Below are 60,948 nucleotides of genomic sequence, written 5' to 3'. Positions count from 1 at the left end.
TGCAGACATGATCACCCATCAACGGTGGTCCACACAAGGTCAGAATAAAACAAAACTACAAACCCAGCGACACAACTTCAGGAAATCCAACCAGAGACGTAAAATTCACAAACTTCCTACCGACACACAGGAAAAAGGGTGAATAAAGATGAAAAAAAATGGGAGCTCCAGAAAAGCTGTTGATCCTAACACATAGGCATATCTTGACCATATTTTAAGTGGCACCCTGAATAAAATATACGGTTTCGTCGTCGATTTGCGCTATTTGCATGAGTAATGTTTTGTGTCAGGTCCTGAAATATTAAAACCCTGCAACAATTTCTATTTTCTTTATTTATTGCTCTAGGCTCAGAGTATCCGTAAATTTTTCTCACATCAAACAATAACAAGACAATGAATTACAAAGATTACAAATATAAAGTTATAAACAGAGTAAATAGAACGCATCAAATGAAAGTATCGCTTGTTTCAATAAAAATACCAAATTTCTTTCTCTCATAACTCGTTAAATTTGGTCAGTATCGGATCATCAGTCACTTTATTAGCATTTATCTTCAGGAACAATATCTTTAAAGTCACACCAAAGACAGTAGACATAAACTTCAGGTTTGAATCCGTGTAATCGTGCTTCAACCTACATGACGGTTTGTCCTAATCTTGTAACATTTTCACAACAAGTGGCATACTACACTTAATTTCTTTATCAAGTTCACCTATTCAATTGTTTAAGAGTGATACACCGGGCACCGTTAGAAGCAAAAAAGCCAACAGAAATATGTAGTCATACAAAGAATCAAAATTAACAGGCCCGTGGACGAAATGTTGTTCGCAAATTCATTTCACTTGATAAAAAAAGAGCGATATTGAACTATTACATGGTCAACAGTATTTTAGTCAGCAATATTCTAAAGAAAAATGGTGACTGAAAACATGATTAAAACTTTCAAATAAATTGACAAATTAACGACTGTGAATTATTGTTTGAAAATTGCAGTAAGTACTTTTCTGATGATGAAAATATGGGTAGTTCCTGAGGAAATAGCTCTCATTCTCGATATGAATCCACTGAAGTGCTTTAGAAATGAAAACTTCATAAGTTCCTGTGTAAATAGCGGTTCGGGGTCTTGACTTACTACTCCTGTATATTTATAAATATGATGCTTAATGTTTACAATCAAGTAAAGTGTCCGTGGAACCTGACTCAGAACAAGTGTGTGTGTGTGTGTCTGTGTCTGTGTGATTGTCTCTGTGTGTGGTTGTCTCTGTGAGTGAGTCAGTTTGTGTGGCGTGAACACACAAAAAATCCTATAGCGTGATATAATTCTCTATCCCTGCCGTCAATCAATCCCTCCTTTGATGTAAATGATACCAGCCACAGTCACGAGACACGGAGAAGGTTCCTGTAAACATTGGGGCCTTCGCCGTGTATCAATCTATGAGCGATACCTGTGGATTAAATAGCGATGACTCGAGTTGTATGAAATTACAGCTTATTGGTATCACAATGTCAGGTAAAAACCAAATTTGCAGTTCATTCTAAACCCTTCACAATAGAATTCCATATCATATAATTGCAAGCGGACTCTTCGTATGCCTCTCTGTAGGTTCTTTCTAGATATTTATTTTCATGTCCCTGAGCTTTTCAACCTGTGTTTCGAACTTTCCAGTCTGAAAGACTGCCTCCCAAATAAGTATCTTAGTTCTCAACAATCGCTCTTTCAAGTCTTCCTGTTGACGGCAGTATCCTTCACGATCTGTTTTCAACTGATGCAGGATATCTTTAAAAGTACTCATGATTTCTCGCCAATGTAAGAAGTGCGATTTTAGAGTCTCTTGCCAATCTGAAACGATGTCATAAGAGCTTTGCAGACTTTTCACCTCCTTTGATTCTATAAAAGAAAAGCAGAATATTTTCATGAGGACAATTTCATGATGGCACTGGGAACCTTGAGAAAGCTTGATGCTGTTAGACAAATATTTGTTAAAATTTACATGCATTGGCATTGTGATACATGTCTTTATATGATATTTATAATATTACCATAATTTCAATTGTTACCCGTGTTGTATGACAGCATGATTCACCTATTCGATTTTCTCGATTATTTTATATGTAAGCTTACGTACAAAGAAAATAACATGAAGTCTCACCCTTAATGGCTTTGTACATGCTGTATCCACCAATAGCACCTGCAGTCAAACTACCTGCCACCGAAGTGGCAATTGCCGCCGATTTTGCGATGATTGTACCTCCGGATATTAAAGTCACTAAACCTGGTATTCCTCCAGCTAAAAGACCCAGGCCAATGCCTCCTAGAGCCAGAATTCCCACTGCGGCTGCCAAAGCTACGCCCCCTACGACCAAGGCGGTTTTCTTCTCGGTGTTGTGGGCCTCGATTTCCTCAGCGAGTTTTGTTAAAATTGGATTCAAGTCATTGATGAAATTGATCAGTTTAGTCTTGATCTTTGTCGATGATTTCGAAAAGAGCGCTTCCATGTTTTCCAGCTCATATTCCATGTTATTTTCGATGTAATCCATAAGTTGCTCTATCAAAAAAGGTAAAAACAACATGTCAGTATTAAAAGATAAGTTTCATACATACTGAACTCGAGCGAAACTATCATATGTAATGCCGGAGACTGTAAGGATCACGTTAAAGATAAAATATCTCTGTTAAAGATAAAAACTACTAATGCTACATAAGGTTGTTGATTTACTCTTCTTTGAAAATCTGCAGTACCCTTGCTTTAGGTCAAATGTTATTGCTAATGAGAAAATTAAATGTGTGACAATCAAAACAAATGTTGGCAATCACATTCGGGTAACAGCTTACGTTTGTTAGTCCGAGGGCCTTGGGTTCGCCTCTAATGGTCTGTTTCTCATGGCCTTCGGTCTCATGGGCATGGAATAGACAAATGTAAGATTTTCACCCGACGGTCGGACAGCATGTGTCTGATCGTTCCAGATGGATAACATTGTGCTGTGACATACTACCTGAACGAGACACTTGCTTATGTGAGAATATGAAAGTACTACAGATTTTCATCGAAACGGAAATGCCTGGCTGTTAATACTTCCTAGTCCTAACCGTCACAGCAGTACACTTCTCTAAAGCATGTGTGTTGCATGTTCATTACAAATAGTTTATACTCATGTAAAATATAGGCATGCATGTATAATGAGGCCCTTCAACCGTATTTGGAGTTCGCTGTTTATTCCTGCGATGTTTTTACAATATATGGGTCATGCATCCTTCCGTCCCCCTCCCTGATTCCCAATGTGTATACAAATATATAGTACTGACTGTTTTCTAAAATATCCCTCCGCAACTTTGAAAATGCGAAGTGTTCCATGTATGGTTCAAAAGCTCTTCTGACGTCATGCATAGGGTTTTGAAGAAGTTCTCCGGCATAGCATACTTCTTCGATGGTCTTGAACAAGGGACCATAACTTTCCAAACGCATTTTTTTTAAATATTGATCGATGTTCATCTGCTGGAATTCAAATGTTTTCTCCATTGTTTCAAATATCTCCAAACATCGCTGACGACAAAATCTGAAAAAAGCAAAAGAATTGAATATGATCAATAGGTTGCAAATGATGAAAGTTTCTTTTCTTGGCTCAATTTGTACACCACGTGGAACATTTGCAAGAATTAGCTTCTGTCTGGCGAAACGTCTATCTGCGACCCTAATATTGTTGAAAGATCTCATTTAATCTTTCTTCATAATAATTAGGTAATTCATTTATACATAATGCTCTGAATTACAATTGGGTTGGCGTCAAACATCTGATCAGAACATCCAGATAACTGGATTATGGAAAGCAATAATGTAATCATTTCATCATCATAGATGCAAACTTAACTTCTCATTGAAAACGTTCCAACATTACAAGTAGAAATAAGACTTTCATGCCGGAAAATGCCGAGAGAGTTTGACCGGTTAAGAAGGGCTTGACTACGCAGTTTCTGCGTAGTGAAGCTTCATTACGTATTCATGGTGACCCCTGGCCAGCTGTCAATAACTTTGGGGGCTTTTGTCTTTTGGCCTGCTTTGCATATGCGTCGTTGGACACGACCTGCCAATCACCCAGGTAGTCAATTAAACTATTAGTTGACTGTTTACCGACCCAATTAACACTATCCAGCAGTATCAGTCATATTTTAATCGCGTGGCCCGGGTGGGCACAACGTAGGAACGCGTGTATTTCTATGTGTACGTTTCACTTGTGGTGTTGTTTGTACCATGGAGGTAGGAATGTTTGTACCATCGTGCGTTTGAAGTAAGCTTACTTGTTTCACCTACAGCATTACCTTCAAGGTGACAGGCTAACTATTAATGTTCAGTATCATTGCACCGAGTTCTGCCCACGGTGAAAACCACCTGTTTTGCCACGGTCCCTCTGTGGAGGGACCGTGGTTTTGCCTACTAATTACTGCCCGTCGCTGCCCGTCCTGAATGTAGCCTATCTATAGCTACAGTAATCAGTCAATATATAATACCCCGCGCCTTATAATTTTTATATAAACCACAGTCTCTCTATCCACGAGGGACTGTGTATAAACTTATAAAATCATAGTCCGTGCCGTAAAATTGTTGACTTTCGATGCGATATAGAGGTTGATCGTTGAATCGCACCGGCGCATCCATATTTACTTGCCCCATAAGCTTACTACTCTGTAAAGGGTGGGTAGATGGAATTCCTGGGCCAAAAATGAACACCGGGGCGAAACTTTTTGTGAACCCATGTGAAAACATAAATCATTTATCAGTTTTGATATATACTCCTAAATTGTAAGTTTGATCATGGAGGTACCTCCATGGTTTGATCAAAATCGAGACCACATTCAAGGGCTATGCAGACTGTCCATGTACGCACACACAGTGACAAGAAGGCGGCAAACACCTACTTACCAAGCACATCGAATCGGCGAAAAGAAGCATAAAAAAGCTATAGGCTCATCGCCAAAACAAACGCGCCAAGCGCTAACAAAAACCCATACCAAGCGGCCCTTTTCAGGGCCACCAACACTCCAAAAGAGAACTACCCAAAAAAACCCATAAAATGACATAGAACACACAAACACTTAAAAGAAATAACAAAAATCGTACACATAAAAATAACGTGACAGAAAAAATGGCCGTGGAAATAAATCAGCTATTTCCAAAGAAAACCGACAACAACATGAAATTCAACAACAACCTATCATCGCTCAAACTATGAAACTCCGAAAAATAGTACTAGGCAAAGGCCTTAAAATTAATTCGGACGCCAACAAAACCAAACAGAATAAAACCACCTCAGGATTTCAACAAATAAAGTCGTAAAATGTGACTACGCTACATCGTGAGACACAAACAATCGCAACAACACAAATTCAAAGAAAGTCAAATTGGGCTCCACAAACAACAAACACCAAAACTTGAAAGCTATCTGAAGCTGCTAAACTCGCACTTCTAGAGATACCCTTTCAAACAAGGAAAACAAAACATGTCGCGTGCTAAAAGAATCGCGATAAACCAGCTTGCAAACAATAGACAAATTTAGGGGAAAAAAACCCTCGACAAGGGTCGGGTTTTCGTCATTGTCAACACAAACGATTACGTACTCGAATGCGAAAGGCAATTACGCAACACTCAGTATTAACACAACAAGCCAGAACAAACAGTAAACAAAGTAAACGAACTATGAATCAAAATGTACGAGAACAAGCACATCAACCAGGATACTTGTGAGTATCTTGATCCAATAAACATAAAATCCGTACCCCCAGTGGTACTTATTGCCTAAAAATTCACAAACCTCCGCAAAAATCTAAAAGACACACCAGTCAAAACAAAATTTACCGAAGTAAAGAAACATAGAACAAACAAACCGAACCACCAAACGGACTCACAACGTGACCAAAAATTATATACTTGCCTCGCTAATCGAAAAGCAAGACCACTAAAATGCATTAAAATAAATTTTCACAAACACAAACTAAGGAAAGAATCTACACCGCGACTGATGAGAAACCACAACCGGGTTTCGAAACGCAAGCGTCAAAGGGCGACTCTATCAACTTTTGTAACAACATAGGTCCGGCTGCGTCTCGCCATAAGCTTTCCCCACACAAACAAAACATTACCGTACACACTAATCCAAACTTCTCTACAAATATCCAAAGCGAAACAAACATTTTTATTAACACACACAATCGGATAAGAATGTAGGAACACATTTTCGAAACGAATCAAACACAAACTCGACACAAAAACATTTAGGATAGTTAGATGGGGAGCCTCTTTCACATTTTTACATCTCGCTATACTGTCTATGATTCTAAAAATAAAGTCATCTGCCACTTTTTCTGTATACGCGGTTTGGCAAAACTCATCTCTTCAATCGAAAGTCGGGCGATTTCATGGTTCTTTGGGGTACGTCGAGCTTAAGGAATGTGGTTATATTCGCGATGTTTTATTCGAAATTATTTATTTCTTCTAGGGCAAATGCACGTAATTCATGCTGTTGGAAATACTGGCCGCTCATAAACAAGACAATAAACTCGATATCTGTGCATCTTTACTTTTATTGTCAAAGTACCATCGACACCCAAAAAAAACCAAATGGTTCAGTCCACGCGTGGGTTCAGTCCAGGTATTTGCAACGCAGTCACCTAGGCGACGGTAATCCGCACCACTTATCACCATCGGAAGGTACTCCTCCCCCTATACCACTGGCGATCCCACCCTCAAGGCACTGCGTCATTCGACCAAGCATTGTTATTGTAATTTCCTGCATAAAATTAACAGCGAGGTCAACCGGTCAAACTCTCTCGGCATTTTCTCTCATGTTTAGCCACATCCCATCCGCTAGGTTCTCTCAACAAAAATTCAAAATCACCTCTCCCATCACTGTTAGGATAATCAAAAGTTGTGCAAAGCCGAGAGACCATATAAAAAACTTTTCCTTGAATCCTTGAATATCTTCGTCGATATAAGACATCGAATACGAATAAAAAAGGAGAAAAATCTCAATGAAATGTCCTTGAACTACCATGACATATGAACTGTACACAACCTGTCTTTCCAAATTTCCTTATGAAATGATAATACTGCAAGATGCTGCGATCATGTGCCATTGTACTCCTATATTTCCAGACGTTTACAAAGACTGTGGTAAACGGGAGGAGTATATTTTATTGGACAAAAGATGATATTTATCTCTTTTTTCAAAAAACAATTCTTCGATTTTTCAATTTCCTTTTTGCACGTATTTATCTTTAAAAACGTCCGGAACATCGTAACGAGCGAGTTTATTTGTGGCACATGGTTGGCTGTAGATTTCTCGAAAAGGAAAGATCTGAAGTTATGTGTAAAATAACAGCTTGATCAAAGTACAAGATCTATGTAGAAGTCCCTGGTTTATTGATTTGTGCATAAATGTTCATTTTCCACTTTGCCCTATACAAGGCCTGTACTATCTGTCGACGTACATGCGCCCACTCATAAACATAAAGTTATAGCTAAATTGACTTCTTTCATCCCAGTCTATCTACCTTACTAAGTTCGCAATCGGGCAAGCTTGCAAAAACTGAAATGTTTTACCAATGTATATGGCCCTGCCCCAGTATATTACAGAAAAAAGCATTGACAAGGAGTGAGGGTGTGTTCTTATTATCGTGAAAGAGTCTATACTTGCAAAAAATTCCTTCATTTTACTTGATGAAGTAAATCCCTATTTTTCTCTCAAAGAAAATAAATAAATAACGGTTAAACTTAGAGATATTTGTTTGAACTTGACCACCTATTTTTATTTTCCCTCTCCGATAATATTTTTCACGCACGCATGCAGATGCCAATATTTCCTCGTCTTTTTATTATGATGTTTTCTTACGTGGCATAACAACATGACATAAGCGAATTTGGAAAGAATTGTACAGCTGCACAAAGTTGACATCTAACTGTAGGCATACAGCATCTGCTTCAAGAAGCTGGAGAGTTAGAAGTAATAGGAGCAACCTGAACTGTAGCAAGATTACTGATGGAGAACAAATTGATGGCAAAATAAATTATTTGAAGACTTAGTCGTTAAAACACTCCCACTGTTTTGTGATTAAGTTTTTCTAAGTTCAACGGTTAGGCTAAAACATTCTGAACAAAGTAAACCCACTTATCTAACGTTTGAAAGACTGCATAACGCACAGAAGAATTATATGCCTGAAATAACATAATCAAGCTAGTTATCTGGGAGAGGTTAGGAGAGGTTGTCCCTCCTCGTGGTAAGGGAAATTTGATATTACAAATTTAAAATGCAGTCATCCAGTGACCATTTTGGGGTACTTTAAACATACAGTTTTCAAGAAGACTTATAATTACATTAGACACAAAATGATTTCCCATTATTACGTTGTTAAAGGAGACATGTGAATATCCCAATCTGTAACATTGTGTTGGAAGCGGCAGCTAAAATTAGGAAACTTTTTAAACCCCCTTTGTTTAATAGCAAGAAATCCAAACGCAGCTTCTGTATATGTATATGCCAAAGAAGTGCTGGAATTTCTAACGTTTAGATACACGGGCTCAAATTCAGGGTATGGCTATTCATTGAAAATGCAGCTTCTATTGAACAGGTGTATCGTGTATCATTGAATCCTAATCCGAACAAGACTACATTTTCCAACCATAACAATTGTCATTTCACGTGTATTGGCTTCGTTACGAGCGGAATACTGAAGTAAGTTAATGCAGGATGTTTGTACCCATCAAGCCAAAAGGAAGAAAATGATCAATTCTCTTTAAAATCCACCAGATTTGATTGATATTTGGCATAATTATTGAAATTATTAAATTCTTTAAAAAATGTCTGGCCAAATTTTGACGAATTGAGTCACGTGACCAAATCTGATATTTTGCCGCCAAAATTTACGTCTTTATTAATTTTAATATTCCAACCGTAACCCGTAAAATTTTCTTGATTTTTTCTGCACTTTTGGAAACAACATCTATCATGTTCTTTCAAAAAATACATGGCACTCATGAAACTCTATCTATACTTTTTCTAACATTCAAAACATACATGTAAAAAACGTCAAAAATATTGTATTTGTTGGGGTTTTTTTTAAGAAATGTTATTCAAATTCAATAATTTTGCATCTGCCAGTAGTTTTAATTCAATAATTTTGCATCTGCCAGTACTTTTAACACAAGTTTCTATCCCATTTTACATTAATTGGTAATAATATTTTAAATACTTTGATGTTTAGCGGTTGGAATGTTCAGTTATTTGCAAGATACAATTTGGCGGGAAAATAACAGATTTTGGTCACGTGACCTGACTTAGGTAATATATTATGATAAATTTCAACTTAATCAAATGCGAAAGATATTTTGGCAATTTTCACAATTTTCTGACCAGGTCTGATTAAAAATTATGTTCAAATTGATTTTACATGTAAGTAAGCCTATGCCCATGCATTAACATACCTGAGTACTGGCATACCAATATGCTATGGGGAGTTCCACACGAAACAACTTTTGATACACAGAACAAGAAAACTAGAAGTGTGACAAAAAGTTACAGCAACCCTTTAATATCTTCGCTTGTAATATAACTAAGTCAGCAGTTCTATCAACGCTACCCATTTCAACCTTTTGAATTTGGAGGGGCAGGGAGGGGGTCACACTTTAGAAGGAGGCATTAGGGAAAGGGTCACATTTTCATGATGGACCACCTTCACTTTCCTCCAGTCCACCCCTCATAATTACTGAAGGCTCCCAAGTTTACAAGCCCAAACGACCAATTTTACTATAGATATTAGCCCCCTCTGCCGTCTATGGTTAGACGAACTTTCTAAAGGTCTTAAACACTTGTCGCCATCGTCATATCCACTTTATCAAGCCTCTTTGCTTTATCGTCCACATTTTCATTTGACCGATTAATTACAGTTACGTTCATTTACACTTTTTTTGACCAATTTCGAGTAAAACTATGGACTTTTATCTTCTAGATTCCGTCTATTTCGTAACGCATGGGCCCAAACACTTGTCACATTTTACCGATGTTGGGTATATTGTTACCTGAAATCGTGGTTATTTTGTGTCATTCCGTCACATCCGTAATTTTCATGATTTGATTTTGAGAACACATAATTTTGTCGGGAGCATGAGCTCCAAGTATGTATACACGATTAGTGAAGAATCAATCACTATTGAACGATTACACAATGTTGCTTTCAGATATTATGTCAACATGTTGTGTGACCTCTGAAGTAGCTCATTATATGAAAGAATACGAAACATTATTGTTTAATTCCTATTGCAGTTAGGGTCAAGAGGTCAATGGCGCACTGTGACGATGGTCACGTTCTTTTGTTTAATCGGCATAAAAAATGCGCTGACACACTGTGCTGATTTCAGACCGCTTCCATGATTCATATTTTGGATTAAATGCATATAAGTTTGTATTGAAAGAGTTTTCTCATAGACTACCGTGTATAGTGAATCAACATTGTCAATAGCTGATTATCAATTAAATCCAAATATCAAAATTTTGTACACACATGCTTGCACAAAAATATTGCAATCCACCTGTAATTTCTGTCCAATCCCTTTAGAGGTAATTTCAAAATTATTGCAAGTCAGAAGGGGATATTTGAACACTAACACCTTGTGAGTTGTAAGGAGGGTCAATTTTTTGGTGCAATGGGTAGGGGGTTCACTTATTTTGACCGATGCGCAGGAAGAATTTTGCCGGCCCTCCCCCGGCCATACTAAGTGAACGCTCCCTTATTGCAGATGATATCCCCATAGAGTTAACACAGGGACGGCGGCCATTTTGAATTTCAATATCGGGAAATTTTTGGTAAGTTGTCTCGCTAATACCAAATTTTGCACGGTGACGCCTGATTTTAATTCTTGATTTAGTAAGATAATGGTCAAAAGTTTCATTAAACGTTTAAGCAAAATTAAGTCTTTCACTTACGAGGCACACACTACCTTAAATAAACATTGCAGGTCGTGTAGACAGCGAAGAATACAAACATTTGTTGTCCCTTGAACAGTGACCTACAAACCTGCTATACATACCTGATCATCACGGTTTCGTTGAGGATATCTCGTAGGGAATTCTTGATTTTACGCAGTGCTTTCCTTGCTGCTTGTCTGACGTCATCGCTTTTCGTCGATGCGCTCTCCAGAGATTCTACCACATGTCCAAAATCTTTCAAGGCTTCACGTACACTATCGCATTCATCAGCGTTCTGTTCGTTTCCTAGTTGTGATAATTGTTTGTCCAGCGACTGCAAGAATCCTACCCAAGACTGATCCGCCATACTCATTTCACGACAAACGTCCATTTTAATGACAGATTACAACTTCCGCAATTGATATTTAAGGTAGGACCCATACAAACTGCATCGGGGAGGGCGCGGTTCATGGGAATTTGAGAGGATTTGCAAATGACTTCTGTTTGTACGTATTTCCATATCATGAAAATTCACGAATTTGAAAAGCTCAAAACATAAAACCAAGCACATAAACATATGCTGACGGACGAAAGAATAAATGTATCGATTGCCGGAAAAAGTCGTGTAATTGTGGCTAACGTGAGAATTGGACACGTCATCGCTCCCCTTCTTGTGCCCCTTGCATTTGCAAAGAGGAGATTTGTCAGCTACTTTTGTATGGGGTGACCGTGGATTAAGCTTTTGCGGACATCAAAAAGTGGCAGAACCCTATTAGGAAAGACAAAAATAGGTTGACAACCCCATTCCCGTTCCAACTTTCGAAAACAGGATTACCCCCCCCCCCCCACATACACATTGGACAAAAGGTACCAAAAAAGGAAGGTGAATATAGTATATATATATATATATATATATATATATATATATATATATATATATATATATATATATATATATATATATATATATATATATATATATATATATATATATATATATATATATATATATATATATATGTATAATAACACAAAATTACTTCAAGTACAAGTAATGATATTATTCTGTTACTTAAGTTTCATGCATCCTGCAATCATCAGACAGAAGAAGTAAATATATATATATATATAATATATATATATATATATATATATATATTATATATGTGTGTGTGTGTGTGTGTGTGTGTGTGTGTGTTGTGTGTATGTGTGTGTGTGTGTGTGTGTGTGTATCAATAAAATATGTAATATTGTATACAATATATATAATCAATACGATACATGCTAATACATACGCAATCAATGTCATATATAATGTCATACAAAGATACACATACACATATATTCACGTATGTTGTAAAAGTTATGATTTCAACGTTCTACTTTGGTAAAATTGTTGACATAGCAGTTGAGGTTCAGGAATTCAACACGGATTAAATTGTGAAAATAGTATTTTGAATGAGTTGTGAATGTATTTCAACTTGCCGTGCATGACCACATGTCCATAACTGCTTTCCATAAATTTATGTCGATCACTAATGTCAAAGAGAGAACTGCAGTAAATCAAACACTTCAGTTTGTAATTAGACTGTTGCCAGCCATGATGATAAGTGTTAATGAACCCAATCTTTGCTCACTGAAAGTCTGTTTTTCTCATTCACGGTTCAAATTTAATATTCAAGAGACAGTAGCTGTATCCTTTAACGATTTTTCATGATTAATTTTATTCCATGTAAGAACGACAGAAATTCCCAGACTTAAAGGTATGGAAATCGATCCCAGGGCCTAGGAGTGGCACATGTAAAACAGTGTATATCTTTGCGTCAGAGGCGGAATAAACTATGAGTGTATCTATTTATCCAGGAAATCTTAATCCCGACTGCTATGTTTGTACGCACATAGAGCCAGTCAACGTTAGGGACACAAAAAACAACACGAGGAACAAACAGACAGGGGTTTTGAACAAAATGTAGCCGGTACTTCACCGATGTCTGTAACTCCATACATGAAAATATTCGTAGCTTGACGCACTTTGAACATAGCTCGTAACAAGGAACAGTGGAAAGCCCATGGAACTACGTGTACAACTATAACAGCCACTCATGTAGTTTGTGAACAGTGAAGATTTTTCGGATCACAATTTGACGGATGGTGGACTGACCTTTCCTACCGCAATTGTTACAGCAAAAAACAGGATGGTTGGACAGTCTCATAAACATTACGTTTGCTTTTTGTATGTCCACACAAGTTCTATAGATAAATTGTAGATAAAAAGAACCGACTCATTTGAGTGAAAGACTATCATGTAACACTCCACTCCACTGTTTATCCTTGAGTGTCTATAAAAAAGATTGGCATCAGTACGTTTACATTGCATTATGGTTTGTTTAGCCAGGGTGCTGTCCTAATTAACATCGGTCTCTACTATCAACTCAACAAGTAATTTACCAATTCCCTTGTGTGTTCTGTCCAGACATTCAAATGAGTTGGTTCTTTTTATCTACAATGTTATCTACAAAACTTGTGTGCCACGTACAAAAAAGTAAACGTAATGTATATGAGACTGTCCAACCATCCTGTTTTTTGCTGTATCTACCTCGATTCAGCACAAAATTTTCGTATGAACTGTTGATGCGGTGTTTACAGTTGTTACGTGGTGGTAAATCCTAGTCGTATTTACGACTGCTGCGTAAACAGTCACTAAATAAACTTTGCACGCATTTACGAGGACTGGATATTTTTACAGTTTTTAATCTAAAGCCGTCCGTATACGCGTATGACAGTGACAAAAACAACACAAGGAATCTGGCGTATATTGTTACTGAATTACTTTGACCAAAAAAAATTCACCCAAATGCCGAACGGTGATCATACAGAACTCTGCAGGTTTCTGGACTAAACAACCCCAAACTGACCGGATCTCAGTCAACTGTGCCGGGCTCGACGTCGACTCTATCAGCGTCAACTCAAACTTTCACTCCAGACAACTTTACCCCACAAACTGGGAATATACTAAATTTACCTTGAAAAAAATTCAAACTGTGTATCGTATTGAAAAAATCTTACCGGGGCCACCGAACAAATTAAAAAACCAACAAATCCCAACAGAAACAGTGGAATGATCACTGTGCAAGGTCGCTGTATTATATGTCAGGGTAAAAAAAATCTAGTTTTGAAATTTCTGGACGGTACAAAAGGCGGGGTAGAATTAGACAAGATTACGACCAATGTGTTACCGCCGATGGTACATAACGTACTGTTGATAGCAGGTAGTTCGGTGTCCAGTGAGAACACTTCCCAATATAGCACGGCTGTTGATTTGAGCTGTCTCCGATCGAAAATTTCAATACAAAGACATGATATCAATAATTTTGCGTGATTATAAATACCCGCTGTCTTCTCGCCAAATAGCTGCGATCAAGGTCATTATGATAGAAGCAATTGACCGCCGATCACCTGCTTGCTGTTCTTATACAAAACGTGTAAAATATGATTATTCCTGTTGAGAAATACAACAGCAAATATTGCAATGTGAATTTTTTACTATTTTCATCGCAAGGTTTTACATCTGTGTCTATTTTAACACGGTCACTGGACCATTTCTGACGATTTTTACAAGCAAAGAATCCGTTGACACCTATCGTGGGAACACGTTGCAAAGAAGTTCAAAAAATTTTCATCACATGAAAGATTACCGTAATCCCCGTTTCAAAGATGTAGGAAAGTATAATGTGTTGTTCATCTTGAAAAATCCCGAACTGCAGCCTCTAAATACAACTTCCCGACAACTTCCCGACAACTTTACAAGCACACTTCGGTCATCACATGACGGTTGTGACCGTACATGTGCTGCCGCCAATGGAGAATCAAAAGACTTCAAATCAAAAGTAAAAAAGTATAGAAAAATATCAATATCCAAGCATTGTAAAACCACGTGGATAGAGGGACTGTGGTAAAAACAGAGTAATTTTGATACGGTCTATTTATTGTATATTATAAAAAATCTCCAGGCCACTCGGAACAGCGTAAGATTATGATCTCACTCGTTCGAATACTACACTCGCACGGTAGGGTAAAAATGGGAACTCAGAACGTTATATACTGCTTCCGCCAAGCGAGTCCGCTTAGCTAAAGACGGTAAAATGACCATAATTATTATTGCTAATCTCTGTAAATTTTGCCGAACATTAGTTATCGAATTTCTTGATTTTGTCCGAAAACTATTTCAATGAATGACGTAAGTTTCAAGACACCTGAGTGCAAACGCAATATCGGTATCGGGATAGCAAAATCAGTCACAGACAATCGAGGAAGAACATAGGAGTCTATTAATCTGCGAATTAAATGAATCCTAAGTTACTATGAAAGTAAAAAGGTAATGTTGTGTCCTGGTTGGGAAAGAAAAGTTGATTAAGATTTCAAAAAAACGTCAGATAATATTAGAGCAATTTAGTAAAAAACAAGCTCAGAAAAACGTATAGAGAAGAAAGGCATCACGGCGATCTTCAAACCTTTGATCATGTTTCAGTCTGAACGGTCAACATTTGATGCTATAATCTATGCAAGTGTCTCTTTTCGGTTAAATCTGACAGAGATGAATCAATCGCGATTTAGTTTCATCGCCCCGACCCGACAGAAAATAATGCAGCTCATTGGCACCTGTATAATCGTCGTATGAACGTATCCAATGGCCGGCGTGCATCGCCAGCAAACAACGGTTTTGGACGTCACGAGAGCATTTTTTCGCAGTCTGTGAGCGGTGGAGTGATTTGGATAGGCTGCATAGATCGGAATCGAGTTGATTTCGGCCGAAAACAGTTAGAAAAGTAGTTTTTCGTGCTCCGTCCAAATTGGATCCGCATGTTGCCGGTTTTGTTGCCGGTTTTGTCCATGGCAATTAATTACGGAGGCCGTATAACGCCGGGAACACACGGCATTGTACGCAGGGCTAGGCGACAACAAACTTCCAAAAGAGATCTATCGTAAAATATCGCACTGCAGGTCAACATACACATCACCCATTCATAGGCCTAGAGGTACACAGACCGACAAACAAACAGGGAGAGGCAATCTCCTTGAAACCATGAAATAGTCCGTTTGTGTCTGAACTCATCTGAGGCCCGTGTTCAGTAACCGTTGGTCAAGTATTTTGCTCAGTTGTAAGAATCGTTTATTCATTGTTGACATCGTAATCGATCCGATGTACACAACAAATGTTTGATCGTTTTGCACCTTTGCGCGTCCCCTCGTGATTGGCAGCTGTTTGAATGCTTTCAACTATTGTTTGTTGGACGCTTCGAACACAGCATCGAAGCAGTTTTGGCATCAAAAATCAACTTAAAATGGAAAAAATGAGAGAATTTCGCCAACAAGGTGATGCCACAAGTATTCACAAAACGTAATTTGTTGGAACAATTCTTTAATTTACTCCATGGTTGTTGAAAGGTCCAGATTTTCGGGAGCATTCGTTGACGTTGTTACCATGTGCCACTCATGTTGGATTATGAATGCCCAGGGAGATAGGGGGTATTTATAGGCTCCCCCTGCCTTTAAGTTTATCAACATAGCATACAGATGTATACAGTTTTGTGTTAATTATTTTAAATTACTTGAATTTTTGTCTGGGCTGAAAATTCACTTTTTGCCAAATACATGTGCATCGCGCATGCTGTTTCAACAAGCTTAGCGCTTGGCATTGCAACATACCTTTGCCCATTCACCATCATGGTGGACGTCGGACCTCTACAAAGGATATTGGGATGAAAAGGTTCAGAGAGTACAAGACACTGAGGTTGATATTACAGAACAAAAACCAAAGAAGTTGTATTGTCATAAAGTACAGTAACGCTCCATTAATGAAGAACTATGACAAGACCAGTTTAGTTTTTTCATGATAATTTGGGTATAAAAATTTGTTTTCAGTGACAATGCATTATTTCAGATCTCTGAAACCGTACTTTAAAAGTTAACATTGCGGCTGACTCGCAGCGTGTTTGCAAGGTTATATCTGATTGGTCGATTGTCACTATTCACAGCCACTTAGGGAGTCTATTTGTATTGTTTTCATTATATTAGTAAGATTCAGCCACCCAATTGGATAACAGCTTCGAAATCGCTGCGAGTCGGCCCTACATTGTACTAGCTTCCAAGGTATCGAATATGAACTTTTAGATTTTGGTTTTCCTGTTAACTTTTAAATGACATATGTAGGAACTTCATGAAACTATCACTCCCGGTAGTATTAACAAAGTAAAACCACGCCCTCAACAAAAGCATTGACAAGAGCAAAGAAAAAATGTGTTTTGCTTGGTTCCGATTACATCTGATCCTGAGAAGCCGTGGAGAACTAGTTTTATAAGTTGTTGTCAAATCTGATGCGAACAGTGTCTTACTAGGACTTTTTTTTTCGTTGAAACAAGAGAAACGCTATGACAAAGAGCGCCTTTGGTTGACTGCCATTTTACTCATGAAAAACATACTTTTTTTTTAAACCTTGCACAGACAGGGAGAAAAAACAGTGTCCCTGTCAGTTGCATCGATGAGAACAAATATATCTTGCCATTCCCTTGGTAAGGTATGTCAGTGTATCAATGTACAATGAAACTTTAGTGCATGATGCTTTCTTGTACTGATTTATCGTGGAAAAAAGTCAAAATCGGGATTTTGTCATTGCAGATTAAATTGATGAGTACGCTTTGTAAACCTGTCTTTCAATTTGCAAACGTCCAGATATCTTTGTGAATATCTCTTGTATATTAAAGTTGCTCCATGAGCGCGTCGAAAACTGCAACTGAATGATGCAATTCGTGGCTATTAGTATTACGGTAAATTCATACAATGTGAACTCTCTGACTTTAATTTATACAGGGTGTTGTTTGTCTCATAGATGTCTGATATGCAAACAAATATTTCGCATTTGGTTTTCAAAGTACAAGATTTGCCCGCTTATCGTATCGCAGTATTCTATTTTATCGATGGCAACCATGGTGAATATTTCAAATGGACATCCTCCCAGCTAGAACACTGTCAAGATATTCCTAAACAGCAACTTTATTTCTGAACCAACCACAGGCAGAGACCTCAAGGACCTATTTCACGCGTATGTGGTCATCGTCATTAGCAAGGATGGAGAATGTCAACATTGTGAGTTAACTCGGGACTTTACTAATATCTCTCATTGAATTACATTAGGAAAAATCGACTTGAAGTTCATAATGTTAGCTTTTTGCATGCCCGCGCTTTTGTCATTTTTTTTGGTCGTTTTTCCATGCCGGGAATTGTGATGATTTCAAAGTTTTATTTGTTGTTGATGTTATCCTATTCCAGAGTTTTCAAACAAACAAACTTCATGAAAAGTAATTCGTAGCTCAAAAATGTGGATCATTTACTTCTACATAACCACTTTCCCTCACATGAACACACATGAATACTATACAAGAAATATATTCCTTTAGGAAATGGATATATTTCTTAAAATGAATACCAACATTGTATTAAAGAATAATGGGGGAAACATTTAATGTTGGTCCGTTCTTGCATAAATTTTGAATAATAAATGAACAGCAATAAAGGTTCGTGGATTGTATACTGGTTGACATACAGATCGAGTAATGTTATTGCAAGGGATCATTCAATACACAGTAGCATAGTCCGACAGGGCTTTAAATCAACCCTCTTGACCATTCTATCAACGATAACACAGCAACTGTATGTCATCAAGGTCGATTAATCCAAATTCTTGGTGGTATCACATGTCTCAGCCACTGCCTTGATGGGCGTCTTCACCACGCATATTGATCCGTTCTGCAGCAGTTTGGAATACAGAGCAATCACAACCCTCTGTCCGTCAGGTGTTACACAATAGTTTGAGCACTCATTTTCTTTCTTCGATATGTAGCCGTGTGTTTTTACCTCTCCCCCTCAACTGTCCATGAGTTTACATCGCTCCCAGTGATCATCTGATTCACTTTTTGTCACGTAGATGTGGCAAAAATATACCTTACTAGCTCGAAAAGCATCTCCCTATTCAAGTCACTACAAACAGGGCTGGATTATACTCTTGAATCATACACTCTCCGGATTATAAATTTCGATCAACTGCACTTATATCCTATCAAGCTTATGCGCTTCTTTGTTCGTATTAGCTTTCCAGTGGTTTGACACTCACAAGCCTGGAATATGTTTCCTATTTCAACAGTGGAAATATTAATTCTAAAGGGATATTCAGGATTTATCTATAACAAGTCAGGGGTCCATACATAAGAATACATTTTCAAGTTACATGTTCTTAAAGAAGAGAGCTAAATTAGAGTTAGCGCACAGGTTCCTGGATTTGATGAAAATCCATAAATAGATTCACATGTCTCATTCCATCACATTTCATATATTTTTGGTGGGATAGGGAGCATCATGCCGTATTCTATGACTTCTGTCGGATAAACAGGGATCCTTGGCCATGCTTATTAACTTTTTAGGGTGAGTTGGGGGAATCTACGTCCCATATAACACAAGTAAGTCACAGATTGAAATCAGAAAAACGACTGCACGTACGCAACATTGCATCAAAAATATACCTCTTTTTGTTTGCTAGGGGGCCTTCAGCCACATTCCGTAACATTTTTAGTGAGGTTAGGGGTAATAGCAGTACTGGGCCACACCAGCGCATGTTACTTGCGCAAAATGTGAGTGATGTGGTGCCTCTCTGTGTTACTTGTAGTACTTAACAACTTGCACGCAATCATATCACGCTTCAACAAACTATACATATGCCAAAATACGATGCTGTATACGAAGAACAAAAATCCGCGTACTATAACCAGTGATAGATTTAGTGTTTACTGATGCCATTTGTGACCTTGATCTAGGCCCTATATGAGAAAGAGTAGTGACTTCATTCAAAAGGTGATATTGGTTACTTTCTTGTCTCGCAGAGCTTTCACCATTCTCTCAAATTCATTCGTTTGATGCAACGCGTCATTAAGGACGTCATTGGTACGCTCAAACTTTTCATCTATCTCTCTCTGCTGATCTTTGTATCGCTCCTGGTGTTTCTTGAGATCGAGGAAGAGTTCCTTGAAGGCAGTCACCAGTGATCTCCATTGCAAGAACTGTCCTCTCAGGGCCTCTTGCCATTCTCTTACCATTGCTTCTGTGCCTTTTAGTTGGTCCAGACCGTCCTTCATATCTGGAGAACACGATATAAAAGAATATTTAATGACGGATGACTATCTAAAATTAAATAATCTGTCTGTAAAATTTCATGAGTTGTCACAAAAGATCGATAGAACAGACAGACCAAATAAAAATAATGTCACAAAACGTTAATGTCACATCGCAGAGCAACCTGTATCATTAGGTTTCGCGAAGGTTGTATAATTTTCTGGGATGAAATGTCAACGTATTATGATCTCTCTCAGTGTAGATGTCAATTATGTAGTCAGCGACTTTATAGGGAAACTAAAATGACATGTAGAAATTAAAAGCTGCGGAGTCAGCGACTACTTTGAGATTTTCAACTCCTAGCCTATTTTCAATCTCGGAAGTGAATGCCACGATCATGTCTCTCCGTCTATATGTATACGTGTGTATGTGTGTCATTTGGTTAGACATTCAAGTTTATACAATTGATTTGATAGAAATGGCATCTGATTATGTTTTAGTGTATGTTGCTACGTGGATGGTACCATTCACCTCCTCTACATAGAAATAATCAAGACCAGTGGAAATTTTAGAGCAACAAGATGTTTGATACATTGTCAAAATTATATAAGCAACAGGTTTACTTACATCCTTACAGAATGTATTGATTGAATGATAATATACCACTAGATTGATGAACGGATTATCATACTGTACTAATTCTGCCACAATGAAAAAATATTATTGTTAACATGATTTGCCCTCACCCTTTCTCACTTTGTGGATACCGTAACCGCCAACACCGATGACTGCACCAAAACCAGCAATCGCAGTAGCTCCAATAAGAGTAGCGGCTATAGGTTTACAGACCAAGGCACCACCGGAGAAAATGGTAATCAATCCTGGAATTCCATAACATAGACAACCTGCTCCAGTTCCAACCAATGCTATACCAACCACTGCGACAGCGGCAATAGCTACACCAGTTATGATAGCCATTCGTGTTTCTTCATCTTCGATGACTTGTACCAATTCATCGATGACAGGGGATAGGTCGTCTATGAAAGTTGTAAGTTTCCCTCCAATTTTGCTCGATGCTTCTGTAAACGCCTTCTCTAAGCTCTCTAGATCTGTCTCCAGTTTATTGTCGATGTAGTCTCGGGATACTTCTAAAAGAAATAACGTTACATTAAAGGTAAACAGATATGATCAAGAAGCTTTCCGCATTTTGTGGTAAGTGACAGGAAAACATCTACGAAGACAGTAGGCCTTTTATATTATTCCATTTGCCAATTACAACTATATACATACAATCGATAGAATATAACACAAAGTCATTGTCGGATGACACAGACCCCACCGGATCAACTATTTGCGGAAACTGTTAATCGCTGTTTGCGTCATAACAGTTCTTGTCCATGATTGGTGAGTGACAGCATGAAATTGATTACAATTTAGGGAGTAGGGTCATTTAAATTGGTCATTGGTCAATTTCGGCATGTTGATGTGTGCTGGAAATGATACCCAATAACCTGTTTATGTTTAGATTGCAAATTCTACCGGAATTAGATCGGCGACATTCGTACCTGTGACAAAAAACCCCAAAGATTTTCACATTTTTGATGAAGTGCCAAATAATAAAAAACTGAACACGTTGACCCACCCAGAGAATTCCTTTCTTAAAGAACATGACCTAGGGGTACTCATAAAAGATTTTTAAAAAATTGACAATACGTAAAGCTGAAATATTCCATCAAATAAAACTCAATCTCTGAAATTTAGGGTGTAATAACGGCAAATTTTATAAAATGATTCCATTTATTCACACATTTTTTCATTTAGATTAAGAATCTTGTATTAATTATAGTTTTAATTTTGTTTTAATTGTCCTAATTTTGTGAACACTTCATTCATTGCATGAACTTGAAGTGAATGGTTTTACAAATAGCAGTGCGTGCGTGGATATTTACCGCTAACTCCCCGATTGCCTATTCAAATCAATGCACCGAATTGCACTCACACAGAGGCACGTAATAAATAATATAGCAGTGAAATGTAACAACGTACAAGAAGGTGCACTTTTTGTGAAAAATAGACAACGGACCTTTTCAAGTGTCTTTCCATGCTGCTACCCCATTATTAATATTGTACCATTGTTTTGATGGGAAAGCCAAGGGTGTGAGGTACTTGTGCATGTCTACGCGACACTTATGCTAAGAAAAAATGAGAAGAGTGTATGATTCACTTGATTTTTGAACGGCATATCTCTTTTTGGAGGATGCAAAATGTCTCCGATATAAAATTGTCCCTTGATGCGAACGGATGATGGATCCTTGTACAACCATAGTGCCCAGACCGCCCAGATGAAGGTCTTCACTTAACGCTTGTGGTCCTCTTAAACATGAAGAAAAACTTTCAAGTCCACTCTCCACTCCCCCTAAAATTTTGAAATCCCCCGAATTCCTCCAGCCCCCCCCCAAGTATTTATGAATACAGCCTTGAACCGAGATTGACGTGAATCGATCTGCTCAGCTATGAAACATTCATAACAGAATGACTGCTTAGCGACCACATTTGATCTTATTGCGACACAAGTTGATGTGAAACATTACATACTCGCTTTTTTGATGGATTTCTGAAATCTTGAAAAGGATCCAATTTTCATACGTGACTTGGCACTCTTCAATATCTCATCGTAGCCCTCTAGGAGTTCCCCGGCATATTGAATTTCCTCTTCTTTGAATAAGTTTCCATATGATGAGAGCATATTTTTCTCAAGAAACTCACCAATCTCCATTTGTTCAAACTTTATCGATTCTTTTAAACGATTAAGAATGTCTTTGCACCCATCATGAGAATGCCTACACAAGGAAAACAAAACCGAAAGAACTCAGTGAAACCGAAAGAGCCCTTACAAGCGGCCATTTTGTGTACACAAACATGTTTGCGAGGCATGGTAATTCTCAGGATCATAAAGTACTATCTATGTTAATGATGTGTTGAGTAATGGTCCTTGAGTAACCGACACTGTATCACTCATCTGCTATTCTGAATGTTAAGACTCAATATCCAGTTTAACAATTTCTGTTGATGAAACGCTTTAGTCCAAACCGTATGAAGATTTCTTAGTCTTCTTGACAAAAATACCGAAACTAAACCCTTATGTATAATCATAGATTCATTGTGTGTTTGTAGGTATTAAAAACGCATCAATTTGAATATTTTTTGCGCATATGAAATTGGTCATCTTGAAACATCCTATCATGTGTCATTGCTTAGTTCTAAACTTTTCCTTACTTCGGAGAAGAATCCTATACCTACAATATCATTTATACATACTTTTAGGCGAAAAGAGGTAAACATGGAAGTTTTCCGATACATTCCTATTATATGAACTAAAATTTCCAGATACTTGTCTATAAATTCAGTGAGTGATTAGATATAATTCCCTAATATTTTTCTTCGTTCAGCGAAGGAAAATACGAGTGACGTAATGACCGTGTCATCACGAGTCGAAGACGAGTGGTGACACGGTCATTACGTCACTTATCACTTATCACATGCACAAGCCAAGAATTCGTTATTTTTTGCAAAATAAATGAAGTTTTCCATGACGATTCCAAGTTTAAACTTTTGAACTACTTTAGGAATAATATCAGTACGCCGTGCGCAAGTTGTCAATCATTTCCAGTCGTCTGTCGCGTGCGTGAGCGTTCACGTTCGTTCGTGTATGGAGCAAATGCCAGAGGACCTCTCGGTCTACACGTACCTTCCGCAAAGTTATACTCTATTTAAAGATAGCATAGGCCTAGAAATTTATCACAGACGAAGATACGCTATTTTTCGGGAACAAATATCGACTGAATCTCGACGGCGCGAACACTGTAAACGTCGCGCCTGACCGTGTTTGCAATGCTTACGGAACCCACGGTAACGCGACCAGCTTCAAGTTCGTTGTTTCCGCAAATTATTCACGTAATTCCTTCGGAATATACAGGCGGTAGGCCTACACTCTTGTGTTTACATTGTTCGGATTATTAATGTCGTGGTCTGTGAAAATATCGATTTCATTACATGACTATTGGAGGCATGGACACCGCACTTGACTCCCTTGTTGCAGTGGAAACCGTATGTCTACCGTAGTCTATCGCATGAAAGTACACAGGTCCATACGAATACGAACCCCCGTGCATATCGGCGACAAAACTAACACGCGAGGTCTCAAGGATTTGCCTAGTTGATGTATCGTCAGACTCTAATAATCATGACTAATGTTTGCGATATTTTCACGTCAGACACATTTTGATCGTGGGAGAAACATCGGCCGTCATGCTGTTTGTTTACATTTACGAGCACACCGAATCGAAGATTGACCCAAAAAAAGGTCCGACGCACCAAAATTGATGACATAGACGCGGGTGGTTGTGACGTAGAACGACAAGAGAATAAATCCCGTATTTTTGTTCGGAAACGACAAACCTGGCTTGTGCATGTGATAAAACTAAAGTTATCTGTAACGTAAAGTCATTATTACATTATTTAGGTAAAGCCTTAACAAATGCCATTTTTGGACAAACTTTATTCGATTTACTCATGATTTGAAAGTTCTCTATTAAAAGTGTATATTCATATATAATTTTGTGTGGTTTACTGGAAACAGAATTCCGTCATTCAATTTTATACTGCTTCTGTAAATTGGGGGGGGGGGGGGGAAACAATGAAACTTTTCGTAAATGATCATGCCCTATATTTGAAAACCAAATATCGATCTTCTCAAATTGTGTCTAGACACCTCAAAACGTGTCATTTTCGCTTTTAATCAGGTTAAGTAGAAGACCCATTACAACTGACAGCCTTTTTACAGGATCTGGCCCCACATGATGATATGTGACCTACACTTCTGACCCTGTGGTTGACATGGTTAATGTATAATCGATGAACAAATATTTCCCTTTTCTGTCGATTTCAATTTAATACTTGGCAAACAGACAGAATTTTATCCCGCAGTGCCATTTCAGATGAACCATTTGGACTATGTAGTTGATCATTCTGAAACTTAAGGAGATGTTTTAATGTCAGAAAAGGTAGATATGCAACTTGTAGGCCTAACACGGGTCATTTAGGCATAGCAGGTGAACGTGGTCGGAAGATCGCCTGCTTACATTCTCTTTGCCGTTGTCGTTGCCCATATCATGCAATCAAATGTTAAGAATAACATGAAGATAGACTTTTAGGGTCATGTACTGAACGCGTTGGAAAAATATTCTTGTAAGTTTTGGAATAACCTTTTGGATAACCTCCGATTTTTGAAGTTTAAATCTCCAAAGTTTTAACAAACTTGTCTACGAGACAAAATCTGTTGAACACACTGGATGAGCGGCAATAGTCATTCTGCACCTTTGTCAGGCTTTGAATAGGGCTCCATTAAGTTTTATTTTCGTTTTTTATAGTTATGTTGTTTGGTTTGATGTGGAATGTACCAGCTTTTGAACTCAAAGATGATATAATATGTGGTTTGAAAACTGTGATTAATAGGAGATGTATACAATAAGGAAAACAAGATAGTTTGACGATTGCCGAACGACTGAACGTTTCCAAATGCCACGCAAAGGTTAACTGGGCTACTTTTGTGGTTACAGAGCCATCGGGTTTGATTACTTTTCTAAAAAACTAATTAATTTTCACCTGAGATGACTCGGCTCTTCGATGACGATGAGCCTGGCACCTAGTCGAAACTCACCCGTGCGTTCCCTTCTTGAAGACAAATATCTATAGTAGAAACTAGACTATTGTCTATACATATGATCTTACCTGTGAATCATGGATTCATCGAGAATATCCTGAAGTGAATTTTTCACTTTGAATACCGCATCGTAAGCCTTTGTGCGAACCACTCTACTTTGCTCAGAAGCGGCTACAAGTTCGTGCATCAAATCGCCGAATCGACTCAGAGATTTGCACATGCTCTTCCATTCTTCAGTTTGAAGCCCTTTGGAAAGCGTTGACAAAACGCCGTCAATTGTCGTCAGAACTAAAGGCAAAGACGCCGAAGCCATGTTGAGCGGGGCTCTTCCCTTCTAAAGCTCCTAAAGTAAAGCGTCTAACGACCTGAGTTGGTTTGTTGTATTCTTTGTAATGTTTACAGAGAAGAATGACCCGGAAACTGACCTATGGTAATCTATAGACTTAGGCGCTATACAATTTATACTGCCAGGGGAGGGGATGCTGAGAAATCGGTCAGGACTATTGAAAACTTATGGGGTGGACAAGGGTTATTTAATCTATTGACCATTAGAAAGTGATTTCCAAATATTATTCAAAAGAAACTGCTAATCTACTAATCTAAGCCTAGAAAAGCAATAAACCATAATACTGTAATTTCGACTATAATCTATGATTAACACGATTGGAACTAATTTGGGATAATTGGATTTGATACCTTGCAAATTTCTCAAAATTGTTAGATGCCATATAGCTGAATATTGCAATATCACAAATTACTCATAAAGACAAGTGTGTATGCAAAAGGGAAAGCAGATGAGATGACATTTGTAGATAAATGACATTACTTCACCATCCAAATATCCCCAATTAGTTCCAATCGTGTTGATTGAAAAAATGATCATGACTTCTAGTCTTAGATTTATACCAAAGCTTCTGTCTTTAGACCTCAAAGTGAACAGTTTTTCAACCAGATACAGATCAATCAACTTTATTTCATTCGTCGATCATATACACGATCTAGGTAATACGAAGTAACCGGGGTAAAATTTCTGATGGGCGCTTGATGCAGCAGATGGCAAACTAAAACATCGTCGTTACAACACACAAATCGGGATCTAGTATTACCAATTCCATTCATCACTCACACCTGTAATGACATGTTTAGTCAGACTCTCATTCGCAACTGACAGTTAAAGTATCTGCAAATTCCTTCAAAGTAAAGCTATGCGTTTATCTATACGCATTATATTATAAATAAGTGACGTACGATTACACTCAACCCTAGGCAAGATACGTACGACAGGCAAACAATTACTGAACAGGCTAATCATGCAAGTCAACATTGATTTTAACATATACTATATATATTTACTCGAACGACGTTGTCAGAAGAAGCGAACCTTAACAGTTCACGGTAGCTGTATTTAAAGTTGCCTCGTGCCATATAGTCCTTCGGTCATGATGAAGGGTCCCTAACCTGGGACAGGTAAGGTACCATGACGCCTCTAGGGCAAATGACACACACGTTACATGTCACTCTATTTAGGACATCGAAAATGAAAGCTAGCATAGATTTTATATGTAGAGAATTAACTAAAGACTAGCGTAGCGTAGCGGGACAATTTTGTATATAGACTCAGGTTAATTAAATGTGGCTTAAATGGTCATGTAATACCATTCTTCACCGAAAATGATGATATGCCCATCGTACACATACATGAAGTATTGTAGCCATACATGAAATTTGAAAGTTCGGAGGGAATTGTCAACAAGCTGCATAAATACCGATGAAAATATTTCAGAGAAATTGTATGATGAGCCTGCTCAGGCTAATCATACAATTTACCAACGGTTGAAGCTGTATTTACAATTTCCATCAAAATAAAGCCGTACGTGTTCTAAATGCATGAGTTGAATTATAAATAAGTGGGCGGACGATAACATTCCACCCATGGCAGGATATGTACGAAAGATAAACACTCACTGAACAGGCTAATCATATAGCCTTTCCGTCATGATGAAAGGTCGCTAACTTTGAACACTAAACAGATTAAAATAGTTTCGTAGGTAAGGTACCACGACGCTTCTAGGGCAAATGACAGATACATTACATATCACGTTATTTAGGCTGCATTCACAAACACCTCTCGTGGGGGGGGGGGAGAATTGACCGGAGGGGCTTGAAAATATCAAGGGTATGTTAGGGTACTTGAAAGGATTTGGGGTCTTAGAGGGGGAACGGAAACAAAATTGTCTCTGATTGATATGAAATATGTACTGTGGTTGTCAATTTAAGCTATAACGTTTGGCCAATTTTTAGGTGATTTTGTCTTGTGTATCCATTGCCCTTTCTTATTCTACTCCCTGAAGCGTGACGAAAAGTCCAGAACAGCCATATGTGTACATTCATCATTGTTATTGTTTAAAATGGAATTCAAGTCCGGACTAGAATTCACTTGTCATCAATAATTATGGTCTTTTCAACTGCATATACAGAGTATTTACCAAACAGAATTTGTTGTTCTAGCATGCCGTAGCAGTAGAACAAGAAACTGCAGTCGACACACAGAACAAAACATACTTGATTGACCAGAAGGTACGCATAATGTCCCTTTTAAAAAATGCACATCAGTTGTGTTAATGTTGGTTTTCAGAGGAAACAATACAACACTTTCCACAACGTCTTCATGAGGATAAAGATGATTTTCTGAAATGTCAGGTTTCTCAACAATGACGCTTAAGGTACTTTCATTAGCTTTTCTCTAGAAATTTTCTGGCAATTTATTTGTTCGGTAATCAATTGCAGTTTCCTGATACGATCAACTTCAAACGCCATGATGAATAGAGTCTAGTATAACATCTCTCTTTCATGTAAAGATTATGTACGCAAGCCAACTGGGAGTGGGCATTTCGAAACTTCACATGCGTTAGGAAGTAGAACAGATCATATATATATATAATATATATATATATATATATATATATATATATATATATATATATATATATATATATATATATATATATATATGTATGTATGTAGTATGTATGTGTTGTGTGTGTGTGTGTGTGTGTGTGTGTGTTAAAGTTAGTCATATATAACTTTGAGTTTCACGAATGTAGCGATCTTCAGATGATTCAAGGTCAAGCGTTCTCAGTGTGTGTTCGGAGCTACAAGTAATCTCTAAATGCAGACATGAACATAATTTAATATGCTTGTCAAATTCCCGTACCACCAGCTCATACCGGGTCCACCTACCGAAACAAAGGACTGGAAGTTTGAATATGAAAAGACAGTCAGAAAGTCAGTTGAATCAGGTCATCTGAAGATCGCTGAAATGCGTGAAGTGACTTATGACCACGTTTTCATCTGTACTTGATTTATTACATGTTAGATTGCTCTGATTGAGCTCTGTTTTACATTGAGTACTGTTTCACTCTGTTTCTTCCCGATGAAGGCATTTCTCACGCTCAGTTTGTTTTGTTACTGGTAGCAAATCGGAAATGATCCTGGTCAAGAGGTTTCGCCCAGTTTTAGCTGGACTGCTTAGAAGGCCTGCAGGATTCCTATCATGTGATCCAAGCGGTATCGTTTCTATAGTTTTAGGTTGATACCATTGTTCTCCGGATCGGTTGTCGAGTTTTTGTCTTAAGTGTTTAACCTACAGACTAATAACGTGTGCCCGAGGGTAAGCAATACATCTTGAACTTGCCCATTGCTATCTTTATTCGTTTTCCGATCGCTATATTAAACAATTTCTATGGACGGACAAATCATTTCTGAAGCAATACATGTACTTACTAAAGTGGCGGGGGGGGGGGGGGGGATCGTGAGAGTGCTTTCTACGCAACCAGTTCACGATATGAGGCACACCAAACTGACTATGTGAAAACTTTCATGACGAGAATGACATCTTGATGTACGCCCCCATGCGAGAACTTTTTGATAACAAATTCAGGCACTTGTATTATTACACGTCTACATGATATCTTGAGTGATGAGGTGAGAAAATGACTACTTGCAATGTGACCATGCAAACATTAATATTAAGTAACCTTAGAAGTACAGACTACCCACGAAGCATTCCTAATGTTTTTGTTTTGAACGATTGGGGACAGCAATGAGAACCCTATGACGCAAAAAATATCTGTTACAAAAGCAACGAATAATCACATATAAAAGAAACAGAAGTATAGTGATACACATATAAATGCCAAACTTCAGAAAAGCAACAATAGCTCGAATCACATGAGCATACACATAAAATCAGACCGAACTGTAAAAATTCTAGCTCCCCAACTTTGAAGAACAGACTTCAGTGGAACAACATTATAAGGGAGCCGTCATTATTTACTACCTGGGGTGGGAAGAAGGGGGTTACTCAATTTAATTCGATAAATTGAAACACCTCTCATATCGCACCGTGCACACATCAATTTCTCGCAAAATTTTTCGATGCAAGAGGGGGTACACCCCCTCTCGTGCTCTCTCCCACTTGGGGTGTTCTAACAGTTTTCTATTTAAAAAAACAAATTGAAAACGCCTCTTAGATTGCACCAAACTGCACCATTGCACACATCAATTTCTCAAAATTGTCCACGCAAGATAGGAGACACCCCCTCTGACACTTCTCCCCTCAGCCTCTCACGTGTTCTCGGCCATGTATTTCAAATTCTGCCAAGTAAGATATCCTAATTGGAAACCCTGTCATGATACCCATCAAAATTAAACAATACTGTGTGGTTGGATACTGGTTAAAGCGTGAGATTTTATATCTGTATTTTGTTGTCACTTTGAAATCCATTCCGCTGGTTTCACCCTTTCAAATTGTCATGAGATAGCCGATGATAATCTAGCAGTGCACATCAGCATTTGAAAGGTCTTTACTATTGCTGTAATCTTGTAAATTTTACAATTACATATATTGGTATTTAACTTTTATAAGTGGGGAGTCAGTCAAAATTTCTGAGTCAGAGAGGGGGTACCAGGGGGGGGGGGGCACTCAAAATTTCGGAGTTTTCCGATGAAATTCCTCCAACCCCCAACCCCCGTAAATAATGACGACTTCCTAATGCATACAATCAATCAATCATTCATCAACCAAAAATGAATTTAAGTGACTGTTGAAGAAAACTCTGTTTTCGAAACGTGGCGTCAAAGGATCGCAGTGTCATATAGTCTGTCCATTCTAGTGCGGGGTCTGTGCCAGACACATAGATCAAGGGTACGTCTCGCCGTGGCTAATCTACTCCTTACTTATTAAAAAAGTCAAACATAATATACCCTTACAGTATACACATTATCATACACAAAACGCAAACTTTCCCTTTATTACGATTTATGTCCTGAAAATGAGTTTGAGGAGACTGATCGAAAGTATTTCAAACTTTCGAAAACAATTAAGCGTTACAGGGTCGCTGTGTTAATGTTATACAATCTCTGTATTGCAGAGTTAAGGTTGTATAAACATACAGATTACAGCTCTCGTCGTGGCTAATTAGTTCTATATACAAATCGGCGAAACATGAAATAGACTGAACGCAAACAACTTAAATGTGAACGATGCTTTCCCGTCATTGTACATATTTTGTGACTGATGCAATGTGGTTAATTTGTACTCCCTAGGTTGTTTAATATTCTTGGTCGCATTGTCACTTTGCATGGTTGCCTTCAAGCAGCCATGTATCCACTTCATCACTCATTATATCATGTACTCATTTGATAATGATAATACGAGATCCTGAATTTATCATTACAAAGTTCTCGCATAGGCGCGTATATCAGGTTTGAATGTTTGTACCGAAAGTTTTCATATAATGTGTAATCATCTAATTATTGATGTGCTGCATGTTGTAATTGGATCATTTTATTTCATAATTGAAATATATTATCATATCAGTATGTCATAATAACATTGAAGTAAACAGTATTTCATTTTGTAATTGAATCATATCATTTCCGTACTGCAGTATTGAATAAGTGAATTTTGGCAGGCATTCTACGCCCTAATCCAAGAGTGATATGTATGTACCAAGAGCCTTTCCCCGTCAGCAGCGTGGTGAGTTTGAGTGTGTCAGATGATAAAATCTACAGTAACTGTATCGAAAGCTATCTTCATTGGGAACGCTAATGAAAATCTGCGGCGACTTCTATACAGTCAATGTGATCACTTTTGTATTAAGTTGCTGAGTGTTTTTGTTTGTGATTAGGGACAAATCAAAGTTTGATAATCGAACATGTCACAAAACGTTGTCGGCGTCTTGCAGCATTTGACATCAGAATAATGCATGAATGGGCAGCACGTGTCATCCTGATGTGTCCTTCATTTCTGACTCGTCATGTAATGTGGTAATTCCCATTGTCTGACATTTGCATATATGACATACGATGCAAAATCACCAATTATTAATAAGAAAACGGTCACTTTTTCATTCGATTAAGCACCTGGCGAACACAATAGTTATTGGTACAAAATTAGATGATGGTTTCTCAACTGCGATATATTACAGCGGACGCGTGTACGGAGATCAGCATTGCCAGACAGAACTGCTGACAAGTCACTTTGCGCCCCTCAGTGGAAGTGAGCAAGCTTTTATCCTAAGGTATCCATTCTGAATAAAGTCTCTGACGCACATGTGGGATACAGTGGCATGGTACAAACATTATGATGATGTATCGTGTACATTTTACGTACGCATGTATGTAGATACCTATTCACATACATCAATTGGCTAATACGAAAGCTAGTATACATCGACACAACACTCACAGATAATTGTAAAATTAAACAAGAGAAAATTTCACTTTATATAAACAAGGGACATGAATTTATCTCGACCAGCTGCCAACTTTGCACAAATATCTAATATTCCAGATAAAATGAAACGCGGGAAATTTCCCACATTTCGTCATATCGGGTTGGAGAAAATCTTGCTGTGGGATGACTAGTCATTGACCATACAAACATCTGAACAGCTATCATCCTACATCTAATTATACCCTCTAATTTTTCCCCTTGGCATTTTACATGAATGTGGATTTTGCAACTCGACCACGGCGTTGTTGTTCAGCGCGTTCAATGTTAATAATTGACTGTACCGTAATACCAGGTAACTTTTCTTTCCACATTTACCCTGTATTCCAACATGAAAGTTGACGTCTCGGCGTTCCCTTAAAACAACATCGACAAATTAAAACCGTGAATGGCTAATTACAAAGTAGTTCACGCAAAGCTACAAGCAGAGTATGTCAGATGATAGTTAAATAAACATTTCAATTTATAATAAATAGTGTAAAATATCACCGTATGAAATGCAAACAGTTCTCAGGTGCGTAACAAATATGATAATGATCATAATTATGATGATGACGAGGATCGTATATGAAAAAATTATCGTGCGTAAGGATCAAAATGTATTGGTGAAATCATGCTAGTCGATACTAGTCTCTTTGCTTCTGTCTCCAGCTTTGTCTCGTAAGCGTTCTTCTGTATCTTCCTCGGAGGTACGGGGTTATTGAACTGGTTCGCCAACTTGGGTTTCTCGATAAAGCCGCCACCCGTGCGACAGACTATGCTGATGTTTTCCTACTATTGACGCTGATAGGATATCAATAAGCTGACAGAATTTGGTCAAGTGTATCCTCAAATTACATTTGAGAACAACAACTGCATGGTGATAGTGCAATGTAACATCATAACCGTTTATGAATCTCGCTGCACTCTAAATTACACATAAAACAAATCAGACAGTCAAAATTAAATGAACCTTCTAGGGTTTTTAATTTGTCGATATTATGGAAGGATCACCAAAGCGTCATCACTCATACTGGAATGTAAAGAGAAGGGTCGCCTTTGTAGCAGCGGCCACCATACGTTTACGAGTTGAAGATTTTCAACGATCGGTATTTTGAATTTTCGCTCTCCGTTTTCCTTATCATGTTCATGGCCAATTTTTCGTCGTTTTAAAAAGATTTAACACTGGCTGATGACGTTTTTCGTGTCACAAACTTTTCTCTTTAAGTTTCGCCCACTGAGTACAAATTATTGTCCAATATGAAGTCGATTAGCATACGGAAGAATGACACTGCATTTAGCTTGTCTTCACGGTCATTCATGATCATATCAATTATAATCCTGCTTGTTGACCAAAGTGCACCAGACAGAGAAATAAAGCCACAAAGGGTGACTGATTGTTAGTTGATATGATATCCATTGAATGATAGACCTAGGGTGGGTTCAATTCGTTCCGTTGGATAATACGTAATGCCAAACCGTACTTTTATTGGTAGCCGTCGAAGTACGAAACGGCGAGTGGCGTATTCTTTTCCTGTGTAATTTCATAAACAAGAGTGGAAGTACTTTTGATGATTACTTGAGATGGGGAATTTTACTCGGATTAATTAAAAGATACTTACAATGGAGACATTAGTACAATGGACTTTCTATCAATTTTGTACAAATACACATGTTTAAATAAAAGGGCGGTCTTTCTTCCATTTTCAGAATGCAATTAATTATTCAAAAATAACTCTAATCGTGTTAAAACTTAAAAAGAAGACTAAATCGAACAATCAAGGCATCTAGGTTGTTCTTGTTGAAAAGTGTAGTGAGTTTTGCGAGTAATGTATCGTCCGATTTGATTCAATCTCTCGATAAAGTACGTAGAAGTTTTCTCTGCCTATCAACGCTGTTAACGTTCTGATAAAATTAAAGGGAACAAAAAGGACATAAACATACTCACGAAAACCTCAAAAACTGGACATACTTTCACACAGAACACGAATAACAAAGAAGTCTAAAACAGTCTGAAAAAAGAATTTGTGCCAAAAGTTGCTGTGTCGAATTACTTCAAAGGATAAAGCTGCTTCCATCAGGATATATTACTTTCCATCGAAAGAAAGTAGCAAATAGAAAGGGGCCATCTGTTGTTACTTTGAATGTCATGATGCAGTAACTGACAAATGTTTCTGATATAGTCAATCGGTGTCTAATACCTAACAATATTCTGAAGCGTTATTGTATGACATTCTTATATCAATGAGTGTGTCTCTCAGTATATTTACTCCAAAGATGATATCAGTGTAGAAAACAATAAAATATTAACTGAACAAGAAAATTTATAAAGAGTTGAATCAAAGAATCGGCACTTGCGTAGAAACTTCTTATTGCCGCTTAATATCATCCACATCATTTCCTAAATAATTCAACTTACATAAGCCCAAGATACGAATGTTTCTTTCCGTATGTCAGTATCGAGCAATTAAATAGACATGGGGTATGCGAGTGATTCTACATTGCTTTGGTAGTACAAAGATACGCTTCGACTTACTTGAGATGACGCAGAATTACTACAAGTTCCTAAAGGTCTATTCAGACCTTTACGGAAGGACAAATCAAAGACTTTGATCAAATATGGGAAAATTTCCCGCCAGAATACTGACAAACTGTTCTAGTTTTATATAGCAAGTAAAAAAACCGAGGGAATAATACACCTCCTTGTTCAACACCACTGTAAACGTGGAAGCTTTCGGAGGTGACAGAGTCCCATCTGACATGAAATTGTTTGTTCGGTACTAACGTACTAATAAAACTCTAAACAGTATACAGAGGAACACTCCTTTAACGAAACAAAGTCCAATGATTTACTCTGTAGAACGCTGTTGTGGCATCTTAGAAGCACTAGAAAACTGGACTATAGCGTTTGTAACAATTAATAGTCTCTTTCAAAAGAAAAACACACATATCTGTAGAATCAAAGGTGTTAAACCAAAGTGAAGGGCACTAGTAACAAGATATCCGTCACGTCTTGGAGCAACGAATATCATAGAGCTTAGACATTGCAGTAGCAATAGCAATCGGGCGATAATTCCAAGTAAGTGTGACATCACCTGTCTCATTCTTCACTATGGCAATTAAGTTTGTGTCTAACATGCGTGATTGCGAATAGCCATACCTGTAAATAAAATTGACAACAACAAATGAAGACGTATGTGAGTATTTTTCAAATGCTCAGCAGAAATACCATCGGGCCCTAAAGCTTTCCCAATAGCTAGACTACCCACACACGTAACAATCTCGTTCGCCTGGACAATTATGTCGTTGTTTCGTATAACATTTTACATAATACCGCTGCATTCCAGTTTTGTTGTATGTCAGAGATAATAAGAGACCAGATACGTCACTATGACACACGTAGATGCAGCTTGCCTTCTTTTGATGAGTACTTATGATAATGCCTTGGTTGGCAGTTACACTAGATGTATTCCATCTTTCTCAGAGGATTCACTACTTCAACAAATCATATTAAAATACCCAAAACTAATCTGTAGGTGTGTCTACAAATATAAATTTGACCAACCCCTTGTTCTCACGCTCTCGTTGTCCTGAAGGATACCGTATTTGGGTTTGAATACAATGGAATGGTATAAATATGTAAAAGGTCATTTTCCATTCAAGAAGGAATCTGATGATTTCGAGACCAAAGGTTAACAAAGACAATCAGCCGTACAATATGGATGCATGGAAACCTTAGGGGTGACCCAAGTCAGAGTTGTTCAAATTGTGGCAGAATTATATCTTTGTAGTTTACTGGGAATTTTTCTCATATTGGCTTTAAAAAAACGTTTTTCGAACCACTTATCAGATTGCTTTGAAATTAAAAACACTGTTTAATTGTCAGAAAATCAACAGTATGATAATAGAAGGCAGGTCAAAAACGCTAGTAATGGATGTTGCCATCATGAATCGAGATTGAATGAGGATGCAATTGGTTCTTTGTGTACTCGCACGTTGTCTTGCGTTTACCCCCCAGCATTTTGTGATAAAAATTCATGCAGAGGTAGATACACTATTGTCCTAGATGCTCTGAAATTTTAGGTGTAATAGTATTTCGATGATAATTTCCTTGTTGATTTTTATTTTTTATGAATAAGCAACAAAGCTTCTGGGTAACGAGCACAAGTACGTGCGTTTTTAACCGTTGTCAAGAAAATAAACAATATGATATCTTTGTTTCATGTCCTTGTCATCTTTATCTCCTATGTTCTCTTCTGTAACCCACCGATAACAGAGATAATGGTCACGACATCACTGTTTACTTATGGCATTGACAGTCTGCCTAAAACTGTCTAGAGCTGGTGGTCAAGCATTTTTACATTCGAGTATATAAAGCAAACAATTTTGATAACATCAAAAAATTGGAAACAGTTTATAAAGCTAAAGTTGATTTTTCGTGCCAAATTCAGTGTAAGGCCAAGAAAAATAAAAGTGTATTTCTCATCCTCGCTCGCGTCAATTCAGACCCGCCGCATCAACCTTTTGTCAGAAAAAGAAAATAAACCAAAAATACGCGACGATAGTGCATAACACAGTGCTGTATAAAACAGTACTGTAAACAAAATAACTGACACTAACATTCCATTCAGAACTGTACACAGATGGCACTGTTATATTAAGCTGTCAAAACTGCAATGCATTAAACTGAAAAATATTGAACGCAGCCAAAAGTCAAAAAGGAATCACCTAAGACCAGACCCAGACCAATCACGAAGTGCTAGTTGGTCGAATCGAGAATCGTATGCAGACATTGTATGTGGTAATAAATCGCCTATCGATCTATCATCTTCAGCCTGTACAACCAGAAATGGCGAAAAGAATTTCTCAAACACTGATCAAAATACCATTGCAAAATCAAAACCAGCTGAACAATTGACAGGACATTATGCTCTTCTGGAGGGACCTAACTCGACTGATCGAGAAATAACTGTAAGTACAACTACCCCTACAGTAAACATGCCATCGACGTCTTCACTACAAGCTGCTAATTCGAATGCACAGGAAACTACAACTGATAGTAACCCGATGCCCGCCTCATTGCCACACGTCTCCGATGATTTGTCATGTAACGCTCTTCATAGCGGCCCGATTGACTTTGAATTTGAGGGAGTACCTTACTCAAAGCGCCCGAAAATAAAACGAATTTACGTTGGTGGTATCAAAGAAGGTACCACACATGATCAGATCGCACGTCATCTTGGGAAAATTGATATTCATTTTACATCAATCAAAGTCATATCTAGTAAGCGGAAAGGTACTGTCGCTGCAAAAATTAATGTGCTTATAGAATATGTTCAGCGTGCTTTGGACAGAGATTCATGGCCTCCAAATGTCTTCAGTAGACTCTGGATGGGTGAGCAGAAATTTGCAGACCATATAAAACAACGTCATCAAGGTCAAAACTTCGCTCGTATTCCTGAACTCAATGATGATTAATTTAAAGTATCCTGTCACACATTTATTTGCCTGTTTGCTGCTGCTGATGGTGCAAGACTGTTCTAATATTGAAAATTTAAGATTTGCGTGTTGGAACGTCAGAGGGGTGATGTCAACGGTTCCCTATCTCGAAAATTTGCTCGATAGAATCGATGTATGTGTTATCACTGAACACTGGCTTTTCCCTCATACCCTGCCCTTTTTGGATTCAATTAACAACGATTTTTCTGCTTTTGGCGTATCGGATAGGGTTTATGAGCTGAATCCTAGCAACTTCTCAATCCGTGGACAAGGAGGGGTCGCTTTCCTATACAGACAGTCGTTGATTCCACAAATTGAACATATAGACCTAAATGATGACCGCATCATTGGCTTGAAACTTACCTGTGAAAACAATGTGGATTTATTTGTCTTTGGTGCATATTTACCTCCTGTGAATTACACGGTGGATTCGTACATGGAATACATAAAACTGCTTGAAGATGTTTATCACACGTATAGTCCTGTCGGGCATGTTATTATGATGGGAGATTTCAATGCTAACCTATTTGGTCAACGCAGGAAAATTAGACCAACCACAACAAGAGAAAATGCTTTCAACAATTTGTTGACGAAAGCTGTTTGCAGCCTGCTAACCTACTTTCAATTTGCTCCGGCCCTGTTGAGACATTTTGTTCAGCAGATGGCCAGAACCAATCAACTATTGATTTTATATTATTGCCACGTGACATTGTTGACACAATCGTCGAATGCAAAGTACTCGGTGACGATGCGCTAAATTTGTCTGATCATTATCCCATTACTTGCACCCTGAGAATTCCTTCTCGTACGTTTCAATGCCCTCTGCCAAGGTACGACTGGCATGGTCAAAACTAGAAACAAATGTTATTGAACAGACGTATGGTGCTTCATTGGCTAATAACTTAAACTTCCTATCTATGAACCAGCCTTTATCATGTCCAGCTGACATTGAACAGTATGCAAATATTTTGATTAACACAATGCGTGACACTGCCAATGAAAATGTACCACCCTCTCAATTCAAGCCATTTTTGAAACCTTATTGGACCCAGATCAAAGCACTTCATCAAAAATCCTGGAATTGCCGTAAGCGGTGGATAGAGTCTGGAAGGCCACGAGGGATGGAACATGAAACATTTCGTTTATACAAAGACGCTAAACGAGAATTTCGCCGAGAACTGAGGAAGAAACAGAAAGAAATGACAAGAAAAAGTATGACTTCATCGAAACTGCGTTGGAACTCGATCAATCTACATTTTGGCACTGTGTTAATGTTCGCAGGAAACAGAAAAACGTTACCAATCCTGTACTCAAAATTGACGATCGCAAAATCTGCGATCCTAAAGATGTTGTGGACTCATTTGCTAAGTTTTATAAGAATTTATATGAACCTTTAGAAGATCGCTCCTTCTCAAATGACTTTAAACTAACTATTGATGACGACATTGACAGATTAGCCATAGAAAGTACCTTGAACTGTGAGTATGTTTTGTCATCCAACTTTACACTTGATGAAATTACCTCTGCTATACAAAAACTAAAGCATGGAAAAGCTGGAGGCCCAGATTCCATCACATATGAGCACATTATTTTCGGTGGACCTACGCTACAAAAATGTCTGCTACATCTGTTTAATGCAATGATAGATATTGAATATATCCCTTGTACTTTCAAATGTGCTTATCTCATCCCGATTTTCAAAGGTGGCAACAAAGACAAGTATGATATTAATAATTACCGGGGGATCTCGCTTACGCCATCGTTACAAAAGCTCTTTGAATTATGCATCTTTCAACGTTTACAACCATGGCTTTTGAAAAGACAGATTCCCCACCCACTTCAAGCAGGCTACCAACCTGGTCTAAGTAATATCACTACAGCGTTTTGTATTCAGGAAACCATCCTTCATCACATTGAACGCCATAGCAAAGTGTACATGTGCAGTCTGGACATTCACAAAGCCTTCGATTCTGTGTGGTGGAATGGCCTTTTCACAAAGTTATATGTTAATGTAGGAATTAACTCGAAACTTTGGAGGATATTACGTACTATGTTTCATGGTCAACATTGCAAAATTGTCGTGGGTACATGTACTTCAGAAAACTTCCAATACTGCAGGAATTCGACAGGGTAGTGTACTCTCTACTGCATTATTCCTTATTTTCATCAATGATTTATTTACTGAGCTTGAGTCCAGTAAGTCGGTTGTTTTATCGGTTCATCGTTTGTAGGCGCACCTGCACTTGCTGATGATATTTCAATTTTGACACCTACTCGTTCCAGTTGCCAAAAACATGTTAATATTGTTAGTAATTTTGTTCCCTTTGGAGACTGAAACTCTCAACAAGTAAGAGCCGTCTTATTATTTTCGGAGAAAAGAAATCTGAACACAAAAGTAGACCTATGCATTGTGCTGTGTTTCTAAATAACGAGGCAATACAAGAAACTGACTTCATACCACTGTTGGCATGCAATTCAATAGTACTTTGTCATCTTTAGGTTCGACAGTTTTCTGCATGTAAAAAAGCCAGATCCATTATTAATTCTCTGCGTAGCTCTGGTGTTGGACCAAATGGGATTAATCCTATCATTGGTGCAGAGGTTTGGAAAAAAATGTGTATGCCTGCAGCTTTCCACACATGTGAACTTTGGACAGTCTCTGATACTGAAATGTTAATGTTAGAACGGTGCCAGCGATATGCTGCAAAAATAATACAAGGTTTACCGACAAGAACTTCGTCGGACGTTGCTATAAGTACGATTGGCCTGTACTCAATGGAAGCACACTTAGATTTATGTAAATTAAGATTTTTTGGAACATTGTGTCGTCTTAGTAACTCTGCTTTGTGCAAAAAGGTCTTCCTAAATCGTCTTTTTGAATTCAAACTATCAGTCATTGAAAGTCAAAGAGGCTTTATTCCTGATGTGTTACGTATTTTAGCAAAGTATGACCTGTTATGTTTTCTGGAAGAATTCTATTTGTCAGGATTCTTTCCTAACAAAGCAACTTGGAAATTAATAGTTAAAGACACTGTGTATGAAAGAGAAAATGTCTTGCGGAAGGGTAGACTTGAAAGTAAAAGGGAATTTGATTTCTTTCATACTGTGCATCCAAAAATTGAACCACTTTTCTTATTGCGCTTTGCAAAATTGTTTCCTTTCTTCAAAGATACTGCGATGTATATTTTACAGATTCTTGCAAATTTCGAAATAATACATTGTCCAAAATGTGAGGAAGACACGCATAATTTGCTTATCCATTCTGCTGTAGCCTGCACAGAAACAGAACAACAAAGGATCGATCTTTGGTCTAAGTTGATTAACAACACAAGTGTGCACTTTACAGTTTTCCTTAATGACCTCAGTGATGATTATTTTGTTTCAGCAATGCTTGGAAACGAATATATCATTAACGATTTCAGCTCTGAGGAAAGTACGTTTCTCGTAAAAACTTCCCTGGAATTTTTTCAGACAATATTTTTGCGTTAATTAGTTTCATTTTTCTCTCTGATATAACTGTTATGACTCTTAAAATGTAAATTTTATGTTGCTGTAACTCTTCTTTTCAAAGGAGGAAATAAAGAAACAACAACAACAACAACAACAACTCTGTCAAACCACAGAACTGTTGCTATACAAAAACACGAAATCAACATTGCTGTGAATTTATCTCTGCGTTCATTCCTATATTGTTTTCATGTTTTTTTCCGCATTCTTGTTGGTTGAAGAATTAAAACAATTGAGAGAAAAAAAACCCGCGTCACTGCATCATTTTTGCAATATGTCGTGGATGAGAAATAAACTTTTTATTTTTCTTAGCCTAACGGAAAGACGGTGGGCTGATTCGGCAAAATGAAATTAAGGACGCATTTCATCTTTACTTTTGTGTGGACCATCATGAGTAATGAGACAAACATCTTATATGAAATACATTGGACTCCATCACTCGCTTTCCGTGGTTTAAGCATTTCAACGTTCCATGATATATTGAGCAATTAAGCGCGGCAAATAGCTGTAGAACTATCGCTAGTTTAAAAAAACACACACTTTCAATGCATGTCGACACATCCTCCACAATACGTGCGAGATGCCGTTGGTTCTAATTGGCGCGTCCATTGTGTAAAAAGAATTTCGCCTGGTATTATAAGTACGACGAAAACATGTCAGCGTCGGAAAACGTGCAACTTTCGATATGAATATTCTATTGTAAATGTTAATACACAAACTATAATGTATATATATATATATATATATATATATATATATATATATATATATATATATATATATATATATCAAAACAAGATAAAGACCTACCATAAAATATTTATCTGTGTACTTTTGTAATATTCTGTGAAACGAACTGAAATGTCAATGCAAGTTATTGAACCTAGTATTCAGCCCACTATCTGTTGTTTTAAAAGTACTTTTTCGCAAAGACTTCGTCTCTAACAGGTACGCTCATGCTCAGTTTCTCGCATTTTCCCCTTTCAATAGCTAAACGCATATATTTATTGGTCAAAAAATGGACATCCACCATATCTCTGAAGCAGAGGAAAGTTTGAATATCATTCGCAATCTTGGCGAAGAGGCGACACGTAATGAAGTTACTATGACAAATCGAGCCATAGATATGACGAGGTAAAGTATGACATGACAGTTATGAATATTTTGATATCAATGACAGGGACAATTAAGGGATTCTCTATCAAATATTTTTGCGAGAAAGTTTGTATAAGGCATGCCTACATATTTCGAAATGTGGTTTACATACAATTAGTATGGTTTAGTTCTCTTAAAGGTGACTGGATAGGCGCTTTACAAATTTATGTTGCCATAAGCGAAATAAACGCTTCGTGCGAATTCTGCCTTACACCTGAATAAAATGTCAGCGACTCTACAATCATTATACTGACCAGTCAATGTATAATATATTTCAGTGAAATCGTCAGTATTTCTGCTCAAATCTGTCATTTTCTGTAACAAAAAAGGATAAAGGAAGGGATTTCATTAATGGTAATTTGCGTAGACGCTGTCATTCATTGGTGGCGCTATCCTTGACAACGATTTTTTTCTCTGCAAAGGATTACCACGCATTGGGATGGCATGGTCCAAAACACGCCGCTGATGGCCTGTCGAAACTGGTACTCAAAAGAGACGGAATAATACTGGATTGTGCAGCGGGAACTGGACTCGTGGGCTAGAGGTATATAATTAATTGTGAACAAACGCTACGGCCGAGATGTTCACTATACTACTGAATCTGACACCCACTACGGGAATCAAACATCGGTCGCACGTACACGATCGCACTGCCGTTACGCTACTCTCTTACTGTACATTCAATCAAGCAATTTCGATTTATTTATGGTGAAATTGGCGAAATCAGTGTTTATGAAACGTAATCCGAAAGACAACATCAGCAGTCACATGAGCCCAACACTTCACTGTTATAATACAATGGTGCAACTGAGGATTTCAAAGTTGAATCTTTGTCTACAGACACTGTAGCCCGCGTGGAAATTTCTTACCATATGAAATGTAAAGCTTGAGTCATTATGCTGCATTATCGACAAAGTCAAAACGAATTACTAATTATGACTATCTCTCAATTTTCTTGAGCATTGACCTTTTGCGAGACATTTAATCCTTCTGTGATTTTTCAAAAAAGCGTACATTGGCCTAACGAGCAATCTACCCATGTGCATGGTCCGCCACTTGATTATGGTCGTCGTGAAATGCATCTCAAAGTCTCTCTTTCTGTTTATTCATTTCTCAATCTACGTGACATTGCATTTCTCTCTCTGGCGCAAGTATGACGCCACCTATATTTAAGATCCATTTCGGATCTGTCATGTGTGGTTACCTCTGAAATGTGATCTATCTGACAAGGATAGGGTTCAAATAAAGTTTTTTGGGTAGAGTAAAAAAGTTCTCGATTTATTTTTCGTACTATGTCTCTATCAAAAAGATAAAGTGACGCAGTTTATTTCCGTTTCTCAGCTAATGAGATACAGAACGTTTGACATGCAGCGATAATTCTGACAGCCGGGAGGATGATAAAGAGAGATTCGCTATTCATATCTGAACAGTTTATACATGGGATCCTACATTTGTGAACATTTTCTGCCGCGTGTCGCGCTTTGACCTTTCCTTATAGAATGAGTGAATAAAGCTTGCGCAGCTAGTCCAGATAGATGCGTACGAGGGCGAAAAACAAATTTACAAACCTTTTCACTTTTGGCCTAACGTCTAGCTATCAGTGTATCTTTTATAAGTTACTGAATAAACGTTTAGAAATGGTCTAATCTTTGTGATCCACCCAATATTTAAAGATAATTGGTTTCGATGCACTAGCAGAGTCTTGGTAAATGTTAGCAGAGGGGTTTTAACCGCTGATTTCTTAGCTAGGTGAGTTGGTACCGTCGAATGTTATTTCGAATCAGATCAAGCAATTAATGATTTCTACTCTAACTGCACAAGACCCTTGACTTTCTGTTAACATTTTTATTTAATCTATCTCCAACTATGATGACGAAATTTTCCCTTCACCACACAAAGTCTTGTCGCCACACAAAGATATTTTCAAGCTACCGTCAGTTTTTAAGATTATGGTATTTATTTTCATCGATTTATATTCCATTGTTGTTACTAGTGTCAGTTTGAATTTTGATTCCTGAACTTAGATGTTGTCCGTAAATCTGAGAAAAAAATTTCCGCATATAGTTCCCAACACCATCCATTTGTCAGTTTAGACAGTGAAATCGTTCAGAAATTCTTCATATGGTTAATTCAAGTTGATTGCTTATGTTATATCACATTTAAAGCGATAATTACTCTAATCGATGTTGCTTTTCGAAAACAGTTAAAACGTCTCGGTATCGAAGAATCGACGCACTAGATATCTCATTGGAAAGTCTTGAGAAGGCAAAAGAAAAATGCATCTATGATAAATTAATATGCGCCCAGCTTGGATCTGATCCTATCGAGGAAATAAAAAAGGTAATACAGAAATTATCTTTATTTCAAAACCGTGATACAATGAAATAAGTGACGTCATAAAGATAATGGGTAAAAAAATGCCATGATAAATTTTATTTTTAGCTCCCGTGTTCACACAAGGAACCCCGTGCAGGCCCGCTATTGTCTATCTATGAACGTGATTTCTTAAAAGTTGCTGTTGAGACTTTTGATGGAAATTTAGTGTACACGTAAGTAGCGGTATAAAAAACTCAAAAAAATTATTTGAAGAGGCTGGCTTAGCTATACCATTTGTAGACTCCGTTCATGTGTGTTCAACTGATGGCACAACTTCGTCATGTAAGTAAATGTTTGCAGTCAGTTTTATCACTGTTAGTATAAAACCCACATTTTATCTTAATTTTTGTCGTGTATTTTATTTATATTTGATACGAATGTTTCGGGGAATAAGCTCATTCAGAGATGTTAAATTTTGGCGGCCAGTTTTTCCTTTCATTTTTGGTAGAAACATTGTCTTCTCCTAACCAAACTTCCTAGCCGGGAACATATCAGTGTACACCGATACCTTTGCTTGTGTTTTTATTATTGTGTAAACTATACACAACCAGACATCGCAGAAAATCAATGTTGTATATTCCAACAACAAACTGAAGAACAGACATTGCACTGCCAAATTTCAAAGTAAAGCGTGAAAAATGTGTTCTTGAGACTTGACTTTTTGCACTGATGTTAATACTGAGGGTAATTTTAATATTGATATTCTATGTTAATTCTTGTTACGTAAGGTAATATTCCAAGTCTAAGGACACGATATTAGTAATCAGTCTATATCATCCAGATTATTCTTGATTATAAGAGTTAAGTTTTATCCTGCTAAAGTCAGTCTTTGGTCACGCATAGAGCATAACGTACAATCTGGTCCGCAGGCACGAGCCAAGAACCTGTGGTATTTCTCTCTTCCCCGCTCCTAACTTCGTCATAGCACATACGAGTCACCAATTTCTGTCGGATCAAAGTTTCTCTCTTCCTGTAGTTGCCAGTTTCAAATTTGATAAATAAAATCTCGAAATTAACTCAGCAAAGAATCTCATAAGTGCAACTTTCGATACATCATACCATTAAAATGCAAACATGACGGCAATTTTTATCGTTATGTACGTTGCCTTCATAGATTTATTCTTGTATAACTTCACATTTTTCCTATCTAGAATTTATAAATCACTAACTGCAAATATTTGTATTCGCACTCTAAACTTCTAGGCTCTAATGATGCAGTAATTTGCAGCGGGGCATTCGCCAATGGACATCTGGATGATTGTTATTTTCTGGAATGGCTACGAATTCTGAAAAAAGGTCAGTCGGTTTGTTAATTAAATCGACTTCTGCAGCGAGACATAAACTAATGATTGTTCGTGGTATTGAATGCTGAGCTATCCCATTGTAGCTTGTTTGCCAATTCTTATTCTGCTACAAGTTATATACCTTCGTTTGCAAGTCCTTTTATCTTAGGTCATTTACGAACAAGTTGTTAGTGTGGTGAGGCGGTCCCGCCATTCATTTGCCTGAAACAGAGCAATCTGCATTTTGCATCAGAATAAGCCAGGGCTTCATATTCTCTGTACATCAGTTCGCCTCTGCACATCATAAACATCAATATCCCCTTAAAGGTATACAGTCACCTGTAATCTAAATATGCCCATATAGGTCATTCAATAATGGTACATTCAATTCAATTTGTCTTGTTACAGACAAGTCTGTAAGTCGGGCCTCAAGAATCACATATTCCGCCACATACTCAATCATTTACAGAAGCTCAAGAGACCACTGAAGTCACAGTCTCCCTTTGATAACTGGTTTCGATGCATCAAAAGTTTTTTGAATCCTCCTTTGAAGCAGTTTTTCCTCTTTCTATTGTTGGAATTTTTTATATATATATTCGATTTAAAAGCTACACTGACATAACAACTTAGTAAACATGCATATTGTCCTTCTATCAACTTCGGATTAAACTGTTCTGGCATGTCTCCGTTATGGCTCTGGATGTAATAAATCCCGACAAAACGATGGCACATGGATATTTTTATGCCATAAAGGGGTCTTCTATGTAGTGGCCAAAGTTGGTGTTTCCGTCCAAGTTGTGCTTTTAAAATTTCTTCCATTCAGAAAAGTTGGAATAAGTTGTGACACTGAAAGTGCTGACCTTGTGTGTTTTATATTTTAACGGATTATCTGAAATTAGGCCCAAAATGCCAACCTTTAGAGGACTTAAAGTTTCCTCTAGTTAATGGTAGCGTAATCGTGACAATGGCTAGCCTAGATGGCGGTGAACCGGACCGTCACAAACCGTATTTCTATGAACTGTGTGCACGACGGAACTCGCACTGAGATTTGGCCGGTAGTACAAGTCACAAGGCCGACCGGCGTGCTCGAGCAACCCGCTCACTGAACAACTATGAAAATCTGAAATAGCACGATTAGTTTAACAACCAAGACAGTAATACCTCACCGAGGCTAACACGAGATGTTCGCACAAATCGTGGAAAAGGGAAACAAACGGTAGGCAAAAGTTCAGCTCAGCACAGCTTTGAACACGATGTTCACTGCACGACAGCAGGTCTAGAAGTCCGTAAAAGGGGGGGGGGGGGCCGTCGGGATATTACAAGTTTTCCCACGTGATCTAAGTCCCGCTTATATGGAGTCTAGCCGACAGATCTTATTTTGCTCTCAAATACAGGGTTTCCGAACCTGAGATTCAGGAAAAAGTTGCATTTCTCAGGCTGAGCCAGCGGAGCAAGAGCAATGTAACGGGTGACTAACCCTGAAATTCCGCAATACAACAATATGTATTTAGCAGATAGTTAGGAACTTGGTAACTTGTTCGTTCGTATACCTACCTACCTACCTACCTACCTACCTACCTACCTACCTACCTACCTACCTACCTACATGCATGCATACATACATACATACATACATACATACATACATACATACATACATACATTTGTGGGATCAGTCGGCGCCTATTTATGATTATATCTAGTGTCCTGCAAACATTTTCGTGCCGACCGACGGCATGGGGCTCTGCAAAATATAGTGATGCTGGGGTGGGTCTGCGAAAAGAAATCACAAAAACGGATATATTTTCTCTTCAGGTGGTGCCCTACCATTAGTTGTGCTTGTCCCCTCATTCGTGTGACTAATATTTTAAGGACGCTACCAATCCAAAATCTTAATAGTCCGCGAGTATAATAAGCTTTTGTCTAAGACTTTGCATGTCGATTTCTTTGACAAGCTTCATTCTGGTAACTTTTAAATTATTTGCCGTCATGCTTGCCTTTGAATCATCTTAAGCAGAGTAAACCTTGCAACACTCAGTCTGTTAAAGCAATACTTGTTGGCTGTTCTTGAATTGATTAGCACTGTTCAAGTATGCAAATCAACCAGTAATCATTCATCAATACAGAATATCCAGCAGCCTCAACTTTTACATAACGCAAAAGCAGTCATCGGATAGGTTAAAGTACTGGGCTGTGTGATCTAACTTATCTTATCGAAGCAAAACTCAAGGCGACGGAAAGTTCCATGGGATGATCAAAACTTTGGTTAGGACGTGATATGTTCCAACTTATCTAATCTCAGAAGCACGAAAGACTGGCGGAAAATTTCTTGGGTGACCAACAGTTTTACTTGTTGAATAAAGAATTAAAGCGCATTCGTGTAGTCCGGAACCCCATCTGTAGTTTTGGTATCCCAGAACTATACAGAAAATGAAGACACCGTTTTCTAACTGTGACGCTGCCATCGTGTAGTCATGACTAAAGCGGTGCTTATAACTGACACCCTGGTGTGTTTACTTGAGTTATTGAAAACATGACAACCTCGATCAGTACCTCAACTCAATGGCGTGATCCTAATAGTTTTCTTAGTCACGTGGATGAAGGAACTTTGGTCAACTATAAAAACGAATTCAAACTTCTTCTTTCCATTGTCTTTGATAAACCCGCCGACTGTGCCCTCCTGTTATTGATCAACCATGAATGTTAAGGATTGTGAGGCAGAAGAAACTTTGAAAGACATGCGCAATTTGGGTGAAAAAGCCACAAGCACTGAAGTAAAGGAATTCTACGACAAATGGAGCTACAGATATGACGAGGTGGGCTGAACAAATTGCCGAGACAGCAACGTTATGGAGTTGTAGGGTTGAAAAACTTATGGGCCTAAGTATCTGGGTACTGACACAGTGCATGGATATATTCATGTCCAAGAGGAGTCTCTAATTTCGTCACAGTTGGTGTAGCCACCCAAGTTTAAGTTCTCAGAATGTTCTCATTGAGTGTAACACTAAAGTGCTGACCTTGTGCTTTTAGATAAGATAACCAGATAACTGGGAACTTGGTTGCTGGTTTCAAATGTCGTAGCTTTATATATATTTTAGAAATTCTTTGAAATTCTTTTAGTTCTGTTCTTTCTCTCATTTCTCTATCAGTATTTGCAAATAAGCTGCTGAAACAAGGCACAGGACTCGGAGAACCTAACCTTGTGCCTGACCTTGACGTTATAACCACAGGCGCCCGTGGGTCGGTAGTCTGCTTGATCGATTCGATCGTCTGTTCGATCTATCGATCATGGACTCGATCTGCCGTCCACTGCAAGGTTGCAGTGGAGGGCAGATCGAATACGCGATCGATAGATCGAAGAGACGATCGATCGATCAAGTAGCCTACCCAACCCACGGGCGCCTGTGATTACAATTTGTCATTTTTGAACTGGCCGCCATATTGAATTTCCCGAAAATCTATTTTCGGCTTCTTCGCAGGCAGCCATATTGGATTTTTCGAAACTATCAATTTAATCCTCAAAAATCCCCTACTCAAGAACCATATTGGTAGTTGCGAAAAATACCTGCAATAATCATGAAGTAATATCAACAAATCTTCTCCCGACTGTGTTCGACCTGCAATTGACTAGTGTAGACCTATGGTCAAAATTCCCCCTAATTTTTCGGATGACCTTGGATAAACTTTAACCTACGTTCACATATTTCGGCAACCAATGGGCTAGAGGCTTTGGTTTTTGTTGGATATTGACCAGTATGAAACTGCGGATTTTCCCCATTTTTAGGCTTGGATGACCTTGATGTACTTTTACATATCTCAGAAACTGCACCGACTTGAGTTTAGTTTTGATGAGACATTGATATCGGACGAAATAATTTTCCCCTGCTTTCTACGTGATCTGGTTGACCTTGGCCTACTTTCGTGTATCTCGGCAACCACATGGGCTAGAAGTTCAGTTTGTGTTGACTTTTGATAAGTATGAGACAATATCACTCCGATGTATAATAGATCATTCGACTGTCATATATAAACCCTTCAACAATCTCTGCGGTTTCACGATGAAATCAATCTGTTTAAAGTCCTCACTTAATAATTCTCAATTTTACAGTTAATTTCATTTTTAGTTTGATAGTACGTAAATAGGTTCCCAAGTCTTGTCAGGCAATGAAAAGGGTATTTCTTGCTGGAGGTCAATTCTTACAGCTGTTTGTAAAGTAATGGAATATTTTCATGAAACATTTTCCTGTGAAGGCCTCATTCTGGGCAATACCTTTTGCTTTTACATAAGGATCACATTCAACTGGGATGGTATGGGCCAAGGCATGTCGCTGTGGGTTTATCAAAGCTGGTATCTGGAAAAAATGCCAAAATACTGGATTGTGCCGCTGGAACTGGTCTTGTCGGACAAGAGGTAAATGATCTAAAATAGTTTTGGAGTTTCTTATCAAACTTTCACGTCGTGATGGAATAGAAGCCTCTTTCGGAAAGACATTAAGACTAATTCTGACATAAATTGCCTTTGTACGCAAATAGCCACATTGGATATTGTGACTTATTTATAAATCGTCGCTAGGCGTAATAACAGACATTATCATATTAGCAGTTTGAACAATTGATTGTTGATTTAATCACGGACAATCTGATCAGAGCAAGATAGATAACAAGCATTATTAGAATTTCAAGTATATGCATTTCTTTTGAAAACAGCTAAAACGTCTTGGATATGAAAGGATCGATGCACTCGATATCTCACCGGAAATTCTTGACAAGGCAAAAGAAAAACTAGTCTACGATAATGTAATATGCGCTAAACTTGGACCTGACCCGATTGAAGGAATTCATGAAGGTAGAAATATACAACACTGTAATGTGTTATCAATGCTTTGATCCGAGTAAAGTTCGACGTTTCTAGGGTTTATGTCAAGTTGTTACTTAGATTTTCATTATTTTAAATGTAAATTGTCTCTCATACTTGGAGGTTATAAGGGTAAATCGACCACAAAATGTAAACCTTGGAGCCGAGTCCGAAATATTTCGATGTTGAGCTGAGTGTTGTCTAGTAATGCTTGTTCATGGCGATGCCGAATAGGCTAGAAACTCTTTGCTGTCATTTCAATATATTATACATGTATGTTGTGTGTCAATGAATTTAGAATTAGAGGTTATAAACGGCAAGCGAGGGTATTGGTTGCGGATATAAGACCTCTGGGTGAAAATTAGCATATTTGGCGGGAATATCACCTCGCTTCGCTCGGTGATTATTTCACCCAAATATGCTAATTTTCACCCCAGAGGTCTTATATCCGCAACCAAATACCCGAGCGTACAGTTTATAACCTCATTATAATATGACAAAGTTGAATACAAGAGGACAAAGTTGCTATTTCTGACCTGAAGTTTAGAGGAGGGATACATACTAGTCATGCTGACCAAAGGGCCTCATCACAAACTCGACAAGAAGATCTCAGTCCGAGGTACGCTCGTGCACACTCGATTTCACAAAGAAAATAACGCAACACTGTGATGAAAATTTCAAACTTGAAAAATTTTATTCAAAAAACTCTTAACAGGAAACGGAATGATAAACAGTGTAACATTGGCAATGTAAATAAAACGGAACTATAGTGCGCAAGAGTACGCATGTCGACTGAGATAGGTCGCCCGAACGCTGATCAAGTTACGAAATACATTATTCGGACAATTATGGCGACTCATATTTTTCGAAATGTACGCTCTAATTTTTTTTGATGAATAATAACTGTTTGTGTAAACATATACACTGCCTTGAAAACTACAGTTATTGAACAAATTCGAAGGTGATACATACTGGACATTTTGGCATGTCGACGCGTTTCCCTCAAATTGAGTGTGAGCAACCGCGGGTACGGGTGTCGACGAAGCTGGAGTCCCGACAACTGAAACATTTCTGGTAGGTGAATTTAAGATTGCTGACATTAGAATGTCACTGCACTGGCGTTTTTGTTCATTGGAGCTATCACGGCAATAACTGCGGATACTCCCTTCATTTCGGTGACCACTCAGATTCATAATGATACGAGTCGGGACCCCAGCGTCGTTCAGTGACTTGATCGTGGTTGCTCGCACACAATGGTTTGTATAAATGGTACTCAATTCTGCCGCAATTGATATCTCCTTCATCATTTCCCCCAATGAATTATGACCAAGGGGACTGTTCACATACCAAATGGTTTCGTTAGCTGAGAAATTTGAAATGGGCCGCTGAAAAAGGGCATTGCAATTTGGGTTGAGCTTACTAACATACTTCAAAATAGCTGTAACTGGGCAAAGAGGAGACCCCGTTTTGTACATACGTTTCTCAGACTCGAAGTCATCTTTTAAATCCCCGGGATGGTTTTTAGTTGCTTCTACATATGCTAAAGTTATGAATTCTCTCCCTTCGTCATCCCTCTTCAAAATAAAACTCCCTTGTGTAAATCACGCAGACCCTCCCGCCCCCTTCGGCAAAAGAAAACTCTACATGGAACCAAACGAGGCGCAATAGGCCTAATGACAACGGGTCAGAGTCTGACAGTGTCCCACTCGCAAACATCTTCTTCAGGTCCCCCGCACTGATTGGCGTTTTGTGACGGACCGTGTCCTTGCCTTCTCGCTTCAGACTCTTGATCTTTCCAATAAATACATTATTCGCCGTCTGAAATTCTCTGTCTCGAAGATATTACGGTACGGTTGAATGGTACGTTCGTGATGTGACGATGGATAGCCGCCCTAATTCCGGAATAGCTTCTAATGCTGTAATCGTTGCCTTCTCGTGTTCTTACTTCGGCATAAAACTGCCTCAGTAGGTTAGCCAGGGTTTCTACCGGAAGCATCTCAAATCTGGTGAGAATGATCGTTCTCCACACCAGGCTGCAACGGAAGAAATACAATACAGTAAAATGCGTGTCAAAAATGCGTGTCAAAAGTGAAGGTCAACAGGTCAAACGGTCACTGCATTGTTACAAAACAGTTAGGGGAGAACGATTTGATTTCTGGGGGGGATATGGAGGATTTTTGGAAAAAAAAATTTGTCACCAGGTGAGAGAGAAGAAAAAAAAAATTGATCCTGTCATGGCCTGAGAAAAAAAAATTGTCATAACAGACAGAAGAGAAAAAAAAAATTGTCACAATGCACCAGAAATAAGCAAAATTTGGAAACCCTATTCTCATGTATTCTTTGCCGGCGCGCCGCCATAGGCGGCGCAAATGTGTTACCACAAGCAATTCTTATGTTTCTTTTCCCTGCACTTATGATATAAGCATGCACTACATAGGTCTACTTTACACCTCAGTACACTCAATGTTTTCCTTCCCTTTTCTGACCCAAGAAATCATATTTCAGGATTTCTGTTGCAATATCTCAATGGCATAGGCACTATCTAAAGGGGACTATTTGACCTCTGTAAACTGTGAAAATTTAAAACACAAGACAGGAGTCAATAAACTAGTGTTAAACCAATATATTATTTCTCAATATAAATTTGTTAGAAAGATGTACCTTGACAATGAAAAATTGAGGAACAACAAATATAATGAAATACAATGTTTGAGCCTTGTTTTTCTGACCACAAACACCGGATCGCAAACATACCATATTCAGGCTTTTCATTAGAAGCTGGCAGCTGGAGAAATGACACAAGAAGGTCACAGATTTTCCGTTCCTGTATATTCATTTGTCTTCAGTCTCTGGCAAACAGAACTGTTTTTTCACAAATTGTATTGCATTGTTCGGTTATTGAATATTGTGACTCAAAAACTGATCATGCAAAAAATATAAAAAATATCAGTGTTCAATGTCATTTTCAAATAGTTTTACCGAGTGCAAAATAAACTGAAACTCCTCTCAGATTGCACCATTAAACACATCATTTCTCAAAATTTCCAATACGAGAGGGGGAACCCCCCTCTCGTGCTCTCCCCCTTGGGTATTCTAACAGTTTCACTTGGTAAAAAAATAAAAAAAAACACCTCTCAGATTGCACCAGACTGCACCATTGCACACATCAATATCTTAAACATTTCCATGCAAGATAAAAGAAAGCCCCTGTGACACTTTCCCCCTAAGCCTCTCCCATGTTCTCCCCCTGTACTTTCAAATTCTGCCCGGTCAGATATGCTAGTGAAAACCCTGTCATAATATCCATCCTAATTAAACAACATACTATATGATTAGATACTGCGTGATCTTTTATATCTTTATTTTATTGTGACTCTGAGTTTAATTTTGATGGGTTCACCTTTTTTGAACCATCATGAGGTAACTGATGATAGTCTAGCAGGGTACATCAGGATTTGAAAGGTCTTTACTGTTGCTGTATTTTGTAAATTTTACAATAACATGCATTGGTATTTAACTTTTCTTAATGGGGGATCAGTTAAAATTTCAGAGTTAGAGAGGGAGGTTACTCAAATTCATCATGGTTGGCGAAGTGGGGGGGGGGGTCACTCGAAATTTCGGAGTTTCAGGCCGTAAATAATGACGGTTCCCTTATATACAACGAATTACAAACTTGATGACCAAGGGAAAAAAAAATTGCACTGCTACTCCATTTGAAAAAAAAATTTGATGCAGGTCTGACAGTAGAAAAAAAAATTGCTGTCACTCGGACAGGAAAAAAAAATTTGCTCCATACCCTTTTCCTCCATACCCCCCCAGAAATCAAATGGTTCTCCCCTTAAAATGGCGGCGCCCGGCTGGTGTGGTACGTCCGTCCATAGAGGTTCCGACGGTGTTTCGAATCACAATTTTGACAAAATTCAGATGAGACTCATCCTTCGACATTTATTTTTTATTTAATACTTACTTTTTAGTAATTTCACTCCCCACTTAGTTGATGCGTTCGTATTTGCTTCGTTTTTTTTTTCGCTGCCAACTGTTCCCACCGTTTCGTTTGTTAATTCGGGGAATCGTCTTGCTCTGTGTTGGCATGAAATGAGAGGTTCGGTAGCCGGCAGTGCGTTGCTAACTGAGGGTACCGACGACGACGCAATTTGTTGTTCGATCGCCGTCGCTGCTCGCACAAGCTCTTCGTCGGTGATTTCATCGAGCTGCTCCAGACTAAAATTTAGATCGAAATTAGCCTCCGTCTGTTGGTCCGACATGGTTAGGTGTTGATCATCGATTGAGCTCTACATCAGAAATATTGAAATTTGCGCGAGCTTCCTCATATTGTGCAGACGACAATTTTCACAATACCACTGCCAATCAAATGCAGAGTTCTCCAGTCTAGGCCAGGTCTTCTTGTTGAGGATATAAACCCTGGCTCCAGCCATCAGATGGCTGATTCAAGCTAGGCATATTATAATTCAAATTGTTACTTTCATATTTATACAATTTTACTTCTGTCTGATACCTGTTTTCCAGACTCTTATGATGCAGTAATTTGCAGCGGGGCATTCGGCAATGGACATCTGGATGATGGTTGTTTTCTGGAATGGATACGAATTCTTAAAAAAGGTCATCTTTGTTTTCATTGTGTCTGCTATCAATATCATATTCCCATGTGACTATAATTGCATAAATTTAATGTTTTGAAAAATGAGATAGGAAAGCTTGAGACAAGAAATATGGAATACAAGCTTACATACTGATTATGATTGTACCTGAATATCACGAGGGGAACGAAAGTTGCAGGTTAAAGGGATACAGTCGTCGGAACTGCGCTCAAAGGTTGTATGGGACCCATACGGCCAATAATGTAAACACTGTATCCAAGGTACGATGGTGATTGACGAAAGTTAAAACATGTCTGTCATAATCTGCATCGCATAATTTAAATGTTGCAGCTATGATGAGGTGCATCTAGATATCGTGCACGATATACATTGTTTGTAAACAAGAAACTCGCACAGTCGCAGTTCCGATGACGGTTTCCCTTTAATCAACTGGATTAGCCTACTCATACTCACCCATGTAACATCACTAATGGTATTGCTCTCTGTCATGTAGCAATTGTAAAGTTATTGATGAAACAACTCATTGTTTTCCAGGTGGTGTAATCTGTATAGCTGCAAACGTAGATGATAAGCAAGCAATTGAAGGCCCTGTTTTATCAGATCTCCTGGTAAACGGTTCGCTGGAACTAATCCAGAAATGTCATTTAAATACTTATGTAAAGAATCTGAAAGGTACATACTATGCTTTTAAAAAGTGAAAGTAACTTGATTATTACTGTGAAATTATACAAACAATAAAATAAAATTAATGTAACAATTTGCAGAAAAATACACATGAAGACGACAACACGACAAACGTGAAAAGTTGTTTTAATCTTGAAAATCAAAACAGTAATTCAACGCACGTTTATTACATTGTCACTCGTGAAGTTACCATCCTCCTACGCCGTTTTCCAATCCCCGAGGTTAATTATGATGAAATATGTACAGATAATCATGTTTTGATTGCGTTGGCAACACGTGTTCAATCGACGTGGTAAAGTGGGATTAGTAATCAGAATTGAAATAATTTTAATCGTAAATATGTACTTCTGATGTAAATGTGTTATCATCTTTTACATGGTTGGCTAAAATGTATAATAACTTCTGCATCATTTAACTGCTATTTCCGTCAATCTGGACACATCATGCATTCATCACATTTTGTGAGAATTGTTCTTTAAAAACCTAATCCTACAGTGCAAAGCTTAAAGACTTACGTTGACATACAATTTTAGTATCGAATTGGCATTTTATCGTGAAAATTACCATCTCTCGTATATCTGTCGTACATTCGGTGTTGATTCACCGGCAAGTGCCCGAGGCTGGAAGAACTTAAAATGTGCCAACAGTGTGAAAAAATACCTTTATCCGTCAATTGTTTTGGTTCTGCTGTCAGTGACACCCAGCTATTCGCATAGAGTGTACCTGTCTTCGTCTGCCATCTGGGACAAAACCAGTGATTCACTAGTTTGGGTGAAAAACGGTAAAGATCGTTGAGTTTTGATACCTGCATTGATGCTTGTCTGGAGCTTGGATTTGAAGCATTATCTTCTTGAATCATATTTTTAGATTGTTAGATTGTTGGAACAGATAGCTGTAACATTCTGTGGTAAAATAGGCGGTCATATTTGCCCATGAAATTAGTAGCAATGAGCATGATTTTCATGACAAAATATGCAATATTGCATTTGCTATGCATTTTTTGTAATTTTTCATCTCTAATATTTATCAAAATTGCTGGTCTTGATAGCTTTGAAAATTACCATACATAATCCGAAGGACAACCTTCGTCAAATCTAAATCTCAAAGCTGCGATTTTGTAATTTTAGGGTTCAAAAACTGTTGATAGAGATAAACATGGGTACATTTATTTGCTTTAGGAAATTTAAACTAAAATTCATTGCCACATCATATCATTGACTCATTCATACATTTAGTAAATTAGTCTCTAAAAAATTACCTCCTGTACTCATCAGCTTTTAGGCCAAGAAGAATAAATTAGTTTGTTTCTCATTCTCGAGTTTCTCAATTCAGACCCGTCACGCAAAACTTTTTTTCTGCTCATGAGGAAATAAAATACAAAATATAAACGCAAAAATACGCGACGACAGTGCATAACACAGTGCTGTATAAAACAGAACCGTAAACAAAATAATTGACACTAACATTGCATTCAGAACTGCACTTATGTCACTGTTATATTACGCTGTCAAAACTGTGCATTGCTGCACTAAAAGTCAAATCGCAGAACTGTTGCTATACAAAAACTGTTGCTATACAAAAATAATAAAGCAACACTGTTGTGCATTCCTATTGTTTTCATGTTTTTTCGCGTTCTTGTTGATTGAAGAATAAAAAAAATTGAGAGTAAAAAAAAACCGCGTCACCGCATCATTTATTACATGTCTAGGATGAGAAACTTTTCTTTTATTTTTCTTGGCCTTTGTATTTGTTATTCATATACAAACAAATTGAATGTATTGAATGCCAATATTATAGCTGTTCTTGTCTTTTATTGAGTCCTACCTGTATCTACAACTTCCATGATGATGATTAAATAACAAATAATGTATGCAACAGAATGTTTTCATGTTTATGATTTCCTAAAACGGATGAGGCATAGAAGGGTCTGTCACTGTGAAATAAAAAAACTAAGGACAATTTCTATTTTTCACCAACCGTTTTCCGTTGAAAGACTAGTTTAACCTGGAGAAGCAAATATGAAATGAAGAAAGGGTTACGAATTTATTCACTCATGTCATGATGTGTGTGTGTGTGTGTTTCTGTGTGATAGTGTGTCACACTATACTCACTGACGTTGTCCCTACATATGTACATGCACAGGTGCTCAGGAAATCAAGTGTCTATCGCCTATCTTCACCTATATTGTCAGGTTCACCACTCTTCTAAAAAAATTTTAAAACTGAACAAAACATTCGGCTTCATATTCAAGGTATGGTAGTACGTACAACTATAAAAACGCTGTGTTCGCTTCAGTAGAGAGCCACTGTGCAGAATAGAGCGCTGACATGCCGATATGCACTGTCAGCGCCTCTGATGTTGTGACAATACAACCGTCACTTTCTCTTTAAGGTAATTTAAGCTGTAATTAGTTAAAATGTATTGCAAACCATTAATGTATGAGATTTCATGAATCTTACTTTGTGCGTCAGATCATATTTTTGTAAATATTGGTGAATATCTGTTTATCAATCCACACATTCATAGGCTTCGTAATATCCTGCATATTAAATATTTGTGGTCAGCCATGTAGCCCAATCTGATTAAAATCAGATGTAGAGAACGGCGACGTCTACTTACGCGTACGCGGTGTTTTCTTGCTGTCGCCTCTCACTAGGCGACAGCAAGAGAATACGGCGTATTAGACGTCTCCGTACTCTACATCTGATTTCAGCAGTTTCAGTCAGATTGCCATGTAGCTCTAATCGACCAATGATAGTGCCTTCCATAGGTCAAACCCCAAATTTGAATGGACCCTGGTACAAACAAACCCACGTGCGCAAACGCGCACAGAAGTATGTGTATTTTCACACGTTTTTTAGGGCTCGAAATTAAATTTTTCCCTGCTGGCCCACTTGGGCTACCATTTTCTGAAGTTGGTAGCCCGGTGACAATGGCTGGTAGTCCATGCATATTTTAGTTTAGGGATATGTTTTTCATTAACAAGAGAAGAAAGAAAAGCTATTTTTCAAGATTCTGCCAATGAAGTAAATTTGTTAGGCATTTGATGTGAATACTTGCACACCTTTATTACCCAAAGGCAACAGGTATAATTGACACTAAAAAGTTTGGTGATCTATCATTGTATTGACAGCCCGTTTCATTCTCAGAGTTGCATGCCAATTTTGATACACTCAGTGTGAAAGTTTTCGGACAGGGTAGTGAATTTCTCTCAAAGCCGTTTTATAAATGACGAGCAGTACGAAATATTATCACCATACCCTTCGAAACTTTATTGTGCCTATCCTTAAACTGTTATCACGACGGAAGTGGTATTTACTAGGGGTCAAATTGTTGACCCCATATTGAGTGGTAGTAATCGGACTGCTATCGCAGTAATCGGACGTCGTATTTGGAATGTGATTAGGGCTAAATATTGATATTTTGAAACTTCAAACCCCCGATTTTCAATTTCGATGTGTTTAGAAAACTGTTTGTAAAATTTCGTGATAAATTAGTTACATTTAATCCATGGACGACGCAACTATATTTCAACGTGTATGGCGCTTAGATATCGGACATGGACTTTCTCTGTGTTGCGTTCGACACATTGTATCCTATGGTGTGGCTGACTTCGCCAAGTTTATAGCCCGAAATAGCTTCTACCGAAAAAGCTATCCAAAACGGGACAGCAGCGTCACCTGACTTAATATGCTGTCACATGACTTGTAAAACGCTATCAATACAGAGCGAAGTGAGTACACAGAACAGCATGTCACTAAATGTACGTAAACTGAGGTCGTCCGAAAACTGTCACACTGAGTGTAGTCATCATGGCAATGACCACCACCTTCTCAGCAGGGCTAAAACAGACCATGGGCTTTCTGTAGTAGGGAGGAGTTTGTGATTGATATATTTTGATCAAAATGCAATGAGAATACGTTTTCATTGGCTATCATTTTCTGTGCCTGTCATCCAAGTACATCAGTTGAGATATTGAAACTTTGTTGCAAAGTTCCATCGCAAGGTCGTCTTTGTAATTTGCAAAACAAAGTCATAGTCTGGCCTTACTCTGTCCAACTTGGTTTGGCTACATTTAGCTCGTCAAAAAGTGAAAGACCGGACATTATGGAATGCCAAGTACTGACTGAATTTCATGTCCCAGGCTTTTGTAGCCCATGTGGGCAACCATTTCATGGACTTTGGTAGCCCCAGGGAAAAATTGGTAGTCTATGGACGCGGGACTACCGCTAATTTCGAGCCCTGTGTTTGTACACACTTACTTGTGGGTATGTTTGTATCGCAATCACGTGATCTATTTGGCGTACCGAGTCGGTACAACACATCGCGTCCTTTTCATTCCGGAATACAATCATTGTTGATA

The 60,948-nt window shown here is 38.0% G+C and overlaps 3 protein-coding genes across 3 annotated transcripts; 1 reads left to right on the top strand and 2 right to left on the bottom strand.

Annotated features, from left to right (window-relative positions):
- Nucleotides 1-315: 315 nt before the first annotated feature.
- On the bottom strand, nt 316-11,378 carry LOC139121994 (uncharacterized). The gene is made up of 4 exons (XM_070687331.1): nt 11,074-11,378; nt 3,306-3,556; nt 2,152-2,547; nt 316-1,889 (listed from the first exon to the last, which is right to left on the bottom strand). The coding sequence occupies exons 1-4, from the start codon at nt 11,340-11,342 to the stop codon at nt 1,612-1,614; spliced, it is 1,194 nt and encodes a 397-aa protein (XP_070543432.1). The 5' UTR covers nt 11,343-11,378; the 3' UTR covers nt 316-1,611.
- Nucleotides 11,379-18,092: 6,714 nt separating this feature from the next.
- Nucleotides 18,093-26,242, bottom strand: LOC139121996 (uncharacterized). The gene is made up of 4 exons (XM_070687333.1): nt 25,901-26,242; nt 22,706-22,950; nt 20,857-21,258; nt 18,093-20,135 (listed from the first exon to the last, which is right to left on the bottom strand). The coding sequence occupies exons 1-4, from the start codon at nt 26,143-26,145 to the stop codon at nt 19,846-19,848; spliced, it is 1,182 nt and encodes a 393-aa protein (XP_070543434.1). The 5' UTR covers nt 26,146-26,242; the 3' UTR covers nt 18,093-19,845.
- Nucleotides 26,243-48,831: 22,589 nt separating this feature from the next.
- LOC139121002 (methyltransferase-like protein 27) lies at nt 48,832-58,420 on the top strand. Its single transcript, XM_070685580.1, has 5 exons — nt 48,832-49,243; nt 50,716-50,838; nt 51,135-51,273; nt 55,810-55,902; nt 56,436-58,420. The coding sequence occupies exons 1-5, from the start codon at nt 49,124-49,126 to the stop codon at nt 56,597-56,599; spliced, it is 639 nt and encodes a 212-aa protein (XP_070541681.1). The 5' UTR covers nt 48,832-49,123; the 3' UTR covers nt 56,600-58,420.
- The last annotated feature ends 2,528 nt before the right edge of the window (nt 58,421-60,948 follow it).

Source organism: Ptychodera flava, chromosome 21 (assembly GCF_041260155.1).
Source record: "Ptychodera flava strain L36383 chromosome 21, AS_Pfla_20210202, whole genome shotgun sequence".
Taxonomy (NCBI): Eukaryota; Metazoa; Hemichordata; class Enteropneusta; family Ptychoderidae; genus Ptychodera; species Ptychodera flava.
This window is presented reverse-complemented; position numbering and strand designations above follow the sequence as displayed.

Coding starts and splice junctions, on each gene's coding strand:
- LOC139121994 (XM_070687331.1), bottom strand. CDS start 11,342: ATGGACGTTTGTCGTGAAATGAGTATGGCGGATCAGTCTTGGGTAGGA. Junction 3,557..11,073: donor AACGAAACCGTGATGATCAG/GTATGTATAGCA, acceptor TGCTTTTTTCAG/ATTTTGTCGTCAGCGATGTT. Junction 1,890..2,151: donor CATGTACAAAGCCATTAAGG/GTGAGACTTCAT, acceptor TTTCTTTTATAG/AATCAAAGGAGGTGAAAAGT.
- LOC139121996 (XM_070687333.1), bottom strand. CDS start 26,145: ATGGCTTCGGCGTCTTTGCCTTTAGTTCTGACGACAATTGACGGCGTT. Junction 21,259..22,705: donor GAAATCCATCAAAAAAGCGA/GTATGTAATGTT, acceptor TATTTCTTTTAG/AAGTATCCCGAGACTACATC. Junction 20,136..20,856: donor TATCCACAAAGTGAGAAAGG/GTGAGGGCAAAT, acceptor CGTGTTCTCCAG/ATATGAAGGACGGTCTGGAC.
- LOC139121002 (XM_070685580.1), top strand. CDS start 49,124: ATGAATGTTAAGGATTGTGAGGCAGAAGAAACTTTGAAAGACATGCGC. Junction 49,244..50,715: donor GGAGCTACAGATATGACGAG/GTGGGCTGAACA, acceptor CTTTTACATAAG/GATCACATTCAACTGGGATG. Junction 55,903..56,435: donor GATACGAATTCTTAAAAAAG/GTCATCTTTGTT, acceptor ATTGTTTTCCAG/GTGGTGTAATCTGTATAGCT.